Source organism: Cryptomeria japonica, chromosome 3 (genome assembly GCF_030272615.1).
Source record: "Cryptomeria japonica chromosome 3, Sugi_1.0, whole genome shotgun sequence".
Lineage (NCBI taxonomy): Eukaryota > Viridiplantae > Streptophyta > Pinopsida > Cupressales > Cupressaceae > Cryptomeria > Cryptomeria japonica.
Genome location: NC_081407.1, coordinates 172432220 through 172504308, shown reverse-complemented (window position 1 = coordinate 172504308; position 72089 = coordinate 172432220). Strand labels below are relative to the sequence as shown.

General features: G+C 35.5%; 1 protein-coding gene across 2 annotated transcripts; it reads right to left on the bottom strand.

Annotated features, from left to right (window-relative positions):
• Nucleotides 1-15165: 15165 nt before the first annotated feature.
• LOC131029214 (protein trichome birefringence-like 13) lies at nucleotides 15166-61895 on the bottom strand. 2 transcript variants are annotated; one of them, XM_057959626.2, is made up of 6 exons: nucleotides 61262-61895; nucleotides 39998-40175; nucleotides 33806-33946; nucleotides 27366-27486; nucleotides 19403-19537; nucleotides 15166-15808 (listed from the first exon to the last, which is right to left on the bottom strand). In XM_057959626.2, the coding sequence occupies exons 1-6, from the start codon at nucleotides 61698-61700 to the stop codon at nucleotides 15554-15556; spliced, it is 1269 nt and encodes a 422-aa protein (XP_057815609.2). In that variant the 5' UTR covers nucleotides 61701-61895; the 3' UTR covers nucleotides 15166-15553. The 2 variants fall into 2 exon arrangements, with proteins under 2 accessions (XP_057815609.2, XP_057815610.2); XM_057959627.2 differs by lacking the exon at nucleotides 61262-61895 and adding an exon at nucleotides 56070-56116 and having other exon boundaries at nucleotides 39998-40180.
• Between the last annotated feature and the right edge of the window lie 10194 nt (nucleotides 61896-72089).

The window sequence follows — 72089 nt, the reverse complement described above, 5'->3', positions numbered from 1 at the left end:
TTGTGCCATAACTGACTGGATTGGCCCGACCCTTCGCAAGGAAGTAACGGGAAGTGGAACTCATGCTATCTGAGACTTGGTGTTTAGGACCTACACAAGCTAGTCAGCCATACACTATGGGTAACCCCCAACTAGTATGACACTCCTAAGTAGAGGTGTATCTAGTACTAGTGCTCTAATGGTAGCTTACATTATGCAACACCACCTTGGCCAAGGTTTAAACACTGTAAGCATGATTTAACATGTTGTCAATAATCACCACCCTTCTCGCCATAGGTCTAGGGACAAGTAGATTTAACCAACAAGAGCCAAACTAAACTCACTTAGGAATTATTGACGATACAATTGTTTAACATTCATTTTGTTATCAGCTCCAATTCTCTTCAAAAGTTACTATTTTATCTTTCTTATTCATGATTGCAAAGGTTTGTAAAAATACAAATAATTCCCTGGATTGGGAAATTAAGGGGCATAAGAGTCGCCAAATGTACGTCAACCCTTGAGTATGGATCGTAAACCACGCCTGACATGTATCTATTGTCTTGGAAACTTTGAGGGTATTCTCTCCAATGGAGATGATATCTGCATCATGGTGCAACTATGCTCCTCTACCCACTACCTTCGTAGGCTAGGGTATTAGTTAAAATCATAGTCTAGAGATGGTAAATCTCGAATAGATAGGTCATCCTTACTACTGTTATGGTCTTTCAGACAACCAAATTCTGAGATGGATCAATTAAGAGGTTAAAATTCTTCTAATTCCAAGTCTATAGGATATGCACCTTGTCTAAACTGAGGGGTATCTTTCTGCATAATTCAACAATTACACTTTACATTCTTCAAAGCTTTAAATCACTCACACACACATATATACATATACATGTATGTATATATATGTGTATATATATATATATACCTTCTCTAAACTGAGGGGTATCTTTCTGCATAATTCAACAATTACACTTTACATTCTTCAAAGCTTTAAATCACTCACACACATATATACATATACATGTATGTGTATATATATATATATATATATATATATATATATATATATATATATATATATATATATATATATATATATATATATATATATATATATATATATATATATACAAAAGGTTTACTTTGTTGTTATATCTTCAAACTTGGTTAATTTTGAGTCATCTAGGGTATGCAAACCTTCCAACAGAATGGTATATTTATGTGTCTCCTTGCTGATTATATATATATATATATATTTGCAACTAACATACATCTTTCTAATACCATAGATTTAGTAGAACAAAAGTATTTTCCTTGTAAATTACAGAATATTCGAACCCTATTCAGTATTCATGACAAATAACATTATACTAGTTGATAATAGAAGTTTAACCGAAAACAGTTCATATATTCTCTTTTCAACTGCCGAAGGGTTAAACCCTATACAGCATTCAAGTATTTTTCTCTATTCTTGCTCCAGATTGTGTATGTATTAGAAAAATCAAGATGTAACAGAAGATTTTCAGAATTTTTCTTTATTCCATTTTGAGAATGCCCAACACATTCAATTCGTATATAACAGAAAATATTTTTGCAGTTTCTTCTTTCCCATTAAATTCAGCGAAGAAATTCGAACTTAAAGGAAAGAGTGGAAGAATAAATATGCTACTAGGTTTTGCAAAAATCACATAACCTGAACAATGAGGGCTTAGCAACTGATACACAATGCCTCTCTCTCAATGAACTCCCTTTCGCCTGTATGTTGAAGAGAACCCACGATCTGAAGTTGTACGACCAAAAATATTTTCTCCAGCATTCAAGAGAAGAAGAGTAATAATCCTTCTCCAAAAAACCGCCTATATGCATTTCCCTTCCGTTTTGCTTTCCTTTGCCCTAAATATCATGCCCAAGGCATGTGTGATTCCTTCATGAGAAAGGTAGAGATCATGCCAAAAACATTTTCCCCAGCCCTCTCTCTCATTCAAAGCTTCTTATTTTCATATCAATGATAAGGAAATGTCAATAATATATGCAAAGTCCATTCCCACCAATTTTCCCGATAAAAATGTATCGAAGTTATGCGATAAGAGGTGTTTTGTATGCACTGCATTTTTTTTGGGTGATATTTGATGAAATAAGAATAAATAATGTGTATTGCGCTATCAAAGGGGGGGTGATATTTGTTTTAAAAACTTGCTATGCCAAACACACCTTTAGCGGCTTGAAAGATGTTTCATAATTGATTTAAATAACAAGGTTCCCTCTCTTTCATACTTAGTTTATTAATATTGCCAACTAGAGTTGGCCTAAGTTTTTATAAATGAACTTTTCTTTTGTAAGAGTTTTTTGGTATAAAATATTTATATATTTATACATATGAATATACACATCTTATGCAGGCATGCCTATGGGAGCACATATAGGGTCGACTTTCATACTTAGTTTATTAATATTGTCAAATAGAGTTGGCCTAAGTTTTTATAAATGAACTTTTCCTTTGTAAGAGTTTTTTTTGGTATAAAATATTTATATATTTATACATATGAATCTACACACCTTATGCAGGCATGCCTATGGGAGCACGTATAGGGTCGTGTATGTGTACTCTAATATACATGTTATTGCATAAGATATATATATATATAATTTAATTAATAATTAATAAAATAATAATAACGAATTACCTCAAAAAGAAATCAATAACTTAGGGTTGTGAACCCTAAAATCTATGAACGGACCAACTAGGGTTACTTGAAGCAACGGTTGGCCAAATTACCAAGGTCATCATGAGACTACCTGCTCAGGGTTAGGGTTTTAGGTGACATAAGTTCTTTCCTCCCCTTACCTCTTGACCTGATGATACTTCCCCTCCCTTCGTAGAGGACGACAATCTCCTGCACACACTTGGCCAGATCAACCAGTTAGATCAAAATCTTGTCCTATTCTGACATTTCAAATATCATTAACAAAATGAAACATCATGTCATAATGTTAACTATCAAGTCATCAATTTATCAATTATGATTCATCAAATCATCACTCTAAGCACATTTACCATCATTCAAATATGCATGAACATCTAGGGCACATTCATTCAAATTAAACCTGAAAATCTAGGGCACATTCATTCAATTTAAGCATGAAAATCTAGGACACATTAAACATCTTGCAAGTATAGAATAGATCAACTAGGACACACATATAACATGGCGTAATCATATAATATAAACAACTAGGGCACGAGTGGGGTGAAACATATTGGACTCATATTTTCTTATTATTACTATGATTTTTATTTGATTGATTAAGACAACAATTTTGAAATAAAGTTATTTGAATAATTAAATTTTAAAATTGTTCTTTTTTGCTCAATAATTGGTTGTTGTGACTTTTGGTTTCAAATTTTGAATTGTTGTTTGTTGGCTACCATTGAAAAATTTATATTCTTATATGAATTATTATTGGTTCAAGATTATTTGAAATCTAATTTATTGAAGTTTCTTTATTTTGAAGCTCAATTGATGTTGTTTGTTGTTGTCATCGTGTAGTAATGTGAAATATATTATATTGTCATATTCATGAGGGGTTCTTAATAGGTTGTATTGGGGACTATTAGTTGGCCTCGAGAAATATTTATAAAGAGGTAAAGGAAATCAGAATGGGATGGTTGTAATCTATGTCTTTTGGATCTATCTACTTTTTTTTAGTATGGAGGGTTCTTTGAGGAGGACCTAGAGATCATCACCCATCTAGATATATGGATTCTCATAGGAGAGTTTTGTACATTGGCCATCTCCATCTCATTGTGTGTGTTCAAGATGTGTTTAATGAAAATTTAAAGGTCTATGATAGACGTGAGATATATGTTCTAGCATGCATTGTTATGACTTTGGAATTATATAGTTGCCTATGACTCTTATTTGCTTCATTGTATGATGTGGTTAAATATATATCCTTGTTGTTCATAGACTTGTTGTCAAATACAAATGGGTCTATTCTCTTCTCTTAGGGACTTTTAGGATGAAGTCTATACTAGGGAGGGGAATGTAAGGCCATATAACTCACTCCCTATAACACATCCAGGGATCTTTTATTATGTGGTAATAGTTTCCTCCAATTGTCTCTATACTTTGTGCATTGCATTGTCAATTTGGATGTTGAGTAAGGCCTCGAGAATGGTGCAGAACTCTTGATGTGTGAAGTATTTCCAAGCATATGATCTTTGTGCCCCAAAAGGTCACCATAGAAGTTAATGAGGTGTTTTTGTGTTTGGGCACTATTCACTCTCTTTGCTTCATTTCTTGTGTTCTAAATATATATGTTGGGTGACTTTTCATTTGACATCTTCCTACTACTCGTCGGTATTTCTTCAAAGTCGATTCTCTTTATAGGGCAGGTTCTCGAACTTGAAGGTTGTTGCTAATTTCTAGTATTCATCTTTTAGATTAAAAGAAATTTGAGTTCACATCCAACTATAAAAAATAAAAAAATAGAATTAAGGATCTTTAGTTATACACCAAAAAATTAATAAAACATTATAATACTCAAATAAATGATCTAGGCACAAGTTCCCATTTAAAACATGAACTCCTAAAGCACTCCCCATAATTTATTTAGATATTATTAATATTAAAATTTTATATCACTTTGACTATTAAAATGTGATAATACTATAAACATCATTGTGCTTAATATATTTAAAAACAAATTAAAGATTTTATCTTGTATTTCCCTTATAAATAAAACTACTATGTCTCAATTGTTCATATGGACTTTAGTAAGTTTGCTTGGCTAGCAATATTTAAGGTGCATGATGGAGGACCATTTTGGAGTGAAAGTTGAGAAAAACAAAATTCAAGAGGACCAAAATCACCCTCTAGCAATTTCATCATTTTGGATTGAAAATCTGGTTTTACAAGATTGTTTTGCCCTATTAGCTTGGTTCAAGGCAATATCTAGTCTTTTCATTTGGTTTTCAATTGGTTTCCTTGTTGTCATCTTACCATGGACGATTACATTGTGCTTTTTGGGAGGTTTTACAAAGTCATTAGAATTATCTATTAAGTAAATCATTAGCTTCAACATGGTTTTCATAAAGGATGGGGTAGTCTTTGTTTTGACGAGACTAGCAAATGGAGAAGTGTTTTTTGTGTTCAAATAGTTGACAAGAAGCTACTTTCATCGTAAACGTTGTGGTGAAGCTAATTTTGAAAAATTGTGCTAGTTTCATCGCTCTTTTGGCCTCCGAAGTCAAATTTTGTAAGAGAAACTTTTTTTTATTATATCATAATTTCACAAGCAAATTATGTTTTCTTATCATTTTAAGATTGGATAACTTATTTTATCACAATTGTAAAAATCACTATGCATTTTAAATAGTTGATTTTGGCATCCAATTTTAACAAAGTTGTCAAATTTTATTCACATCTTTTTGAGAGGGCCTATGTTTCACCACTAATGACTTTGGGGGTTATCTGAAATCAAGGTGGACAATCTAAGTGTTTTTTTTCTTTTGATTTTGTTGATTCGTGTGATCATGTATCACACACTAAATCAACAAATGATCACATGAATCAACAAACTCAAAAAGCAAAAAACACCTAGATCAAATGGACAATCAAATGTGGATAATGGGAAGAAAAGACATATAACAAAAGATTGAATTCGTCGATAAAATTATAAAATGCGACAACTTATTCTTGATCATGGTATTCCCTTATCTAATCATTTAATTCCAACAAATGCAAGAAACATGTGTTATTACTTTTAACTATATCACTTGTAATCCAATATGTTTTTTCAGAAGATTATTTTTTAAAGTACAATTTTGGATCTCGATGTGCAAGAGATTTTAACTTTAGTGTTTGTTTTTAATAATCTCTATCAAGAGTCTAACTAAAAATTGTCTAAATTTAATTGTAAAATTAGTAGCTAGAATTTTGTCCATAAACTTGTGCAACATGCAAACACCATTCTTAGAATAGAATTAATTGTTAGATTTTCTTTTCTTTTTTATGCAATGTTCTTTAAACCTTCAAAATGGGTGATATTTGTACTTCAATTTTTAATGGCAATTTTCATGCCTAATTGTTAAAATTGTTGGTTAATTATTCTCTATCTTATGTTATATTATGAGTCCTCGGCTCCTATAAAACATCCATTCACATAATAGTAGCTCCAGAAATCAAGTAAACTAGAATCCCATCTTCTGAGGCTAGAGTCTCGAACACCTCAAAATGATTGAAGCCCTCATCATTTTGCATGTACCTAAAATTCCTCTATTATCCGTACCCCTTATTACAAGACATAATAGGAAACAAACCATCCTTATTTGGACCACCATCAACCTTACGAGCTTTTCCTTTGTCCTCTTTATCCACCTTTGAAGCCGAGGTAGGAGTATTGTTAACACTAGCAACTTTACTTACCTTAGGACATCGTTGTTGAAGGTGTCCATACTCATGACAAAATGGCACCGAAACATGGAAGAGTTTCATAATCTAATAATTGATTCCAAAATGAAGAGCTCAGACAAATTTCATGTGAATCTGCCAAGCAATTACTCAAACCAATCTCCACACAAATACAAGCAAAGGTAATTTCATATTGTCATTTTCGTGGTGCTTTGGCAACAATGGAGCATAGAGATGCCTCCAATTTGTAGTTTTCTATTGTTTTGGAGCATGGCAGCTCTTCTGCAGAGGTGCATGAGCAACCACTGGAGTCTTTTTATGTGGGTAGGGTTCCCAAATTCAAGAAGGCTAAAGGTTGTTTGGCGAGGAGCCAGGATCGTCCAGATTTGGTTATCCCTCCAGAATCAGTCATGGAGGATGTCTCTTACTTGAGCAATCATGCACTTATTTGTAAGTTTCTTCAGATTCGTATTTCGTTGAAAGCATTAGAATCTTGGATACGTTGTACTTGGCAAGTTGACAAGGATATGGAAATTGTGTGGGTTGCCACTAGTTATTTCATGGTTTATTTTTCAAGCATGGTTGATAGTAATCATGTTTTTAAGGGGGGGGCTACTTTTACAATCAAGTAGGCTTATTCATTAAACCCAAGCATGTGGGGTTTCAATTAAGTTGGCGAGCTTCCGTCAAGGGTTCTTGTCTGGGTTTTCCTTCGCTAGCTTCTGTTGGAGTTTTGGTGACATAATATTCTACAAAGGATTGTTGCTTTGCTTGGGAAGCCAGTTGGAACAACTCAACAAACCCTCAATAAAAAGGTAATTATCTTTGATCGTATTTGTGAGGAGAATGATTTGAATAACCCCTTGCCAAATTCGCTTGAATTTGTTTGGGATCTACATCTTGGGTTCAGGAGTTAGATTATGAAACTCTTCCCTCTTAGTGTCAGATTTGTCATGAGTATGGACACCTTCAATGGCAATGTGCTAAGGTACGTAAAGTTGTTGGTGTTAACAATACTCCTACCCCAACTTTGAAGGTGGATAAAGGGGACAAAGGAAAAGCTCATAAAGTTGATGGTGGTCCAAATAAGGACGGTTTTTTGCATGTTAAGTCTCATAATAAGGGGTGAGAACAAAAGGACTTTCAAGGATAGGTAGAATGATGAGGGTTTCAATCGTTTTGAGGTGCTCGAGACTCTAGCCTCTTAAGAGGGGATTCTAGTTGACTTGACTTCAGGAGCTACTATTATGGGAATGGATGTTTTGTAGGAGTCGGGAACTATTTTGGATATTCACTTGTCTTCAGGCATGCAGGATCCCTAGTTGCCTTCAAAGGGTATAGATGTGTCAAATCCAGGTGATTCTTTTGCTACAAATGATGATATAGTTTTGGCTAATTTGGTCAAGGAAGTATTGGATTTTGGTAAAGACAATGATTTCGCTCAAGCTCTATGTTGGCAACAACGATCCCTTAAGAAACGTCCCTCTGAGACTTCTTCTAAGGTTGGTCGAAAAAAGGATCAAGAGAAGTTCAAATTGGTTGGAGAGATATTGGTAGAATCTAGGTCTGTGAAACCCATTAATGCTCATTTCTCCCTATCTCTTCAATGATTATTCTCTCTTGGAATGTAAGAGGGTTGAATAGCATCCCTCAACAAAAGGCTATTCGTTATTTGGTTGCAGTTCATTCTCTAAATATTTTTTGTATCTAAGAAACTAAACTTTCAATGGATGGCATGCTACAACGTGCTCCTAGTATTTGGTGGTTTGGGCAGTGTGACGCATTGGAGCCCTTGGTAGCTCTAGCGACCTTGCTTTTTATAGGGATCCGAGGAAGACTATCCCACTTTGATGGATATCTAATTATTCCACCATTTCCATGGTGGCCTCTAGACTAGAATTTGGAGAAATTATTCTAATTACTAATGTCTATGCTCTGACTAATATCTAGGGAAGACTCTGCTTTGGTCTCATATAAGGTATGTTTGGTCTTGTGCTCCTTATCTTCCTTGCGTTTTCGCAGGGGACTTTAATTTGGTGTTTTTTTAGGAGAAAAGGGGGGCTTGGCTAGGTTGGATCACTCTTCTCATCTTTTTTGAGAGAATATGCACCTTCTCAAATTTATTGACCTCAAACAATCTAATAGGGTCTACATTTGGACTAACAGGTGTTTCTTAATGAGAAGTTATATCTGAGAGGTTGGATAGAATTATGGTTTCCTACTATGGGGTGGGAGATAGTTTGATTACCAGTTCTGAGATCCTTGATTGGAGAGGTTCTAACCATTGGTCTATTGAATTTCTAGCAGCTTCTTATATAGTTCCTAAGAATCTTCCTTTTAAGTCTCAACTCATGTGTCTTTGTGACTCTTCGCTTTAGGATTTAAGGGGCCAATGGTGTTGAGTTTGTGAAATATCAGCTCAAAAGGTGGAATAGGCAATGCTCGTGTAATCTTCATGCTACGAAGAAGATTATTCAAGCATGCTTAGATAATATCACCCACCAGATTCACTTCACAGAGGATTTAGGAAAAGCTAAGTCTCATGTAGTGAGGGAGAATTAAGAGTAGGAACTCGGCGAGGATATTTTTTGGAAGCAAAAGGCTCAAATTGATTGGCTCCAGGAAGGCGATAGGAACATGACTTTTTTCCATAATTCTATTAAAGCTCGTAGGAATAGGAGTTATATTTCCTCTTTAGTTAACTCTACAGGCATTTAGTTGACTTCTCTACAGGAGATGTCTTGTGAAGCTACAGAGTTCTAGTTTGTTCTTTTTGCTAAAGATTTCCTATTGTTGAAGATGAGGAGAATTTTACTTTGGCTTGTATTCCCTCTTTAGTCACCAAGGCAATGAATGAATCTCTTATCCGCCCGATCTCTTTGTCTAAATTGGATGAGGTGGTTTTTAGGATGACTAAAGGCAAAGCTCCTAGTCTAGATGATTTTCCCATTGAGTTTTTTTTTGAGTTTTAAGATATTGTTAAAATAGATTTGTTGGAGATGGTTCAGGAATCACATCATAGCAAACAAATGCTTCAAGCCTTGAATTCAACTTTACTTGTTCTTATTTCGAAAAAAGAAGGATCTAATCATTTGCATTTCTTTAGGACCATTTCTCTTTGTAATGTGGTGTATAAAATAATTACTAAATTGATTGCAAAGATGCTCAAAATCTTGCTTACATAAATGATCTCGAATGAGTAAGGGGGTTTTCTTGCAAGGAGATGAATTCTGGATGGGGTGGTGGTTGCTATTGAAGCTATTCATTCCATGACAGTGTCTAAGGATAAATTCATGTTCATCAAACTAGACATGGCCAAAGCATATGAAAGGGTTAAATGACAGCTCTTGAAAAAAATTCTCATAGCATTTGTCTTTAGTAATGAGTGAGTCAGTTGGATTATGAGTTGTGTTACTTCTTTGTCCTTCTTAGTTATTAGCAACAGTGAGCCTTCCAAATTATTTGGGGCTTCTAGGGGCCTTTGCCAAGGGGATCCTTTATCTCCCTATTCGTTTATTATTATGGTTGAAGGCTTGGGAAGATTTATTAAGTCTCGAGTTTATCAAGGATTGATTTAGGTTTGGAGTTGGGGTAATAGGCTACCAAAGCAATCCCACTCGTTGTTTGTGGATGATATTGCTTTTATGGGGGTTGATCATCTTCATGAAGCTAGATCTTTTATAGAGACGTTGGATATTTATTTAGCCACTTCGAGACCAAAAGTCAATGAGCACAAATCTTCTATCTATTGTTTTAATACTCTTGAGCATATTCAGTAAAACATTGCTACTATTTTGAGGTTTCAAGTTGGTTCTCTTCCCTTGGTTTATCTAGGTATTCCTGTAGTTGTTGGTAGGTAGCTTAGGCCTTACTGATAGGAGTCGTTGGATATGTTATGTCAGAAGGTTAATCATTGGACTCATCGATGGCTCTCCACTATAGTTAGGGTCTCTCTCCTTTAATCTATGACCCATGCTCTTCCTATTTACAGGTGTTTTATTAAGGTGGCTCCTTCGTATTTCCTCAAGGAATTTGGAGCTCTCTCATGCCAATTCCTTTGGAGTGGCAATTTGCTTCCTTCAGGGTGGATCTTAGTTAAGTGGGAGTTTGTGTGTCGACCAAAGAAAGAGAGAGGCTTGGATCTTCAATCGGTTGTTCTTATTGGGCAAGTCCTAGCAGCCAAATTATACCGGCATTCGTGCACCAGTCAGGATCAGGTTTGGGCTCACATTCTAATGCATAATTATTTACCTATGGTAACATTTTTCATGTTCCTCATTGTCAAATGGAGGGAAAGGGATCTATGATTTGGCATACTCTAAAAACTAGGGTTCATCTTATTAAACAAGGGCTTTTTTGGACCTACAATAAGGGGTCAGAAGCTCTTTTTTGGCTTGATTCATGGGATGGTAATCCTCCAATCATTTCCATGTATCTACACTTGCAGCCCCTCTGTGATAGCTTTGCTATAGCTGGCTGGGATACTGTGGTGGATTAGAAGACTATTAAAAATTTAGAAGAGGCTATTGGTTGCAGATGGAAGGACTCTAGTGAATGGTTGTTAAGTGGATCTTAGGAGGCTAGGTAAAAGCTAGCTAAAAATTGCTTCTTGAGAGTGCAATTCTTTGTGAGAGAAGAATACTCTAGCTTGGGGCAAGGATCCAACTGGTAAGTACTCTATAGCTATGGGATACTTAGAGCTAGATAGGCAGTTGTTTGGGAGTATAGGGGTTCCTTGGTGGAAAAAGGTGTGGAACAAATTTTCTTGGCCCAAATGCAACTTTTTTATGTGGCTAGTAGTTCAAAATAGATGTCTTACTTGGGATCATTTATGCAAGTGAGGCTTCCATGGTCCTTCTATGTGTGTGTTGTGTCGTAGGAGTGAAGAGTGTATTGCTCATATTTTCTTCCATTTATCTTTCTCTAGGGAGAATTGGCACCTTTGGTGGGGAGTTTGGAAGTAGGTTTGTTGGCATGTTTCCTCTTTGGATGAGTTTGGGATCGTTAGGGTAAGCCTCCAATTAAGACTTATTTTCTTCAAGTTGCTTGGGTTCTTGGACCCACTGTCATTATTTGTCATATTTGGTGAAAGAAGTCAACGTATCTTTTAAGATGCTAGAATGGTTTCTCAACATTTACGGTGGGGAATTATTCACACTCTTCATGAGATTGTCTTAGCAAAGTGTGCTCTTGTTAGAGATATGGACCTTGGAGATGTTGATATTTACAATCGGTTCAATTTTCTTGTTAAAAGAGTTGATCCTTCTCTTAGAGCAAGTTGTAGGCAGGCTCAGAGGAGCAGGTGCAAGCAACCTTTGCATAAGATTAATCTAATGGGGCAATGGCACCCTCCTCCTCAAGGGGTTTTGAAGATAAATACTAATGATTCTTCTAGGGGGAACCTTGGTCATGCTAGTATTGGTGGTGTAGGACATGATAGCTCTGGTCTTCTCCAATTCATCTTTTCTATTTATAAAGGTTTTTATACAAATAATTACATGGAGGCTCTTGCCATTTTGTATTCCATCGGGAGAGGTTGTGTTCTTGGCTGGAAAATGATTATCTATGAGCAGCGGTTCAATGATGTTAATCGACACTTAAACCTGGTTATTAGACAGATTTTATAATTGTGCAATTCTTTGGAATATGTTACTTTTACTCAAATTCCTAGACAGTGTAATGGACTAGCAGACTGCTTGGCCAAATGGGTCAGAATATTGTGAGTAGGGAACAATTATCTTTGGAATTGTCTCACATGTTGGAGCAATTAGTTGATGAAGATAGAGTTTTTTACTATTATGCTCTTTGTTGGGCTTTTGGCTCTTCTTGTTGTGTAATTCTCTTTGTTGAATAAATTTTTACCTTTTTAGATTAAACAATGAGGATTCGTATCCAATTCCCATGTTAAATTGTATTAAATTGATTGTTTGTACAGATGAAGTAAAGTGATTTATTTTAACATTGCAAACTTTGTGTCATGATGTTTAAAGAATTATGTGTTGTTATTTTTTTGATTTGAAAAGTTTTTATGTTGCATAAATTAATTTTAGTTGTGTACTTATGTTGCTCATTTTTTTTTAATTAAATAGTATAAACATGAAGTAATCATGAAGTTTTTATTTAGTAAGAAAATATAAAAATATATTGATTTGAATTTAAAATTGTGTTAGTCTTTTGTCTTAGGTGAATCCAAAAAGACATTTGGTTTTATTTAATATGAACATGAACCACATTGGAAAGCATTGCATAGATTATAGATAAGAAATGCATGATGCTTGATTTAATTCAATTTTCGTTTATAAAAAGTTTCCTTTTTTAATTCAAAAGAACAATTTTACTACACACTCTTTTTTATCAAACAAAAAAAAGTGAATTAAAATGGTAACTCATAATATCATCATTTTCAACATCAATCTCACTTTCACCTTGTTGCTTTCCTTCACAAATACATTACTTCTTACAATTTGTTGTGAGCTTGATTTTTTTACATTTCATATTATCACAACCAATTTCATTTTTATACTCATTGCAATTGTACATTGGATTGTTTTGTTTTTTTTTACTACATAAATCAAGTAGCCCCCTCTAGAAATTGCAATGTGTCAATCAAACTTTTTAAAGTGAACGATGACACTGGCATGATACACCCTCCACCACATGGGTCAAAGGGAGAGTAGACCTCGTTACCCCATTCCTACCATAGGAAGCTCTTGCCAATTGAGTCGGACCCCACACCATTTGTTCGATCGGTTTTATCTCATGCACACCTAATTCAATTTTTTTTATCAAATTTTTAACATGCATACCTAGTTTCAATACACCGGCAATATATATTTAGGAACATTCTTTACATAAATTTATACATTCCACCATTTTGAGGAGTACTCATGGTTGGCATAGTCTCGTAGAGGTTATCATTCAATTAAAAAGATCATTTTTTAGGAGATTTGATCTCATTAAAAATGAACAATAAACTTGCCCCAAGTAATGGTGAATCCTTGAATTTATTAACCCTGACAATTGTACCACTTACATGCATTATAGGTTTAATCCCACAACCATACATTTCTTGTCATTATTTCTTGCAAGATTCAAAAACCAGAGCACTGTTACAGCCTATTTTGCCAATTAAAAAATCTCATAAAAATCTTCTGTAGTGTACTTAATAATATCGATCTTACTTATTTTCAATGAGCATAAATCTTGCTCACTGCTTTATGGGTTCGTTCACATGCAAATTTTGAGGTTCATGTCAATCTAGATTTGTATGTGTATTTCACAGGACATTTAAAGTGATATCTTGACTCGGGCAGCTATAAGAGAGTTCGTGTGATTCTAGATAGTAAAATCCAAATGAATATCATTCAAATTGTAATATCTTTTGATCTTCTTTGCATAACGTTCATTATATTACTGATGTGACTTATTGACCATGGCCTATAAATTTATGAATGACTAGATATGGCATATATGAACCAAACGAACTTTGTTTACAGTAAACGTGTTGCTAAAAATTCTCTCTTATTTATTTGGAAAGAAATTATTTATATATATATATTTAATCCTTTTATAAGTTGTGACAATTTTTCAACTTTCTGTAATACAGTAAATTTGTTCTGTTTTTAATAGCTTCCACATTTCAATATCATCTTACTTTCTATCAGCTACTTCCTAAAATGTCTTTCCTCTTTACATATTCTCTTTTTTCGTAATAGATGGGCTTTCACAAGACTTTATATTACAGTCCTAAAAGCTTTTATAAATACCAGAAACCTCACAACTCTGACATTTGCCAAAAGTTGGCAGCCTTTATATATCATGTTCAACACGCTTAGCCTCCAGGAGAAGAATACAGCATCAGGTCCTTCTCACCTTTGTTCAGCTGTCACAGATGCATAATTTTAACCATTCGTGGTGCTTGGCCCAATTTTCCTATAAAGATTGTCAATGCAGACCCTGGAATTCATAGAACGCTAGGAGTTCTTTTGTGCACCAGCAAGGCTTTGAAGTTTATTTAGATTGCAGTGGAAACAATTTATTTTTCTCACTGAGTGTGAAAACAATGGCTGCAAAAATCTTTTTTGGAACCACTTTGTACAGAGAAGGGAAGAGAAAATGTTCAAATTTGTAAGGATAATGTTACTGCAATGTAAACGACATCCTTATTATCAATGCTAACGAGGTAAAATGTGATACAGTAGGATAGTTAAATTGATTATAAATAAATTTATCACAGATAATATCACAATTTGATGGAATTGAGATGATGTTTACAGATGTACTGCAGCTTTAGCCTTTACTGATCACAACTGTAATTCACTATTATTTTTAAAGGTGCAATATTATAAAATTGAACAATCTTTAGTGGCTGACTGTGAGCTTTAGACCACCTTTAAAAAAATGAAGGAATTGTCAATTAAATTTGCTAACTCACAAATCTTTTTCAAGGTCGTATGAAACAGGATAGATGTGAACAAATTTAGTCTCCACGGTCTCCAAATCTCTGGTTTTATGCTTCCGCTAGCATGTATACTTGGATTGCTGAAACTTAGTACATAAATACGACCAAAATGCTTGTTGAACTCCCTATCAACCTAAAAATAAAACTCTTTCCAACAGAAAAGCAACAGTAGTGATTCACAACACAGCTACACAACATACGCTTCTCTAATGGCAACAAAAACACACCACGTGTAACTCAAATGGCAACAAAAACACAGATATCTAAAGCTAGCACCACAAATAGTCGCTACTCACAGTAGAATAGGAATAGTACCCAAATAAGGTACAATTTGAATTCTTCTTACTGAATTACAATGCCATGATATCTAATGTTTGGTGGTGTGATCTAGCCTTAATTAAACTGTAAATCTCTGAAAAGTCGCTGCCTACAACATCATTAACAAGCTTCCAACAAAAAACAAATAAGAAAATCTATTTATAAGCTTCCTATCAAATGACGTACCACATTGTTACATACCTCACTCACATATTTACAGTGAACAAGAATGGAAACTTAAGAACAGGAAACAAAGAAGGAAATATCATAATATTGATCAAGTCGCGGAATAAGAGAGGATCTAAGTGGAACTTGGAAAGAATGAAAAAATGTTATAATGAATAGAAATAAGGAAATCATCGGGAGAACCTCATCTTTTCATAAGAAGAGTATCCATCAATAGATCATTCCAATAATCTGTTATTCCTGGCAAGCACCAGTGCATGCAATCCTCATGCTTTTTCCCCCCTGATGTTGAAGGATGGGCATCCGCTCTAAATTCACTCATAAATGTGATGTTCAAAAGATTAAAACTTGAATCTTTTAATGCCTCCTGCAAATGACGGTTTGCAAGTCGCACCTCTACATTTGGACTGTGGTTTTTTACTGCAAAGATATTTTCCACCTGCAAAACCAAGAATTTGGATGTTGATCTCATTGTATATGATAATATTGTATATATAGGAGAAGCTTGCTCCACTCAACAATATCAAAATATTTTAAAAACATGTCAGATTATAGATTCTATTTTTTAATTGTTAATATGACTGCTAGTTTCCTGTATTTCTATGGCCTTGTTTCATTTACAATGGCAATGTAAACCTCATTGACTGCTATGGATTCCTGTGTATTAGATTGATATCCTACTAAACACCCTTGAATCGATTGCTACCAATCATACCTTCAATATCCATTGTCTAATCCTACAGCATTTTCAACTGAGTTGTTGTCATAGCTCTCATCATTTTGCTTTCTTTGAGTAAGCTTCAAGAAGCTTTCAGGCTTGTTCTTGTTTCAGTCCTCCCAGAGAGGTGCTTTGGAATCATCATGATGTTATTTCAAACTTGTATTTAGCTTCTAGAAGTCTATCATTGGTTATAAACTTAAAACACTTTTGCTGTTATCTGATGGCCATGTGGGTGTTTTTGCAATGCCCCTTGTCCATTAGAATCATCATGATACCTGTGTCTTCCTTGTTGACCACGTGTCAAAAGCCTAAGGAATTTCAAACAACAATTTTGCAAAGGTTATAGGGTAGTTTCTTGCTTGTGAGTTGTTGCAAAGGTTACGGAAATTGACAGAAAGAATAGAGAGAGAGAGAGAGAGAGAGTAGATTGTTGATAGAAGGATGTTTGATGATGTAGGCAGATGAATGAAAAAGATAATTTGCGAATGAAGAAAACAAGGCATGTAACAGAAGTTGAGAACATAATTAGAATATTGGGCTACAGAAAGAGAATTGTGATTTATGTGACCTTGTAACAGGAATATTTTTTATTACGTAATGTATTATAAGCTAGACTAGGTTTTGCTACAGAATAATTTGAATTAATGCCAATGCATTTTCTTGTGAAAGTTTGAATGAGCTATAGAAGTTAAAAGCCTTGTAAAATGTATTCTCTATTAGCAATATACTGTCTTTACAAAATGTAGAAAGTTTCTCAAAGCTCTCCTTGTTGATTTCTGTTAAAAAGATCCTTACAAATGACAATCAATATCTTTCTCTAACACCTTTGGGTAGTTATTAACTTACAAGTCATAACTAACTTGTAACCACCTCGAAACCCTAAAATGACTTAAATGAATAGTTATTTTTAAATATAAGGTAATGTGGAATAAGTATTAAATCTATAGGTTAGTTTAGTTTATAAAGGACAAACATGCTAGCTTTTATTAGTATTTAATAATGTTAGGAGTTAGGACTTAGGAGTTAAGTGGAGTTACTTTCCTTTAGGGAGGTTGTAGAGGCTAGTTGTGAAGATGGTTGTAAAAATCAATGATATATTTTATCATATAACAATGGTGTAATAATCTATGGTTTAATGCCAACCACATTTCAATATGGTATCAAACTAGGTTATGATGAAGATGCACAGTCAGTTTTTTGGTGGGTGGTTTGGATGAATTTTGTGGGTGGTTTTAGGGAACTAGTAGATAGCTAATTATCTTACTGAAGTTGTACTGTTTAGTTTTAAATAAATAAAATACAAATATTACCGATCAAAAAAATAAACTTCAGTCTCTATAATTTTCCCTCAAATATCAATTTAAAAAACAAGAACAAAAATTGAATAATAATATAAAATCAGGACTTCGACAAACATTAGTACAACCAAAAAAATTGTCCATGCAACACAAGCTCCAATTTGTTGAACGAGCTAGGATAAGCTCTCACCCAGGAGCTTCGTTAGCTTCGTTATCAGGGCCTCCTACCTCTAGCATGTCATTAGCTACAATTGATTTTTGGCACTTTGTACTTAGCTTATAGGTTGACTTTGTACAACATCACAAACTATATTGGAATTGACATTTTGACAATTGTCACAATCTAGTTATTATTTATGTTGTTGTGGTATATTTTGTGCAATATAATCGGCAATATGAATATAAACAACGAAACTCTATTTTCTATAATTTATGGGTTGAAGTCTCTATATTTTATTTGCTCTCAATATCTCTATGCTATAGAAATGCCCTTAAATATTTTTTAAAAAAGTAGTTTTTGATTGTTTTCCTTCAAATTTTTACCTTTTTTTGTAAATACGTTTTTTTCCCGATTTTTTCAAAAAAGCTTATACTTTTGATTTGCTCCCCAAACGATTAATGCTTCTTTGGTTTACATGTGTTTTTTGTGCCTCTGATATTAGTCAAAGCAACTTATATGGTAGATGTGTAAGTTCTTGATTTGAATGGAAAAGCCCAAAGACAAGTGAAGAATTGAGAGTTTCTTTCTTCATAGTCTAAGTCTAATATTCAGTCTCCATCCATGAATGCACAAGCATGGTGTTATAAAGTTTTTTAATCTGCATTAGCAGAGTGACAAGTGTATGTGTTTCAAGGGGACGAAATAACAAAGATAGCCCATTTTCTGTGCCCATCAAGACCCTGGCAGAATTTCAAACTTTTGTGAAGATATATATGCATTAGCAACATTCACTGCAGTTACTCAACCAGCATAGGGCAAAGTATGGCATGTGAGAAGGACATTATTTTTTTGTTTGTGCCCACCAAGTGAAAAAGCTGCCCATGTTTATATCTTTTTTGGTTTGTAGTTTGCACAGAATTTCATTCACAAACAATAAATTAGAATATTTGTTAAGCGGGAGATGAACATGGGATGGAGACATGATGGTATGAAGATTAATGAAGCGCCATATTTTATACATGGAAAGTTTGAATGCATTTTTCAAGGAGATATGGTAGCTCATTTGTATTTACTATTAAGGTTCGCTTCTCAACAAGAGAATTGAGGTTCAAAACTCACCACAATATTTTACTCTCACATAGAATCATTGGAGGAATATTAAAGATTGTGCTAACTTTGAGATCTCAAGTTTAAATCTTATAGAAGTCTCTGAATTTATTCATGTACTTTGTGAAATAGAAGTCAGACTTTTTGAAAATTGAGAAATATGGATGCTTGACTGCCTTCAATTATAGCTCATTTAACACTGTCAAAGAGGATATTTTGAAGCTTCCACAAAATTCCAGCATCAGACCATCCCAAGCTCCAACTACCGTCTAATTATAATCATGTCATGTCATATAACAAGTTTTACAGTCAAAGATTCCTGTAGTCTGCTCATTTCAGCTTCAAGAATATTAATTGTTTAATTCAAGTAGACAGAAATGGTCCGTATGGAAGCTGACCACCAACATTTTAACATTTCCGATATTGATTTTGACATCACTCTCTTTGATATGGATATGACATTTTGAAACTCAATTGAGATGTTCTGCAATGGATTTTTACACCAACTGAAAAGAACTGCACTCTCTCATCATTATGAGGCCGATATTCTGGAAAAACTGCATCTTTAACCTTCGCTTACCATCTATATGTACCTTTTCTACTAATAATTCCATTAAGAATTTGAAATATTACACATACTGCCTAATCATATTAACTGTGAGATTTCACTTCTAAGCTCAATATTGAGTTTTCACTCTCAAGTTCAAAATTACTTTTAAATCTCTTATTAAAATAGTTTGAAATTACCTCCTCAGGTAGCAAAGGTTTTGTCCTCTGACATGTGCCACCTTCATTCCAATCACCACCTTCAAAATGCCTGGGAGATTGTGTCCGAAAAACATTTAGTGCATTCTTTGGCATATTTTTCTCGACAAAGTCTATCTGCAAAATAAGTCAGCAATCTATTTGAGTTCACAAAGGAATTTATGCAACACTCTAAAGGCAGCCTTTAGAGAAACAGAAAAGAGAAAAACTGAAACTTTGTGAAACATAGATAATATGGTCTTTTGTCTAGCCTGCCATATGGCATCAAATAAGAAAGTACATCTCTAAGACTCTATCTATTACAGCCTTTATCTGATATGTTAAGGCATTATGTATCAATCAAGATTACTGAACTCCTAAAGCTAACTCAATCACTCAAGAAGTTAACAAATTGCTCAAATAACTCATTCAGGGCATTCAGAGAAACATGTAACATTTCAACTGCTTCCTTAAAGAAAAGCATATGGCACATTATATATTTTTTACATATCCGAGATGATTTAAAAACTTAATCTTCATTTATTACAGCTGCACAAGAGAAGCTTTACAAACTATCAATGAGATACCTGAACAGAATGGTTAGAGTACATGACAGCCTTGGTTATACTAGTATTTTTACAAGAACTCATCAAAATTAGTAATCAAAACCCAGTACATCTAAGTGTTGTTTTAGATCAGAAGTGCAATAAGCAGAAAGCATAACACATAGAACAATGAACACAGCAAATTACCCTGGAACCCTCCTACTTGAGGGAGAAAAACCCAGCAAATAATATCTTCTTATAAAAGGAATAGGTGCAGAAATCTGCATACAAAATCAGGCCCTTGAATTTGGCCAAGACTTATGCAAATAATAAATGCTACTTCTCCTTGAGTGAATGATAATACTTCTTCAAAGAATCGGATCTGGTGCTGAAAGATACATACTGCTGCTAGGAAATGTAAATTGAAGAGTGAATAATGTGGAGACTCCACCTCCTTTATATAGCAAGCTGGGTGACCACCTTTCTAGGGCCGACCTTGGTAATACAATAATTGTTTATAATATAAGGCCGACCTGCCTTAAATATTTATTCTTTTGTTTTACAATACAAGGGCCGACTTGCCTTGAATCAATTATATTAAGGAAAAATAGCTCCCGAAGCTACAAAACACTAACACTAAGACAGAACAAGATTATCACCAAAAACCTCCCTTAAGGAAAGACATCCTTTGGCATTAGCCTTTTCCCATTGAGATAATTGGCTCAGTAATCTGTGACTAACTAAATTCATCTTCTCCATCTAGCCTAAATCCTAACAATTAGTACAATGAGATAATTACTCAAAGCTCAATTCCAAAGTCCTCATCAACACACCCTCTTGCTACAGCAAATGGGAACCACTTAATCAATCTGTAACCAACAAGTAACCTCGATAGAGCCATAAGCAACCAAAGTCAAATGAGCAACCTCAACAGACCACTAATCAATTCAATGGCCCACGAACAACCTCAGTCGAGCCTTAAACAATTAAATGGCCCATGCACAGAATCAACTAAGTCTTTGATAGGTCAATGGCCCATGAGAATCCTCAACTGAGCTTCAAACAATTAGTGAGTTTTGAGCTCATATTTGCCTAAGCCTGGAAAAAAGGCCAATTATCAACCTCACTAAGCCTTAGTGAATTGTATTCCTGGGTGCAACCTTGACAGATAAATTCAAAACAATTAGAAAGCAGATTTATGGGGGATGTAGGTTGCATGAAGTGCACAAACAGGTAAGTTTCGAAAATGGCAATGCAAGAGAGTTTTAAAATGTAAAAAAATTATAGAAAATCTAGTAAAAAAGTATATAAAATCTTAATCTATTATTACCAGCAGCAAAATAATCTCCATCTGGCATTAATATACAATATCCATCATCCAATAATTGTTTTTCTATAACAGGCTGTATATTAGTCCAGACAATCACAAACTGTACTGCATAAAAATACATTTAGCTCTTAGAAGTCATCAAAATTATTATAAAAAAGCAATGCAGAAGCTGAAGAAGATCCCACTCTACCCAAGCTGTTCTAAATGTATTATCTTCAACAATTCCAAATGAGTTGTTGTACCCGTACAAAAATTTCATGTTTTGTCAACTTTATCAAACGAAAACTTCATTTATCTACACTGTTGATGTGTTCCAAATTGATTACCTCATATCCATTGTTCTGTTGGCTTTTCTTATTGACCCTGTAGGATCATCAATTCAAACATTCAAAGGGTCCAAGGACAGATAGGCCACAAGCTAGTCTATTGACATGTTGAAATTATTCAACGTGCACCAAAGCAAAAGATGGTGACTACATAGTTTATATTGCATAAAGAAAATTACAAGCATATCTCAACAAAGGAACTTAGGCCTTTCAAAAACTTCCAGCAATGTATTGCCACGAACCAAAAAGCTCAAGGGCGCCAATACAAAGGGTCATTACATAAGTTACTGGTCCTGGTATTGGTTTGGGTTTGGGTTCGTGGGTCAAATTGGGGTTGGGTTCATCCATACTAAAACATATAAACATCAGAAATATATACATATTTGTAGCAGTAATTAAGTCCAAAATACACCACCATATTAATAGTCAAATATTAGCCAACTTGAATGTCATGATATATATTGAAGTTAAAAAATAATGTCAAGTGTCAACAATCAGCCATCGTTGACCAAATATCATATGGGTCATCAAAAATGTCATCATCATCATCCATATTAGATGATATACATAGTGGTAAATTAGAAGAACCACAAATTGTGCCACTGGAATTGGCACTACCACTCTCATGCTCACTAGTTGGCTCATAGTCATCGTCAACATCAAGTGCAACAAAGGGCACTGGAAACATCCAATTCAATGTGCTCTAGCTCAATATCCCACTTCTTTGTGTCCCTTTCTTTGTAGCCACATTCTTTGTGTGTAAGGATCTGCAAGTTTGAATGCACATACACCAAATCCTCTGCCTTTTTTGAGTGTATTCTATTGCACTTTATTGAGCAGATGGAGTATGTGCTCCAATTCCTCTCAGATACAAATGAACTAGCAACCTATTAAGACAAAATTAGAGTTGAACATTAAAAAAATTATAAAATTAAAACATAAATAAAACATAAAAGATAAAAGATTTAAAAAAATATATAAAACTTACATGTAATAAAAACTTATCACAAGGGGTTGTATGTGCGTGTATGATTGGTCGTGCAACCACCATCAAGTATAAGCATCAATCATATGGTTGTCTCGAAAAGCATCAAGACCGTAGTCATTGGAGCATGCAGAACCCAAAAACTCAACCCTCACTACATCCCACACATCATAATTAGTGAATAGTCTATTAAGTGTTGCCTTGTACCACTGAGCGACTTCAACATCTCTATATGGGGCAACTCTTGTTGTCAAAAAAAGGAGTGGAGCACTACAATATTTGGGACTCAATGCAAAGGCAAGAAGATGCAAAGGAGTTATCATTTTGTTGCATCTCTTCATTGATATTGTATAGTTTGATGAATTTTTCTTTAGGATCTTGCTCTTTCACATTTATGATGACTTTCATCTCTCTCAGTCATTGACTTGAAGCCATCATATACCTCACCCAAACAAGGCCTATCCATGTCCGTATAACAAAACATGATCAATATGGGCTAAGTGAAACTTAGAAGATAGTCAACAAAATCCCACCAAATTTCATCTAGGATCATTTGCTTAACCTTTATTACCTTTGTAGTGCTAGATTGCCTCCAAAATGGACCAATTTAGGTTCATGACCATGTTAGAAATTGCCTCACGAACCTTCACAATTCATCTCAACACAATTGCATTGGAGGCAAAACAGGTCTCAGCAACTTGTTCGAAAATCAAAATAAAAAAATAAAAATTTACAAACATTAAAATTAAAATAAAATTAGAAACTTTACTAAAGTGAAACATATTTTTTATTTAAATAACCTTCAGCAGCTCAAATTTCTAAAATGTTCTAAATATGCCTTGTGACATAAGGTGGTTGGTGACAAACATTTGGATCTCTTCGGCCTCAACATGCACCTATTTGATCCAATCAATTTTGGTCTATGTTACCCCGAGTTTCTGGGACAGGGACAGCAAGGGACGGGGTACGCGTTTCCGGGACGGTGATTTTTTTTGCCAATTTTGGAGACGGCAAAGGGGACGGCTATATAAAAATAGGGAAATTTAAAATATTCATATGAAAACATGGATAAAGCATGCACATATACATTATAGAACCTTAAAATATAAGAACTAGCAGATTTCTTATACCAAATTTGTGTTAAATTGAGAGTCAAAGTCAAATTGCTCATAGAATTCATTGTCAAAATTCACTATCAATATGCAAAACTTATGGGGACGTCCCCTAGGAGTCCCCTGTCCCTGGGACGTCCCCGGGATGGGGACACCTGAAAAAAATACCAGGGAACACAAATTTTGGTGCCAATTTTTTGTAGCATTAGGTTGAGGGAGTGGACAACACAAGGTGTCCAAAAAATGTGTGCATAATGCTCCTCAACTAATAACCCAACAACCCTACAAATTTTGACATTTTTGTTATAACTTGCACAACATTTCAACGGCTCAGTTGCTTAATGGCTTAAAAAAAATGTTAGTAATATATGCACCATCCTTCACCTCTCCTTCACAATCCATTGCTCTCAAAGACATTGCCTCTTTAGGGGAAACTACAATAACATTTATCAATGGATGACTTTTTGCATCTTACCATCCATCAGAAATGATGGACAACCCCATTTTGATCCATGAAATCCTTATGAGCTTCAAGGAGTCCTCTACAAATTTCACCTCTTTATCCAATAAAGTGTTACTAAACCTTTCAATACTCGAGCTGTTGTAACTTTTGGAGCCTCATTAATTAATTTCACCATTTTGTTGCCAATATGGTGAGCAAACAACATTGAATGTCAGGCCATTCACATAGACACATCTCACTATGTCTTTGATTAGCAATCTCTCTAGAATCGTTCTGAAATGCCATTTCCAACGATACCTTTGATCTATCATGTGTAGAAGCGACAAGTTGTTCTTTAGGTATGGACAAAAATGGATGGCTCTCAATAGGTTCAAAATGAGAAGGCAATGGAGAAGACATCATCTCTCGAGATCCTTTCTTTAACAAAGAATGATTTGATTTATGGCTTGTTGCTTGGTCTACCTTTTCTTGCTATTCAATATATACCAAGACTTGTAATTCTAGAATGCCATTACCATCTACGCCTCAACAAAATTTGATGCCTTGTTGAGGATCTTGGACAGATGGATTTTTACTCAACCATACGAGCTCAAATATTTAACTTTACAATGACCACAAATCCAAACATAACCTCCACGACTTGGAAGTTGTGCCATTTCAACATATTTTCATTGGGAAGAGTTTGGATCTGTTTTGAAACGGGGTTGGTTCACAAAACTAGAAATGGTTGCCATTTTAACACCTAAAAGAACAAATGAAAGTTGACAATAAAAACATCTAAATACGACTTAATAGTTAATTCATTCTAAAAAAATTAAGCATGTGTTATATGTACCTAGAAGAATGAAAACAAACCAAAAACTTCAAACAAAACAAGAGAGTTTATTTATTTAAAAAATGTAGTAAAAAGAAAAACCAAAAAAAAAAACTTCAAAAAGCCTACCTCTTTTGAAGAAATCTTCCTCTACGACCCCCTTGACAACAAACGAACACTTGCCAAAGCATAGGAATAGCACAACAACCAGCTCAAAGCATTCAATGATCAATCTTCAACTCAATTCATGCAATGGCAAGCAAGAAAATAAGTTCAGCAATGGAGGAAAAGAAATTCTTTTTCATTCACAATAGGAAAAATGAGGTTGCTTTTGCCTTTTGGATGTTTTGTATGTCACATTTTAGGGTAAGAGGACAAATAGTGAAACTTGTCCGTTTGATGTGTTAACCACCCAAATTCTCCCTGGGTTCATCCGAGATGTACCCACAAGCCATGAGTGGAACCCTACTCAAACCCACAAGGGACCAGATTTGAACCCCAAACTCGGCCTAGATAGAACCACGACCTTGGATATCAAGGGGCTGAACCGGTAACACAAATTATCATCATTCGTCATGACTAAAGGTATGCCCCTAGCAATTGGCACACAACTATACTCAACAAGCCTTTGAAAAATTTAACAATGTTTGGTATCAACGATATGTCTGGCTTGCTTTACGAGTAATGGCGTGACACTTTAAGCTACTACATCTATAGCCTAAGACAGTTGCAACAACGTTTGTAGCATCATCCCTATAAATCATAGAGAAATAAAGGACATCATTTGATTAAAATCCAAAAGATAGGTGATCTGCCTTGGATCACAAATTAAAAATATAATTCAAATGGAAAAAAGACGTTAAATTAAACTGGAAAAACTGGAAAAGTTAATAGAACCCCCCTAAAAGATTAATGCTGTAATAAAACACAATTAACAAAAGTTGGTCCCTACATGAAATTCAATATCTAGATGACTGACCTCGGCCACAGCTGTATAAAGTACAATGTCAAAGTTGTCTAAACATGTAATTTAATTCTGCTCACACCGTATCCCTCTTACCATTGACTAAAGTTTAAAGTGCATCAATATTTACTGCAATTTTATTGCCCACACATTTTTATGCTATCAATATTAACTTTCATTGTAGACTCTGTAAGCATTAAAGAAAATAAAAGTGCTCAATGTAATACAGGACAAACCATGTTATGTAGAACCATGTCCAAACCCTCTTCAGGTGATATTGGGGATAATATTGGCTGGCCCTTTTCAAAAAATAACATAGGTGATTTCACTGGGTCAAATTTTGCTGGTGCCCACCACCTGGACATTGTAACATAAAAATGAGTAACATTGATACAGTTTCATCATCATCCCTTAGGCCAAATTCCAAGGTGAGTTTCAAGCTTTTATTTTATATTATATACTTCTAAAATGGCAACCTCAAAGGACTCCCAATAGGGGAGTGTAATCTTTAGAGAGTGACTCAAGACCTATATGGTCTCAATAAGTCTAAATTTCTGACCAAAGCATATGCCTATCTTTTATGGATAAATGCCTACCCTATTTGGCTAGATCCCTATCTCGAATGGATAGATAAACTCATGTCCAATATGGGCAGATGTCTAATACCTATTGGTGGAGTACTCAAGGACTCTACACCCCTTTGCACCAACTCTAAACCTAAAACAGCCACACTAAGAGCAAAAAACAAAAAACAAACTCATTTTGCCACTTTCTATCTTGTGAAAACAAAGAAAGAGAACAGTTGTGAGAAGAGAATAATTGTAAGAAGGCAAGAGAATATCAAAACTAAAATTCCACACAAAATTGATCACGTCATCACAAGACTAAAATTCATGATATTGAAACCAAATTCTAAATAACAACTTTGTTTTGCTGTCTGTAAAAATAGTATGTGCACGAGGCCTTTCCATCCAGTTAATGAAGACAAAAATCAAGCATGGCAATATATGTATCAGAATAAAAAAATTATGCGCAAAAAGAGAGGCCAAACATGTAGAGGTGCAGCCCCAAGCAAATATTTGTACTATAATTGTTGTTGCCTATGATCAAAAAGTTAATATAACCCCCCTAATAGATTAATGCTGTAATAAAACACAATTAACAAAAGTTAGTCCCTACATGAAATTCAATACGTAGATGACTGACCTCAGCCACAGCTGTATAAAGTACAATGTCAAAGTTGTCTAAACATGTCATTTAATTCTGCTCACACCGTATCCCTCTTACCATTGAGTAAAGTTTCAAGTGAATCAATATTTACTGCAATTTTATTGCCCACACATTTCTATGCTATCAATATTAACTTTTATTGTAGACTCTGCAAGCATTAAAGAAAATAAAGGTGCTCAATGTAATACAGGACAAACCATGTTATGTAGAACCATGTCCAAACCCTCTTCAGGTGATATTGGGGGCAATATTGGCTGGCCCTTCTCAAAAAATAACATAGGTGATTTCACTGGGTCAAATTTTGCTGGTGCCCACCACCTGGACATTGTAACATAAAAATGAGTAACATTGCAACAGTTTCATCATCATCCCTTAATGGCTACATTATTACTAACTTGGGTTTTCATGGTACAGTAAAATTTTGTAAGGACCTTTAAGAGATCATTCCCCTGAAAACAATACAACTTGAAAAGGCAATATAAAAATAAATGCACTCAACAAAAACTCAAATTCAACCAAAAATAAACAGCAAACAAATTATGGAAGCTTTGTTACAAGTTAAACCATCATGCAAGCTCCAAACTTAATAGAAGCTTTCAGAATACTTGAATTTAATTGCCAATGGGAATCAAGAACTCAAATAAATTGACAGAAAACAAGAATTCCCTACACTGGACATCATAATTATTACAAGCTTATCCCAAAAATTTCCAGTCACTCACATAAACAATTGCTATGAAAGCAACATAATTTTGATTTTAAACTTACTAAACATCCTTCCTATTGGTGCTTGTGTTTCTAAAGAAAACTCTCATCGGGGTAATACAATTAACTAACAACCTTCTGTATTCAAAGTTACATCATATAATCACATTATTTCTAAAAGATGGTTCCAATGAAATGAGACACGCAACTTAATGCATATAAACCAAGTCCACAGCACCTACATAAGATAATGTGGCATTCCTTGACTAAACAATGAACCTTTACAATGGAAAAAAGTAAATAGTAGGTATGCAATAGGACATGATACTTTAAAAAAAACAGAATTCCAAATAAACTCTTATGGAAAAGACATTGGGAAAAAATTCATTTTATTCAAATCCTCTGATCATTGCATTTCATAAGATGACATCTCTTTAGGGATTCTGTCAAACAGTTATCAGGCATCGCCTGTAGGTGAACATTTTCAAAGCATTCTGTTGAACAATTAACAATTTAGCCTATGCTCTCATATTTTGCATGTTGTGTTCATTATAACAGCTGCAATTACAGCATTTTACTAAATTCCTCTACTTAAGCTTGTGTGGATCACCATACCCTGTTCCAATGCACCCATTTTAGCACAGGTAGGGAGGATGCTGGCAAAGGTCATAGAATTTACCTTTACAACTGCCAGATCTTCTTGAAATCTTTTCAAACCTTTTGAACAATCCATTTTGTACATTTACTGTAATAATTGTATTCTACAAGACAGCATCCCTTTGAGGCATTATGTAAAACAATCCATGTGCCTGACAATGTTTCTACATTTTGTTTGTGTTAATAAGCTTATTTTAAAAGGTTGTGCTTGTGAGAAATGCAAATTGCCTGTCAGCAATGAAGAGTGGAGTCTTCTTATTTTTTTTGAAAGCACATTCTTGACAATACAGGTCTGCAATAATTGAAGTTATGTAGAAGAGTTGTCAGGAGTTTGTGTGCAGTAAGTGAAATGTGCAGTGACCCCTTTAACTGGCCCTCTCTACATAATGATATGAGATTGAAAGGAGAAATAGTTGGGCCTTTTATGATTGTAATTGGAGTGTGGAAAATGTGCAGTGTTATTCAGCCTGGGTTAACAGCATTTGCTTGAAATTTTATAAATTGTTTTGAACAGATTCATTTGCATGTGTGTTGCAATAAACAATCCATGAAACCATATTTTCTTTAAGACTTTCATTATGCAGCTTACACCCTGTCTGTGTCTCCACATTGCGTATACATATCTACCATGGCACCTGCAACTACAACATCTGTTAGAAATCCGTCTCCGTTATGCATTGATAATATTTATGCTATGACTCAGAGCTTCCATTACTTGCACACACAAGGAGAACACTGGCAAAGAGTGGCATAGGATTTGAATCTTGCTGCCCATTTCTTCCATGGTGCTGCTTAGAGTTTCCGAAGCCTTCTCAACAGATACATATTGTTCAAGCACCGCAAGCTGCAATCATTGTGTTGCATGAGAACCAGAACAGTGCATATGCGCTTCATAGAATGCCATACCCTATATGAGGAGAAACCAGCTGCAGAAACAAAGGGAAATCTTGCAAGCTTTCAAGAAAATGTACATGAGTAACATAAATTGTCACACCCCCAAATCATGTCATAATGAATATAAATTATAATAATAGTATATACTATATACTATCTGTAGACGTATAAAAATGACCATATTCCTAAATGAATATTTTATGTTCATTCCTCTATTTAATTAAATCCAATTTAATTAAATCACCCGCATTCCTCTATTTAATTAAATAAATTATTCTATTTATTTATTTAAATTCACTCAACCCCTTTGGTTTGAGGGACCTTGTGAGATAGAGAACCATGGAACCAACCTTGGGAAGTTGAGTCATCCTTCATGACTCCATAGCTTGCACCAAGAAGTCCTATGGGTGTGTGGACAAGTCTCTTTGGGCTTCACCTTTCACATTTTAAGTTTCACTGACCCGCTTTTCCCGCATACACTATCATATCAAAAATAAATAAAATAATAAATGAATTCAGGAATATACATATATAAGTATTTTACTATTGTTCAGAAAATTGTCTTAATAGGACTTCACAATATTCTAATACCTAAGCCGACAGCCCATAAGGCCTTTGTTCCCTTGATCGACAATCTGAAGCATTAACAAAACCTTAAACAAATAAAAATAAGTATTAAGATCTGATAGGAGTAATTAAAAACAGAAAGGAATAAAAAATTTGATTTGATACTTCTTCCTTTGATCGACCAAATGCTTCTTCACTTAACCTGTGATTTGTTAAAGAAGGATGACTCAAACAAATCAATGAAGGATTGCCTCTAAATAGCTATTCATTGGTAAAAACTAAAAAGGCAACGGACGGTCGTGAAGAGATGCAACCTTGGGGAGGGTTGTGAACGTGGAGAAGGACGTGACCCTTCATTACCATTGGAGGGGTATATAAGGCAGATCAATGCTAGCATCAAGGATATGGAGGAAAATCAATAATTCAGTCAGACCAATCTTGGATATAAACAGTCTGCATTTCAAGATACAGTAGTCTCGTATTCTAACAAGCATTGTGGTATACATTATGATGATGTTGTTTAACATTTAATCACTTACATATTTGGCATAATTAATAATATGAAATGATAATCAATCTAGATCATTAAATTATTTATTCTCCTACAAACAATCATGTCAGGGTTAGTAAGGAAATACAAGGAGGAAGAGCAGATGCGAGATTCCCTTCTAAGTAGACCACACCCCATGTTGGATGGCTGACGTGCCTGCCACTTGTGGGCCAAGGGATGGTGGATCCTGCCCTTGGGCTTAGATAAGAGGAATGCTCCAGGCACCTTATTGTGTTTTCCTCTCCAACCTCTATGATGGTTGATTGTTGGAAATAAAGAGAATCAATCATAGGAAGAATAATAAGGTGACACGAATAGGGAGGGCAGAGATGGACTCCCCCACTAAGTAGACCACCCCAGGTTAAATGGCTAGCATGCATGCCACTTGTGGGCCAAGAGATGGTGTATCCTGCACTTGGGCTTAGTGCAAGGGATGTTTTGGGCACCCTATCATGCTCCCCTCATTCAGCCCTATTATAATTGAATTTGAGAAATGAATTATAGATTCAACTATGTGACTAATTACTTATTTTATTTAAGGAATATTACAATTGATTATATGTGAACATTGGTATGCTATTAGATCCCTGATTGGTCTTATGAATTACATTTCAAAAATTGGCTAACATTATTGCAGGTTTTACACCATAGTTTATGTTCAAAAGGAAATTGTTAACTAGCAAGTTTGCCTTGCATTTGTGATTTTAGGGCAATCCCAAAAATGGGACATTACATAAATCCACACACACTTGTATCTCCCATTATATTTTAGTGTGTAGACTTGACAGAGATGAGAAGGGTGGAAACAAGATGTTTTTCAAGTTTCAAAATGTGCAACTGCACGTATAATGCAAACCTTTTGTTCGTGATTTTATTAAAGTGTTTGCGAAGTTGGAATGGGTGGATACTTAATGTGAAAGTGCAAGGTGTCTGCCCTTCCTCTTTTTGTTCTTTAGTATGAAACTTTGGACTGGAGGTACAACTGCATTTTGCAATTTCTGCTTAGTTGCATGTTAAATCTGCCCTTCTACAATTTACACTAAGTTTGCAGACTTCTTAGTTCTGTAGGAACAAAAAAGCAATTTAATGTCGTGCCGGTCTACAAAAAGCAAGAGTGAACCAACATTTTGCAAGTTCATGTACTTCTAGAATAAGTCTCCACACGGAACATTTGGGAGTGATAGGATTGAATCAATATTTCACAAACTCATGCATAATAAGTATATTGCTTTTTACAGAGATTCAAGGTGCATACGGACAATTTATTAGGCATGGCTGAACTGTAAGTCCACTTTCCCAGACATAATATGTAATGAACTTTAGAATTATATCTGTATTTGTATTACAGGAATAGGAGAATATGTCACAATTTACATGTTAATGTGTCAAAATACAGGATGGGTCCATGGGTCAGCAAGTGCATTTAATGTGGAATGCAGTGAGTGAAATGCAAGTACAAGTATGCAGTTATTCAAAGTTAGCATTCGCGTTTGCATTGTTAAAGTTAGCATTCACATTTGCATTTTTATTTCTACACATGTCTATCATGCGAGATGGTGAAGGTGGAAGCAAGGACTCAATGATCCTGCAACCCCAACAAGATAAATGCCAAGAATAGGAAGGAGAAATGCCTATGCATTGTGCAAGTTTTAAAAACATGCATGCATGTAGATGAAGACTCGAACTTTTATACCATTTCAACCTTTAACTTGACTTGCACTTTTTTGAATTACAAATGTAAATGTAAGTTCTAGTTCTCCACCATTTGATACCCAAGAATTTTATGACCATTTTTTTGCAAGTATGAACACTAGGAATATGCTTACAAATTTGAGGACTTCTCCAATGTATTAGCAATTAAAATTTTGGCATCATAATGACACATCTACCGTACAATCTTTTATGACCTGACTTGAACAATTTTACAACACTTTCAGACGATCGAGTATGACTCCAAATCACTCACAACTCTGACTGACAATTAACAATCTTCAACTCAATCAAACTTAAATGATGAAGAACTTTCATGAACGACTTAAGATACCAGTGCAGCTTTCAGGAAAGCAACTCGATTGATGCATGTTGATTCACAAAATGCAAAATGTTCAAAACAAGCCATGTTCAAAACAGGGATAACAGATGGGTCTGCGCTTTTAAAACCTCATTATGACACCCATATTTGGTTGTGGTAACAGCCCCTTTTGTTCCCCGTGCATATTGATATACAAATCTGTAAAAACCCAACCTACATTGAGGAGGATATTAGTTCAGAGCCTTTCTTTAACAAGCACTCACTTAAGTAGTCTCTAATGTTGCTTTCTAAGAGACACCTTTTGCAACAGGGGATTGGGAGTAAAGGATCTTTTCCCTCTCAATTAAATGATTGATGACCATGGTTAGAACTAAAGATAAGTCATGTCAATTCTAATAGGTTGATTATAGAAAGAATTATGAAGCTCATTCCCAGTTCTTTGATTTACAAATTGGATGCAAAACTGCCTGTTTTCAGGTGAAAAAACTGGAACTAGAAAATAGACAGACCTTCCCTGATACATTCATCGGGATGTCTGCCAATGTCATTAGATTCCACGTGCAAGTAATTTTAACCAGCAGTTGACTGATGAGAGATCAGGAAACAAAAGGCTAATTTAGGCTATGAGGAAACAAGCCAATCAGCTTGAGCTAAATTAGCAACAAAGACTACAGAATATTAGGTGGAGAAGAAAGAAAAGTGAAAACCAAACTACTTAAGCTATTCGAGGCAACACAAACGATATATAAAACATGTATCAAGCGGCAAAAGGAGAAAAGTGACTCTAGCAACTTGATCCAAATAATTCAGTGATTGCAGCAGAGTCTCAGGCTATGTCAGCATGCTACAGAGAGCACAATCTGGAATCGGACAGCCTTCAGAAACAGTTCTGCCCATTTTTACTGAGGGTGGTCCTGATGCTGCTCTAGTTTCTCTTGCCAATAGTAGCTGCCAACTAAAGAGAGCTATATGATTTTGTATCACAACTTAAGCTAGTTTAATTTCAATGTCACTGTAAGAGGTTACATTGTCAATTTGTTTAAATGCCTCAAAGACAGATTTTATACATTTGGACAAGCTATGGAGTTGCAACTTTAGATAAGAAAATATCAAGATAAAAAGCAAATCATACGGCATGCAACATCCTATAATACTATCCCAAGTGAACATGCAGTATCAAAGGTACTGTAAAAATAAAGAACTAAAATAGCAAAGCCAGAAATAGTGTATACCAGTGACCTGTGTTCAAAATCAGAATATTATGATAACTAGGAGCCTCTGCCCATGATCCATCTGGAATATCGATATCCACTCTAAAACCCTCTTTGTATCCCAGTTGTTCGAGGGCTCCACCATCAATCTTTGCAGACCACCTGAAAAATAATTTTAAAAAAGCTCAAACATCAAAGGTGATAATCCAGAATCCAGTCCTAGCGTATTAGCCTTATGTTGGCAATATTGCACTTATACTAAAAAGCAGACTTACTCAATAATAGAATAGAATGGCATTGAAAACATCTTGAAGTCAATCTATCTGGTTAATTGGCATCTCAAATTTGAACCTATAGGATGTTTTCAGTATGGTTATTCATAATCCATCATCTAGACAAGGTTTCTGTTATTTGGTTGGTCAAAACAATTAATTCCACCTACATATACACTGCAACATCTTAATCCAATTAAGAAGAAACTGATCTTCTCTACCTATTATTATACAATGTTGAGGAAAACATAGTTTCAAACATGCCTAAGGCCCTAAAGCCTCTGTGGACTTCTGGATATCAAGTCTATCCTAGAGTACCGGATAGCCCTGAAACATACCACAAGACATCTGCTTTACAAAGTACCAAAAGGAAACCCAGTTAGTCCTGAAATTTTTTTATCATATGGTCCAAAAAACAAGTAGGATTTTGGTTCAGTAAACTAAATTCTTGTGCTTCATTCTGAAATGTGTCATGAATGAAGACAACTCTTAAATTCAAGGATGGAAAGTTTTTAAATTTGGAATATTGTAGTCAATTTCTGCCTTTATTTTTTTAGTCATTTGCAAAGCTGATTATGTTCTAATCCAGAGGCCTCTAACTAATGCAATCACTTCACAAATTACATTATGAAGGTTTCTCCTTTTAAAATACCATCTACATTGCCTAAGTCTGTATTAATTTTCCCAAGTCAATTTAGAAACAGTGCAAAAGTTTCTCGAATGAAAAGTATGTATCAAAGAAAAAATAGAAGAGAATAATCTGAAGATCCTTTTGCAAATAAAGTTACAGCACATACCAATAAAAAATGGAGGCCATATGGCTGCAATCAATTTGAAGCATACAAGTCAAATGAAAATATGGGGCAGAATGTCTATCTAGAGTAGGATAGTTGGGGCACAATAAGAGGTCTAATCATCGTCTCCCCCAACTTGAGCATCAGGGCATATCTCAAAAAAAATTAGATACGCATGGATTTCTTGGGTCATTTCCACAACAATTCCAAGGAGTTTACATGGATTTTTATAATTTATTGCACAAAAAATGTTTTCTGGCTATATATAATACTTTTCTGTTGTAGAGGAATTTCAGCACCATTTCATTTCCAGGGGTTCCTGGAAAGCCAGTGTTTCCCTTCCCAATTCTCTATCCATTTCTCTTATCTGGTAATTCTAATTTTATATTTCAAGAATATGAATGCTTAATGATAAATTTTGATTTAAGCATCATGTAGCTTGAGGAGACTGAAATGACAGCTCGTACGGATTTGAAGGCCTGCCACAAGATAAGAAGGCTTTGATGACCAAATGAGAAAGCATGTTATAGCACTAATGGACAAACCTTTGATATTAACTGTTTTCATTGGAGATGTCGATGTACACTATTCACTATGCTACAGAAATTCTCATTGGAAATATTACTCCCTGTTCCCTACCTTGACAACTAATCAAAGTTGACTTGATCTCACATTTATCAATCCTTCACTAATGATGCAATGTCCCCTATTGGGACTTTACCCAATTTGCCCTAGAATTCCCAAATGAGGTATGGATTATATTTGGGAATTTAAATTGTCAACTTAATATCTTGATTTAGAGCCTATCAAGTAGCTAACAATCCAGCCAGATCAGAATCTATGCATTATGCATCAGTCCCAATCACTTATATAATGCACGGGGATTGTATGCTGAATATTATTTATTCAATTTCCTACTTGTTTGATCCCCCTTGAAGCTTTTCAATGCTTATATAAATTTGATCTGCAGGTTATACTCAGATATATATTAGTGTATGTCAAATATACTTCAGATATCTTCTTCCATGATCTTTTCCCTCAAGGACCCATTCTATATAGTCATTGAGAGGGTGAAGCATCACCTCTCTTCCCATGGTGATGTCCTTTCCAAAAGGGGATGTCTCCTTATAATATCACTCCCCTTCCAAAATTAAATGTTGCCTTATTTATTAATCACTGCCTTAGGTGAATAACATGAGTGTTGTTTGTCTAATCATCACTTTTGTTTGATAATGTATTACTCTCCCTTAATAATAAGAATCGCTGCCTCTTAAATAAACTCCGAACCATCTTATTTCTTTGTTAGTTATTCAATTCTTGACAAGGGCGATTAATATAATAATGAGCCACTGTATAATATTCAGGAATCAATGCTCCTTTCATTGAGGCGAGGACATGACAAATTGTTATTTGATATCATGCAGTCACCAAGTATGTGCCTCGCTGATTGTATCAGGAGAGTTATGACTTGCTGTTCTCGGGTTTACTTAATACTGAATATATACCTTCTTCGTTATTCAGTGCTTCTCGGGGGTATGACAAATGACATGTCAATGAGATGACATATATCAACAGATTTATTAATGAACAAAATAAATATTCAACCTGTCCTTAATTGAAATGACTTTGTTGGTGTACAAAATAAATCTTGCAAGCTTTTCAGGTTGCTAAGGCTTAAGAGGTCCAAATGTTTGTCACCAACGACCACATGTCAAAAGGCATATTTAGAAGATTCTCAAAATTGGAGCTGTTGAAGGTAAGTTTAAAAATAAATATATTTCACTTAACTAGTAAATATTTTAATATTATTTAATTTTAATTTTTGTCAACTTAATTTTATTTAAGTTGCTGAGACCCATTTTGCCTCCAACACAATTGTGTTGAGAATCTTGAGATGACTTGTGAAGGTTCGTGAAGCACTTTCTAACATGGTCATCAGCCCAAATTGGTCCATATGGAGGCAATTTAGAACTACAAGGGCAGCAAAAGTCAAGCAAATGATCCTAGATGACATTTGGTAGGATCGTGTTGAGTATCTTCTCTGATTCACTGAGCCCACATTGAGCATAATTTGTTATATTGACATGGATAGGCCTTGTTTGGGTGAGGTATATGATGGCATCAGCTCAATGATTAAGAAGATGAAAGTCATCATAAATGCAACAGAGCAAGATCCTAAAGAAAAATCCTTCAAAGAACTACACAAAACCGTTGAAAAGAGATGGAACAAAATGACCACTCCCCTACATCTTCTTGCCTTTGAATTGAGTCCTAAATATGGTTGAGGAGGGCAAGAGTTAAATAGTTTGATTTCATGTGGTAGGGGTACTCAGCAGTGGATTATCTGGTTTTGCGATAGAGGCTGAGATTACTTGATGAGTTGTACAATCTATTAAAGAATATTATGGGAGTGCAAAAACAAATAGCAAAATTACAGTGTTATGAATACTAACAGTTCACCTATGGGCTGGGGCCTGGCTTGATTGGCGAGAGCTTCCTATGGTAGGCACGAGGTCACGAGGTCCAGTATACCCCCAGCCCACATGGTACCAAAGGGCGTGTCTCGTCAGCGTCAACAGTCACATTAAAAAGTTTACTCGGTGCAATAAAGTTTATAGGGGGTGCTACCCGATTCCTACATTCAAAAAAAAATACTATCATTTCAGCTTGCAGAAATGTTGCTAATCACTTGAGACCTATTGCATCTTTGGATACTTACAAGATAGTTAGATTGAATGTCACTGCTTATCTGAAAGGCAATTGTCTTCTAGAAGGGATGGCAGCATATCGGTTGGTTGTAGAGCTGTAGGTGCCCACAGCTAAGGTAATCAGAAAAAATACCAGGAGATTACAAACTACAATGCAAGGCATCATAGCATTTGGTTCACCTATTTCTTGCATGTTCAAAGTGGAGGCATTAAGAACCAAGTTTGATCAGTTGATTCCAGAGAAACATGGAGGCTATTTCCTTAGGTCTAGATAGTATGGATGAGATGAGAAACCTTGTCATGAAGTTATCAGTGCAAGAAAAGAATGTTGTCTACGGTTTGGTGAAAGAGAGCAGAATTTCTGTACACAATCAGCTTGCTCAAGAGAAAGATTAACACGAACTCCAGCTTCTCCAAACTTCTACAGACTCAAAGGAATTTTCAGATTAGCTATTTTTACCTGACCCAATATTGAATCAAGTCCTATTTTTGGAACAAACTTTTGCATTGCTTTTAGAAAGCTTTGGCTTTGTTTGGAATAGTTTTATTGATTTTACTTTCTTTCCAAAAAAATTCAGTAGCTTTTAGAGTTTTGCTTTGAAGACATTGATTTTTGCGATAAATTAGATACTATCCAAAATCAAAAAAACTGGGTTTTGTAACTTTATATCTAAGTGTTTTGAGCACATTATTTCTTAATGATAGTTGAAGCTACGATTGTGCTGCTGAAATTGTCATTCAAGTTAGAGTTTATTCAGTTTATTCAGTTCACTAGAATGTTTGCGGTCTCTTTGTTTAATATTTCATGCATTGAATTGAAAGTGGATTAAATACCCAGCTTTTACTGATATTATATGTATATCTAAGTTGTAGCTTTGTATGCAGCTTAACTATTTAATTCCTGGAATCATGTGCTGTTTCTGTGTCAGCAGTAATTCATTTATACTGTTGTCCAGACTTGCTGATTTTCAAGCTATGGCAATGGGAAAGTACTTGTTTGTTTAACTTAGCTGTTTTTTTATTTTTTTGCAAATCCATAATCCATAAAATATCACTTGTGAGAGAAGTGTTGCTTCCATCCTTGTTTTCATGGTTCATACCCAAGCAAAAATAAAAAAAGATAGAAGTTTGTTTGGTTTATTTCACTTTTGCCCCCAAAAGATTTTGTGCATAGCGTAAGTAATAGTAGATTTTGTCAATAGTCTAGTGTCAAGGGTAAGTTAGTTCTAAGGACCTTCCCCTTACAATTCGAAAAGAGGTTTTACCTCACATACCATTCAGTTTGAGTTGTCTTGCAAAAGTCAAAACCAAAAAGCTATCAAGTCGATTCCAAGTAACTTGGTTGAGCAATAGGTGTTAAAACCCACTAGGTCCACTTTGCAAGGCTTCTCTATGACAGCTGTGTTGTTTACACTGTACAGACAAATGTTTGGTTTGATTACAAACAACTATTTTAACGGTTTATGTGGTTGTAGTATCACTGTGTCAGGATCTAACAGGTAAGCTTTGAGGTGCATCATGTGCTAGAGTTCTAATGGATCTTTCATAGTTATCTTACCTGGTTATTTTACTGATGAATATAATTCCAATATAGTGTTTGACCTTTTGGTGGCTTGCCTACCTTACTCTAGCATTTGGGGTGTGGTGTTGAGAGCCAGGTTTGTTATGCATTGGACTTCTCGTGATAATCCTTACAATGGGTTTCACGTGCAACCCAATGTGTGGCACAGTAGTTGCGAGGGGCATTTTTTCCTTTAGATTTTCTGATAGCTTGGAGGGACCGCTGTCTATTTTGAGGCTTGAAGTGTATGCAAGCAGCTGTTTCTAACTTAAGATAGAGCTTGGTTTAGATCCATCTCGACTCTGTTGTTGTGCTTGTGCCCAGTTTTCCTAGAGGTCACCTAACACAGAAGCCCATTTAGAGTATATGGAAGTTATTTGTATACTGGTTTACATTGATTCATATAACTTTCCTTTACAAAAGATTTTTAAAATTATTTTAGCTGTACGGTTTGCAAGCTAAATAATTTTGATCTTCATATGTCTTGTAAGAAATAACCATACATTTACTGGATGGTTTGAACCTACGTTTTTTAGTCTTTCTGCAAGAACCATTTCACATGTGTTACCCTTGGAGGAACTTTGAAATTGTGCAACAACTAATGTAACCATATATCATAATATTAAGAAATAACTAATCTATAAAAATATCTTCACCTCTTCATAATCAAAACTCTTACTGATAGAAGGCACATGAATACTAGTACTCATATGTAACATTGTACCGCTTGATTCCTCACTGCCAAACACAATCTCAATGATGCAAAGATTAAAACTGAGCGAATGCAGAGAAAAGCACAAGCCTTTAAATATTGATGTTGATCAAAGCCAAGACACAATATTTACAAATATATCAAAGACAGGATTTCTCTCATTTACCGGCCATAGCGTGCCAAGAGATTTGTACGATGGTATGCCAATGTCACATTGTACTGAAGAAATGTATATCCTCGATCAGCATGTGCGGGGCGCCACTTCCTAGCATCGTTGGATGCTTCTTTGAGCATGCATACAAGAGAAACAAACATGTTTCGATTCAACGAATCTCCCACAAACCCTGCACTGCCATTGGCACATAAACAACTGATGATTGCAATTCATGGAAGTAAAATATTGATACTCATTGGGTTTAAAATCAGCAGTTTGAAAAAAAAATTAACCAACTTCCAATACCATAAAAATTCTGCACTAATATTTTAAAAGTCTAGAAAAGAACCGAGTCATACAACTAGCCTTGCACAAATGTTTCACTATATCCCAGACATTGCCAAAAACGGAGGAAAAAATAGCAGTACTCAACAAAAATGATTGAATATTTCAAGTTTTGCGATCCTCAAGTAGATAAATAGAACCATATTCTGCAGTAGTATAAGTAGCCCCAACACTCTAGGACTTAATATTGAATTAGATAACACAGTCATTTTAAAATTTGGGTAGAGACTACAATTTTTGAGATGATTAAGCAATGCAAATATGAGTGTGCAAATGCACTTCAAATGGGGCTATTCATTAATACAATTCCTTCGTGGAAACCACTCCTTCAAGTTGGCATGGAAGATCACAAATCTTTGCATTGAGTCAATTTGATTGCCTAAACCTCCAGTTGCTCTGCATAATTTCTCACCCTCGATTCAACATGAATCTGCTCCTTTCCTCACTATTTCCATGTTTAATTATGGGTTATTTCCAAGAGTTGTTTCCTTCATTGTTTCCATTCTAATAATGTATTTTCTTTTCTAAGGAATTGTGCTACTCTTTGCTACCTTAAATATGTATGCTGGTAGTTTCTTTTTTAATAGGGGCTTGCAGATCAAGACTCTAATATATCTTTCTGATTTGTGAATAAGATCAAGCAAAATGAGTAGCCTGAGACAAAAAAATCGCAGTGATCAACGACATTGGACTTGCTCAAGAAACACAACAGTGTATTTGCAGACCTCTAACAAATAGTCAAATACAACCTCAAAAATCTTTGACAAGAGACGAATATGTAATATTTGATAATAGTTCATCTGCAATAATATTTTTATAAGTTCACTTAAACAAACTCTTACCCTACCTATCCAATAAATTCAATTTGATGGGTCTAACACCCATCAGGATAGACCTTGTGACTTGCAACTTACAAATTGAATGACCCCTGACATAAATATGATGAGTAGAAAATACAAAAGTGTACATGATGATGACAAAAACAGCATAATAATTTTATTATCTCCTCTGTACTTAGGAGGAAAAGATCTCAAATTTCTGCTTCAAAATGCTATTTGTTTTTCCAAGGCCGATTGACAAATTTACTTGTGATTGTGAAGAAAAGCTACCTTTTTATCAACCAAGAATGTTATACTCCTGTTTGTTTCTGGCAATGTGAATTTTAATATCAAGTATAGTGTTCTTCAAGAATGGAAGAGCTGAAACTCTACAATAGTGTCCACACCATTAGTTGACAAAAGGAGGGTTTTAATGTTGTTGAAAAACCTCTCATGATATGTAAATGCATTTGGTTTTGTACTCTTAAGGAATTAATTTTGGTGTATAGTTCTGTTGCAGAGCACTAGTCCTTACCACCTTTCTACTGGTTCTTGCCTCACACTTTAGATCTAGCCCACACATATAATGCCTCAAGGGACCCATCCAAAGACTTTCTCCTCATCTCCTCTATAAGCAAGGTGACAACGAGGATATCCAACTTTGTATCATCTACCAAAGAACTATTAATAGTAAGGATTAGACAATCTCAAGATTCATGCAATGAACATAACAAGAAGATACACTTATCCTCTTCTTCTGCCTTCACATCAAAAGGCCACAACCGACTCAAGATTAGATTAATTTCATTTAAATATTCTACAACTAAGTGTCCATCCTTCATTTTTGAAAATACAATTTCCCTTTTGGAAGTAATTAATTAATGAGACTCTTCATTTGATATATTTGTCCTATTCTATTCCATAGTTTATATGTGGTAGCTTTTTTGGAAACATTCAATAGAACAAAATCAGATAAACACAATTGTATGGCGCCATAGGCTTTTTTATCAGCTTTTAATCATTATTCATTTGACATCTTTTGCAATTTGGTTTCACTCTTGACAACAATCCATTGAGCTCTTTCCTCCAAGAGATCCACCATCTTAAACTTTCAAAGCTCAAAACCTATGCCATTGTACCTTCCCATCTCCAACCAAGATATACTAGCCATGATTTCTATCACTCAAAACGTGAAACTGCAAGAAAACAACACTCTTACTACAGCCAAAAATTCAAACACTCTGAAAAATGCATACCTCTCTCTAATCAAGCCAATTGTAGCTCTGATACCAACTGTTGAAACTTGAAACAGAGTGTAACTATACAATAAGATATGTTCATCTTAATGCAACTAAATTCAATGAGATGTGTTAGATAATCAACGGAAATGGAAATCAACCATAAAGTAGATGCAAACCATAGCACAAAGATTTACATGGAGAAACCCTTTTTTAAGAAAAAAACTCCACACCCAAAGAGACCCAAGACTGTATTAATGATGAATAAGTTATAATACATTAGTTTATCCCTCTGAACTCCAACAACATAATGATGCTCAAATGACCCACAAAACAACTTGATCTTGCTACCATCTCAAGCCACCAATATAAAAGAGAGATAAATACAAGATGCCAAGAATCGTATTCCAAATCAAGTGGCCAATACCACACACCCAAAACCAGGCACCCAAATCCTCATGGGGTATCTCACACCTCACCAAAATGGTCGATATACCCTGAATATTAACTCCTCTTACATACCTTACATCCACCTCCTACATCATAAGCGTCAAAAAAAATTTGTCATAATGGTCAACTTGACTAAAGTCCCAATCTTAAGCATTCCATGGGAAGATTAACTAGATCTGTCATAATATCCAACAATTGAAACTGCTCTTATGCCTTCTTACACATCCTGATATTTACACAATTTTCAATATCTCCCCAATAGTAACTCCCAACTTAAATTCCTCTACAATTACATGTGAAAGAATAAATAGTCTGCCTCCCAAATAGAGGGGCATTTAAGTTTAGCCTTTCAATGTTCCTTGAAAACATAACAATTATTTATCAACGACGTTAAATAAAACTATTATAACTTGTCTAGGATTTGCAAAGTGAATGTCAGCTAATCCCAAGAATAAAGATACTAGGAGGATAAGTATGAATCAGCCATGGAAACAATGATTTACATAAGCATGAAAATCATAAAGAATCATAAATTAAAACATACTACACATTCTTTAAAAATCCTTGGCTAGCTAGAAATATTCAATATATACAAGTTAAAACGGCAAAAACTTGTCATAAAGCCTTTGTAACAATTTCATAGTCTTGCTTCATCAACTAATCCAAGGCATGCACAAACAAGAATATGGCAAGAGATACCATAGTACATGCATCAAATACCCTGAAATATTATTGTCAACCAAGCTTCACTGCAAACTAGAACACTTCGAACACTTACAAAGCAAAAAATCCATTCATTAATATCCAAGAAGGTTTGGCAAACCCTAAACATGAATGGTTTCAATGACCAACCACTAATCGATATTACATATTGGTATACATTACAAAACCATTTACATCATCAGCTCCAAGGATGTGATACCAATGGCTCATCAAGAAAAATTTCAACTTTTAACTTAGAATTTTTTATTTTTTTTTCTAAAAGCTTACCTCCCTAAAGACTTCTTGGACACATGAACATCCCGACAAGAAACCTAAGCTTTCAATCGAGCCCATTGAAAAAAATCTTAGATCAAATATTAATGATGGGAAAAAGGGGCCAAGACCGACAATGAAGGCAAGGCAAAGGCAATTATGGGTGGCAAGACAACAAATTAGTTGAAGCCCATTAAGGATTCATGCAAAGAGACAAGGGTATCTATTGTTTCTAATGGATGGAAGGATGCTAAAAAATGACCCTTAATTAATGTGACTACAATGTTCCCTAAAGGCACAATACTTTTTAGAATCATGGATTATGAGAGGCAAATAGAGGATCCACAATTTATAGCTAGAATCCTCATAAAGCTCATTGATAAAGTGGGCTCTCATAACATTGTCCAATTCATAACGGGCAATGCAACAAAAGAATAGCCACAAAATCAATTGGATCAAATAGGTGTATGATAAATGCCAAAGAGGTCCAAATTTTTGTCATCATCCATATTCAAAATATTCTCAAAACTAGAGCTATTTAAAACAATACGTTTCACTTAAGTAATTTATTTTTAAAAACTTATGTATGACTTCTTTATTTTTATTTCGAAATAGGTTGTTGAGACCCATTTTGCCTCCAACACAATTGTCTTGAGCCAACTTCTGAATGTTTGAGATGTATTTTCTAGAACGATCATCAATTAACTTTGGTCTACAAGGAGGCAATCCAACACTGAGAGTGAAACAAGTAATAAAAAGATGATCCTAGATGACACGTGGAGGGATTGTGTGGAATATCTTCTTAGTTTCACCAAGTCCATTTTGAGTATGATAAGTTATACTGACACGGATAAGCCATGTTTGGAAGAGGTATCAACTCAATGATTGAGAAGATGAAAATTGTCATAACTAGAAAAGGGCAAGATCCTAAAGAAACATTTTCGCAAAACAATGCAAACAACTATAGTTGAGCAATGGAACAAAATGACCACTCCATTACATCTTGCCTTTGCATTGACTCCTAAATATTATAGTGTTGAGATCCTTGCTTGCCAATGTGACAATTGCACCATACAAAGCTTTAGAAGCTAATGAAGGGTACAAACAAGTGTTTGCTAGACTCTTCCCTAATCCTGATTTGGAGGATACAGTCACAACTAAGTTAGTTGATTTTATATACTGCAATGGTCAAAGTGTTTTTGCTCTTCATGACAAATTTAAGAAGGATGCTCATAGTTGGTCGTACATCCATGGCCAAACATTCCAACACCTACAACCTCTAGCAATCAAATTTTTATTGCAAGTTCTTTTTATCTTAAAGACTCAAATGTTTTCAAGTTTGAAGTTCAATTTATTATTTTATAACTCTTAACTCTCTAATTTTGCCTCAATAGGTTTCCAATTCTCCCACATCTAAGCCAAATTGGAGCACATAGTCCTTCATCCACTCAATAAAGGGCAACTGAATGCACTCAAAAAAGGCCAAGGACTCAATGTACGTGCATTCTAACTTGTGCCTTCCTCCACATAAACAAAATGACTACGAAGAAGCAGAAACAAAATTGTAGGATATAAACCCAAAGCATACTAATTTGGATGCTTCATCTTCCAAACATGCTTTATTTGTAGAGTCATCAAATAACCAACATACTTCTAGTGCAAGAACCAACAACACTACTTGTGGTTATTCTAAACCATAGATGGCACACTCGCCGAAAACTCGGCGAGTGACAAAAACTCGCCGAGTTTTTGGACCTGGCGAGTAGTAATGACTTCTACTCGCCAGGAAAACTCGCCGAGTTTTTGCCAAAAACTCGCCGAGTTTTTGGCGAGTTTTTGTCAAAAACTCGGCGAGTTTTAAAGAAAAACTCGCCTGGGTTAGCATAACAGCAAAAAAGGGCCAAAAATACATGCATTTTTTGTTTTCCTATATGGTTTTGGGTTGAGAAGGGGGAAACTCACTTGGAAGGGCCACCCTGAGAGCCCACTATGCCCTCAAGTAATCGCCGAGTTTTTTGGTCTATCCGTCAGGATTCATATATGGAATATAACATTTAAGTATAAGTGATACTTTAAGTTATATTCCATATATACTGTCAGGATGTTTGAGAGTGGTTTCGGACCTCCAGGAGTTATAATGCAAAATCTAGTTTTTGGAGGATTCTTCAATTTTCCAGACTTAGTCAAATTTCAGGATCCTTCGACGATGCCCCTTGACCCCAACTTTGAGTTGAAAGTTTGAAACTATGAGTATGAATGATGAAATTTCAAATATGATGAAAGTTTGAAAGTAGTTTTAGCTAGAGCTGGGGAGAGGAAGTTGTATTTACTTTTGGTTTTACAAAAACTATTTACTATTTTGCTTCCAGCCATCAGCATTTCTCATGAGGATGCGATTTTGTAGACACTTTGCAATCAAATATATCTAGAATCAGCTTGTTTCTTTTGTGTTATCATTTATTGACTCATTGGATGCATCTTCTCATTAAATTTTGCAAAAAAAATGCATTTTTTATTAAAATTAAGCGTGTTTTTACGTTGCCGAGTTTTTCGCCGAGTTTTTCCGAGTTTTTCCCGAGTTTTCGCCGAGTTTTTTTCTCAGGGGCTTGGCGAGTCGAGCCGAGTCGCGAGTAGTTCAACTATGTTCTAAACTACCTACATCATCTAATACCAATGATGATGGTGATCTTTTTGATGACCCATATGACAATTGCTAATATTATTTTTTTACTATTGAACAATGAATATCTATCATGACATTCAAGTTTGATAAATAAACATTAAAGCATCATTTTAAAATTTTATGGAGGTGTTGTTTATTATCTGATGCTATGTGGTATTCTAAAATTAATTCATTTTTTAAGGCTGCAAATATGTCTATATTTATGATCTAATATGTTTTTGTACAAATGAACCCATCCCAAAAAAGCAACTTTACCAAATCTGCATATTTGAATCCCCATAAACAAACACAAACCAATAAATTAGCATTCCTTTCAATGAAAGGATGAATTCTGTTGTGTGATCCGAAATGCTGACATTAAACTCTCGCATAATTTTTTCCAAAATTCTTTTCTATTTTTACTTCCTTTCAGAGAATCCGTGCACCTAAGGTGTAACTGCATATATAGCAATGCCTCGTATATGGCTTCACCCCTCAATTGTATTTTATAGTTGACAACAAATGTTTGTTTTCCATTTGTGCCTTCGATGGATCACATGGCATCATCCCCAATGTAAATTTAAATTCCCATGAAGCTTTTTTTTCCAAATAAATCTATTCTATCATCACATTCTTTCAAGAGGAGCCCCATCTCTTAAGGTTGGCACCACTACATATATGGCTTCACCCCTACATTATGATTTATTATCTACAACAAGGGTTGATTTTGTGCCTTTACGAAACAAACTCTTAGATAGCAACAGCAAAAAAGTATGCCTAGCATTCCATGCCAAACTGAAATTGGGGAATGGCCCTCCACCTCTGATCAAATTTACAAACCTTTGAGATTCCCAGCACAAGCCAAACTGATGCATTCATCGGTATGAAAGAAGCATGCAAATGATATGAATAAACTATTTAGTTTTTGTACAAGTCTCTAATATGAAGGTAGAGTAGCATTCATGCCTTGTGACATGGATAGAAAGCCAAAAGTATATTTATGGGGAATTAACGCCAACTATACACCATGTCCATGTAATTTTCATAGGAATCGTTTATATAAAAGACATATCAAGACTACCCAATAGCTATGGGGCACTTCTTTGTGTAAATAACTCAAAGGTGTAACTCATAGCAGCAAAAATATTTTGGGGAAAAACTCAGTAAATCAAAAGTATTAGATTTTTTTTTAAATCAGGATTTAAACAAAAAATAACCAGATTTCAAAAAAATAATGTAGTAAATGAGATGAAAACTTGTTTTTAAATTTTGAAGGTGTTTCAATAGCATAGAGTTATGTAGAGCAAATAAAATTGAGAGTTTAGTCTATGAATTGTCGAATAAAGATTTTTGTTTTTTATGTCCATATCACTAATTACATTGCATTGCACAATGCATACTTGATAGTCCATAAATAATAACTAGACGCCAACAGTTTTTGAATTGTCAATTACAATCTAGTTTGAATAACAATAACATTTCAGTCTCTCATAGTATGATGCTTCATCATCGATCAATGATATTATGATAGTGATAAAAATAATTGTCTAATTTGCCAAACAGATCTCTACTCTCAGAGCTCCTCATTGTAATCAAATTTGTTATGTGAGAAGAGATGCAAATAACTAGTGGGAGTTTTGGGAGTGAAGGCTCCAATGAGGTTGAGGGGCAGTGCCCCTCATGGAGGTTTGAGGCAAACACCCCCCTACAGGATCAAGGGGTAGTGCTACTCATGGGGGTCTGGGGGCAACACCCTTCACGAAATCTGGGAGCAGCGCCCCTAATGCATTCCCTATTGCAATATAAAGCAAGATCAAGGGGCAGAGCCACCACCACCAAGCCCAAATTAAGGCCTTTTAAAACACAAAAACCTTCATGGAACACACCATTTTCACAATTTATCACTAAGAGCAAAATTAGGTATTTGGGACATTTTTGTTTATAAAATTTCTAAGAAAAAACTTATCTATTTGTTTGGGTGCCTCAGGTTAAGTTCAACTTGGAGTGGACTAGGTTCATTGAGAATTTCAATTTTAATTGTGCTTTGGAAGAATGAAAATCCATGATTCATATTCTGGTTTTTGTTAGTTATTTTAACTTTGAAATACTTGTTTAACAGAAAATGGATAAAAAAAAAGAAAAAATGAAAAATGAAAAAGTACAGAAAATGGAAAAAACCACTCTTCAAAAATGAAACAATGAATGGTAATTTTATACATCCTTTCTATCAAAAAACAATATATATATTTATCTTTTAACTATTAAACTAAATAATTAAATATACAAATCTCTACATTAAAAATATATATATATATACCTTTTCTGAAACATACATTTTGTAACAAACTCTAATCTAAAACATACATTTCATAACAAATTCTAATGGTAACAAAAGATGGAGCTCCTAGCCTGATTGGCTGAAAGCATCCTATTGCAAGAAAGTGATTATGAGGTCCAATCACCCGTTGTCATGCTCCGTCTATGAACTTTTCCATACCATCTCCAAGCAAGAACAAAACAGAAACGGATAAATAAAGAGACACATGATCAGGGATTTGCCAGGGGAACCAAGGCAGCAAACAGTTAGTACCCTTACATTATAAAACATTGACCTGTTGATTGGTCAACGGGTTGCTTAAGAGAAAAACATAAAAGAGTACCAATTTCTAATTAAGTGACATCGGTTAGGTTGAAGAGACACAATACTTGGAAAGGTGGTGACATGGCTAAAAACATGACTCCTTATTCCCATGTGGGTACGAAAAGCCGGTACGGAAAATTGTTTTGGGGGTTGGGTATGTTTTTGGTACATTTATTGTATGTATGTTTATATATGTAGCTAAACAAATACATATGCTAAACAAAACCATTACAAATTTCAAATTTTGAAATATAACATACTACTTGAAATTCAGTTTTCAATATCAAAAAGATCAAACAAGAATATCATGATAGATAAGTTCTGAGTTCGCTAATCAGCACTGTAGGTCTTAAGAATATCAAAAAGACCAAACTAGAATCATTAAATATTTCAGAAACATTTCAGCATCTAAAAACGCAAACCCTGGATGTACCCACTGGAGATTTGTTTCAGAATCCGATTCCAGTACGTTTTGTACCTGGAGTCGCCCGGAAAACCCCACAATTCAGCAACTTAGATATATAATGCATCAGCTTTATGGCTGGGAAAGGGGAGATAGGAATCACACTTCACATAAGACAAAGACTACTGGTGCAAGAAAGACTGCTTGCATCAGAGATTGTTCCCCCAGCATTAGACAATAATAATCCTCCCAAATTAACTAATAAGGAAATCATTTAAAGTAGCATCGTATCATATAAATCTATAGAGATAATAATTAGTGAATTGTAATTATTTGTCAATTAATTACATAAATATCTGCTATACATGTTGCTTTGCTTAATCAGTAATGTTTAAGTATATATTCCAATGAGAGAATATAGGATAGATATACTTGTCTGAAATCCCTCTTGTGGGAGAAGGTCTGAGGAGTAAGAGATGGGTGTCAAGTGGTATCGTAAGGAGGCCATCCTGGTAGGACCATTGCGGCCTAAGACAAAGAGGGCACTTACAGAGTTAAGTAACCCCCTTACAACCTCCCCCTGATCCTCCAAGAGAGCATGTGTCTTCAAGAAGATGAGATATGAATGGAGAAAGCAAGTACAAACCGCCTAGCAAGCAAGAGAGCTATGGTTGACATCCCCTTGGGCTTGGTGTAGAAATGGCTTCAAGCAGACCCATCATGTCTCTTCCTCTGAACTCTAATGTGCTTAGTAATCTATGATTGTGAATGATTTGCCTAACCCTAACGATTAAGGATATATGTGTGTGTGTGTGTGTGTGTGTGTACTATGTATGTATGCAAATGTTGTTTGTGTTGTGATTGCAGGATTCAAAATCAGAATCACATTATCGAAGAAACATTTATTTGATAAGATGTAACCCTAACCCTAATTTGTTGCTATTTTGATTTTGGAGCAAATTAGGATGGATACATTACACCTGTCCACGTGGTACCAAAGGGTGTATCACACCAACATCAATGATTACATTAAAAAAAATTGCTCAGCGTACTGTAGGTTATAGGGGGGCTAAGCTGATTCTTGCAATCTAAAAAAAATTGGTAACAAAAGACTTGTTAGTTGTTATCATAAGAAAAATTCCACTAGATTTATCTTAACACTTGATATAGACAACAAGATGTGCAAAAATATTCATGTTATATTACTCAAGTAGAAATCTCAATCTTCAACAGCACACTTTCAATTCAGTTTGGTTGGTTTCCCTGTTACTTTATTCCCATAGTAATTTGTCATTAAACTAATAGAACAAACAAAACTGTCACAGAAAAAATGAAAAAATAGACAAAAATGCACGCATATAAACCCTACCGACAAGGGTGGATGAAATCCGACACAATTAAATGCAAAAAATCGCAACTAAACCAAAAAAAAAAAGATATAAATTGTTGAAAATCATTGTCAAAATGGCAGTCAACAATTTATTGGTAAGAACACATTTTTTAAAGGGAAAAAATCGAGAATATTTTTGTTTCGTGATCAATCGTGATTTTGGCGATTTATTCCTGATTTCTGCTTCTATGGACTTTAACCTTCTACGTCATACAAAAAACTACTCTTTTTACCCCAAATCTATTTTACAAGCACAACTGCCAGCCTAGAGTCCCATAGACTTAGCATCTATGGTTCATGATGAGAAATTATGCAGCAAACAATAAAAAAACAATAAAAAATCCAAAAAGCATGGCAATATGCCAAAAATCTTTCAACAAGTGGAAGTGCAAGGCAACTCAATGTAAAACATTTATTATAAAGCCTTATTTAACTATATGAAAGGTAAACGCTATTTTGAATGAGGCAATAGAATTGTAACCTGTTTCCTATATTTGAATCCATTTCATTCAACCACTGATAAAAAGAAGCTGATTCAGTGATCTATTAATTTACAATTTTACTGATAGAGGGGAGTCTCCTTAGGGGCTCAATTTAACTCTCATGACCTCATCCATGTTATCATTAAAGCATGACAATACATTCTTAATGTCTCTATCTTTGATGGGAATACAGAGGCTTCAACCTGCCTTTTAAATCTCCCCTCTATTATAGCACGTAAAGTAATGGTTGGCATACACTCAGGCTCGTGTCTCGAGTTCTTTTAATCAAAATAGTAGAAGGGGGAAAACTAGGAAATTATGAATGTTGAGATAATTAAGTGTTGTTTTCACAATTTCATGCGTTATAGGTTCTTTCTGTTCTTATTTTCAGTAATCAGCAATCAAATTTAGGTTCTATTCCTAAGCCATGTTTGTGGCTTTTGGATTTGAATGCAAGTTTGGCTTTCAGCTTTTCCTATGTCTAAGTTCACTGGTAGAAACTGTTAGTTTTAGCAATCAGATTAGCAGTATAGAACAGAAAATCAGAATGCAAAGTAAATCATACACATAACACACATATACCCTGGGAAAACCTCCATCTTAGAGGTGAAAAACCCAGCAACAACTATCTCAGATTGTATTATATTAACCACAGAGCAGATTTACAATATAGCCTTCTAGGGCACAAGCACAACTTATCTGAGATATAACAATTAGAGGAATCAAATCCCTGTAGCTTAATTTGGCAGCCCAGATTTGAGTTCGCTGTCTTTGTATGAAGTTTACTCAGCCATGCAAGATGTTCGCTCAGTCTTGATAGGGTTCGCTGGGTTGTAACTCTACTTCGCTTGCTGAAGATTGCAGATCAGAACAGAAGGGCAGATTGCTGACTAGTAGTTCGCTCACAGCTGGAAGGAGTTCGCTGACCTCTAGATGGGATTCGCTGGCACCTATGATTAGCTCGCTGACTTTGTGACTGAATTCGCTGACCTTTGAAGTAGTGTAGATCACATTCGCTATTATCTATGTCTTGTGACCTCAAGTCACTTCCTTTATATACATGCCTTTAACCCTTATGCCTAGGTCAGCCTTGGTGCCAAATTACAAATTCAATTTGCAAATTACATAGAACCTACCCCAAGTTACAAGTTACATATTCAATAGGTCCCGACCTATTGAATTACAAGTTACACAATGAATAGGTCTTGCTCCATAACCATTATAAGTTACATAAGTTGAGTGCCCAAATAAGGCATGCCCTTAACATTTACAAGTTACATTGATATCTATTTGGGCCCAGCCCAATTATAAGCTATCAAAATTGGGGCTCAACCCTAAACATTAATCAATTATATCAATACAGTTAATTTTAAGGCCAAGGGCCACATTAAAATTAATTATGCTAGGGATTCGACCTAGCTACATTTCAACACTCCCTCTTAGCTAGGGAGGATCCCTTGAATAATCAAGTTACAACGTGACCATGCTTCATGAACTCTTTCCATGATATCCATCATGCATTCCCACAGAGGATGGTTCCAAGATACATCATGGATTCCTTCCATGATATTCGTCATGCATGCCCGCAGAGGATGAATTCAATATACATCATGGACTCCTTCCATGATACCCATCATGCATACCCGCAGAGGATGGATCCACCTTGCATTGCCCACAGAGGGTGGAAAAGGTATTTCATCTCAACTTCTCCCAGAGAAGGATCCAATGTCACCTTGCATTGTCCGCAGAGGGTGACTCCACCTTGCATTGCCCGCAGAGGGTGGAAGATGCAACTCAGTGCATCATTGGGACTGAGACTCCCTCTCAGCCAAAGTTGTGTTCTCAACAACTCCAAGTCTCTCTTTGAAGTATTCAAACTTCACACGAGCTAGAGGCTTGGTGAGAACATCTGCAATCTACTCATCAATGCTGACATATTTCAACTGAATGGCACCTCTCTGTACCATATCACGAATATAGCGATAATGAGTTTCCACACGTTTTGACCTGTCATGAAACACAAGATTAGTAGACATCTTAATACAACTCTAATTGTCATAATGAATGACAGTGGGTTCCCAAGGTTGTCCGAATAACCCAACAAGAAGCTTGCGAAGCCACACTGCTTCTCTTGACGCCACACTTGACGCAATGTACTCAGCTTCTACAGTACTTAATGCAATTGAGGATTGTTTCCTACTAGCCCAAAAGATAACAGCAGAACCCAAACTGAAACAAATTCCTGAAGTGCTCTTCCTATTGGTTACACTTCCTGCCCAATCAGAATCAAAGTAGCCTTCCAAGGTGATGACAATGTTGATTGGATACTTCAACCTGTAGCCAACTGTGCCTCACAAATATCTCAGAATATGCTTGGCTGCAACAAGATGAACATGCTTCGGTTTGTTCATGAACTGGCTAAGGGCACTCACTGCATAACAAATATCCGGTCTAATGTTAACTAGATTCATCAAGGATCCAATCAGTTGTCTGTACTCCGATGGATCTGCAAAACCAAAGTTAGCTGTAGAAACACTGCAATCCATTATTCAAGATATCAATTCATTGGATCCTTGGCATACTTCTAACTCTAGAGAGTAATGCATTAGGCCTAGTTTTATTCCAAATTCTGAAACTAACTCTTTCTAGTTAGAAATCGTATGTAAATCAAAATTAGCATTTCAACATTAAACCGATAGGATCGGCATCATGCTTACAAAATCCTAAGCTTATAGAATATTGTCAATTCTTTCATCAAAGCATTTTACTGAGGATTGTAGGGAACATAGAACTCTCTCTTAATCCTTAATATAAAGCTGTGACAACCAGATCTTAAGAATCCACTAAGGAAAGCAACCATCACGAGTTTTCATAAGTCAGAATGAGAAATGCTAATTTTTCTTTTCCCTTACCTTCACTTTCTACGAAAAGGACCCATAGCACAATCATTATGAACATGGCATACCTTCAACCATCTTCTCAAGTGAAGGAATGAGCTGAAAGCTTGTATAGGCTCTCATGTCTATTCCCAAGCTCCCTCTGAACCTTGAAGCATAATAGTTCAAGACTATCTTGAAGAGAAACATCAATCAAACATGATTCAACATACCAATAGAATGAATTAATAATAACATGAAAATCCATGAACATGATTCAAATATAAGAGAACTTATCTCTTTATTGGCTAGACTCCCACACAATCCACCAACGTTCTTAAGTTGTTCCATTTTCAAGCTCATGGTTCTCTGATGGTTGTGTGGCCTTCGGCCCTTGCCATCACATATCATCTACCTTCAGCTCAGCATTACACGCAAGGGTCACTTGGAACTTCACCCTTCAACCCTGTGAATTGCCTTAATTCAAATTTGGTGGCTCTCTCTGGTTGATGAATTCAATGTTCGAGTCAATATATCCACTGACTTCTCAATGAGAGAAAACTGTACATCGCTAGTCCAAGGAATATGAAGATGCTCACAATCATCAATCGCTCTTCCTAAATGAGGTCATTGTGATATAATATGATCAATTCGAATACCTTCAATCATAGACAAAACTACACAACATTCTGTAAATTGATGAACAAATAACAGTAAGATAACCGCGCCTGTGCAAAGAACTGAAAAATGTCATATGTTGATCACATCTGATCATATTATTGTATTATTGAATTGCAAAAATAATGACTGATCAGAAGAACTAAAACAAGTGTATGTCTTCAAAAAAACAGTGTACATAAGCCAAGTTGTCTTTCCAGCCAATGCATAAAACTAATCAGAAGGAATACAGGATAATTATGTAAGCACCAGCCACTCAATTGAAGAGACACATTGTATAGTTGAGCACAAACATATGATTGATAAATGCCAAAAAAAACTGAGGCCACAAAATCTCCATGGTGGGAGCACCCACATCATTCTAACTAAATAATGTATGTTCAATAGGTTAGATACTTTTATTCTGCATTGTTCTTAGGTTTCATCATCAAGAAATTGAACAAAGTCTCAAGTATATTCTGCTTTAATGAAAAGAATGCAAAAACTAATCAAGCATTACTATTTAATAAACATTTACTTCAAAATGTAATAGGGAGTGTTCCCCATACAAACTAAATACCAAGCATATGTGCCACAATGAATGAAGAAGAATTGACCACCATATATTATATGTTTCCAACTTTATGATATATTCAGATCACCGCATCAAAGCATCATCAATATTCAGATCAATAACATCATTGATATTTGGATCATTGCATATTCCTCATAGCAAATCATGGATTTGGGTTAAGAATAATGTTAGGTATGCATACTTAGAATAGAGAATAACCGAATACCAACTTCCATAACTCGAACTAGGGTTGGAACAAATTCTTAACACAAAGACAAAGCTCGAACTAGGGTGACAGTCACAAACCATAGGGTGACAATTATACAAACCCTTAATAAAATACAAGGAATTCTAGGGTTTGAAGCTAGAAGAAAACAAATGCACAAAACCAACATATCTTTGATGAGATAGTTAACAAACAAGAAAACCCTGTGTTCTAGTTAAGACCCCAAACTAGGGTTACAACTAAAAGAACTAATACCAATAACAACAAAGCAAACAGATACAAATCCTCAAACTAAGCGAACCCTTCTTAATAGAAGTAAACAAAAGAGAGTAGAGGAATAAGGACACCTGTACTCTAAGATTTTATTTGAAGCCTTCATACTCTTGTTACGGCCCCATCGATGCCCTCAATCTTCAAGCTGTTATGTTGTTGTAGAACAATCTGATACAATCGATTCCCAATCATTCACGCTAAACTTCTTCAACCCTAGTCTGCAAAAAGAATACAGGATCTATAGGATCTACCTTCAAGCTATTAGGCTTTATAGAAGGAACCCGCTCCGATACCATGTTAGTTTTAGCAATCAGATTAGCAGTATAGAACAGAAAATCAGAATGCAAAGTAAATCATACGCATAACACACATGTACCCTGGGAAAACCTCCCTCCTAGAGGTGAAAAACCCAGCAACAACTATCTCAGATTGTATTATATAAACCACAGAGCAGATTTACAATACAGCCTTCTAGGGCACAAGCACAACTTATCTGAGATATAACAATTTGAAGAATCAAATCCCTGTAGCTCAATTTGGCAGCCCAGATTTGAGTTCGCTGTCTTTGTATGAAGTTTACTCAGCCTTGCAAGATGTTTGCTCAGTCTTGATAGGGTTCGCTGGGCTGTAACTCTACTTCGCTTGCTGAAGATTGCAGATCAGAACACAAGGGCAGATTGCTGACTAGTAGTTCACTCACAGCTGGAAGGAGTTCGCTGACCTCTAGATGGGATTCACTGGCACCTATGATTAGCTCGCTGACTTTGTGACTGAATTCGCTGACCTTTGAAGTAGTGCAGATCACATTCGCTATTATCTATGTCTTGTGACTTCAGGTCACTTCCTTTATATACATGCCTTTAACCCTTATGCCTAGGTCAGCCTTGGTGCCAAATTACATATTCAATAGGTCCCGACCTATTGAATTACAAGTTACACAATGAATAGGTCTTGCCCCATAACCATTATAAGTTACATAAGTTGAGCGCCCAAATAAGGCCTGCCCTTAACATTCACAAGTTACATTGATATATATTTGGGCCCAGCCCAATTACAAGCTATCCAAATTGGGGCTCAACCCTAAACATTAATCAATTATATCAATACAGTTAATTTTAAGGCCAAGGGTTACATTAAAATTAATTACGCTAGGGATTCAACCTAGCTACATTTCAACAAACTTTAAGGAGGAAAAGGGAAAAATACTCTACTACAATATCCTTCCACATTGCAGCTCTCATCACCTTTATAACAATGGCAGCAAGAACAATATGATGGGTGTGCGTGGCAAAAGCAGTCCGAAGGGTTTGCAAGGAGGAGGAGATTCCAGTGAGCCAGCAGTAGTTGAAGAAGATGCAGAGGATGGGGAGGTCAGTGGCAAAACAATTACCTGAGATTTGGAAGCTCGCGAATGCTCTTCCTGTGCTCCCAACATGAGGAATAAGGGTCCTCTCCTTTTGCAACAGGAGTTTTTACTGCCTTCAAGAACTGGGAGTATTGCTGATGTTGCCTCACACAAAGAGAATGTCTATAGGGAGATACAAAATTGGATGTGTAGGAACTCATCTAATGCCTACAATAAATGTAGGGATTTTTGTTTTTGACATCTAAAATGTGTGTCTCCTCATGGTTTCTCTGAGTCTAGTGTTTTGCAGCCTTTGAACAGTGGTAGAGGTCATGAGCACACCTAGACAGCTGCTACCAGTGAGGCTGAGCCTAAGAAAGATGTGTGTAAGGATCTCCAGGGTTGTAGGGTCATAGGGTTTCTGTCAGTGAGGGGAATCCTTCTGAAGGATCTCCCTCTCTGGAACAGTTCTATCTAGAAGGTATACCTGTGGTGCTGGCTGCTACAGCAGTTATCCTGCACCTCCTGTCAAATTGCTTAGAACAGATTTCAATTGAGCAGGGCCCACGCTTTCTTATCTGTCAGTTTCTTGATAATAATCCACATGTCTGAGACTGACCATTGGATGAAAAAAACTTGACTTGATTTTCCTTGTCCTCCTGTCTCGATGATGTCAAAAAATATTTTTGCTAAATATAGTTTAAGGCCGTTGAAGAGCAAGACTTTGTGTGGAATAATTGCGCTTCGTTCAGAGATAGATTTGGTCTGTTTTTGAGCCCCCTAGAAGCTTTTTCTTGATCCATATTCAGATTTAATCGCCAAGATACCTGGGTGGGCTTATTTCTATGATCTTCAGTTATTCATGTGGAATGATTGATCATTAAGTTTGTTGACTGAGTCAGCTGGCAAGATTGTGAGGATAGATCTGGGGTTGATGGGACATCAGCAGAGCTATTTCAGGGCCTTAATGTATTTGGATTTTTATATGTAATCAGGTCCAAATATTGTCAAGGAGCAGTTACTGGTTCCGGTACATAGAATATGAAGGCATTCTTTTTAGATGTTACAGACGTCAAAAGATGGGGCACAGGTCTGCTGCTTGTTCTGCATTTCCTACTTTCAGATCTTCTAGAATCTTCAGACCTGGAAATGGATCCCCAAACAAAAGGATTTTGTTTGTAGGGATCACGGATGCTTTCTATCCAGCAGCAGGGTATCTTCTTCTCTGACTGCACTAGTGGCCTCTTCTGCAGATAAGAAAGGACAAGATTTAGCAGTTTCTTTTCCTTTTGCTGGTAAGGAAGAGGGTGTCACCTGTGTGGACGACAGAAGGCAGCGATTGTAATTTTCATAGGAAATCATGCAGTCAGATTCAGAGTAGTCAGTGCCAGAAGAGGACAATTTTAATAGTGATTATTCTTCTCATCAGGAGTAGCAGACTTGTCTATGTTGTCTAGGCCCTGTGGTATTTGATTTCTTTTCTCTATGCATATGAAGAGAAGAGAGAGAAATCTGATGTCAAAATATTAAATGTGAAAGATGGCATCAAACAATGATAGATCACGATGAACTAAAGAAGCTCTTCTTTGTCAGAAAGGCTGGAGATTGATGGCTTCACTTGCCCAATTTTCATCTATAGGATTAAATTGAAGCTTCGTTGATTCTTCTTGCTTTACGGTTATGTTAGATTTTGGTTTTTGCTTCTTGTCTGTTTAAAGTAGTTTAAGTATCTGTTTATCTTGCAGGTTTGGATCACTTAGTTGTTACCCTGTCCTTGTCTTTTGTTAGGTTGTTTTGGTCTCTCCTCAGTGGATTGTTTTTCATCCAGAGCCCTTAGGTTCAGTTATTTTAATGTTTCAATTTGTGTTCATTTCAGGTCTTCTGGGGTTCAAAGAAGCGTCTGTTATGTGGTATCATCAGAATTTTTGAACAATAATATTATTTCAAGGGTGACAGCCCCATTGAATCCCTCATCTTATCAAGCAAATATAAACACTGACAGCAAGAATTTTCCATTTCAGATATAGAAAGAATTGGATGTTTGCAATCCTCATTCTGTCCATTTGATTGAAGAAATTTTTGTGCTTGCAATTGCTTCTTCTCTCACTAGTATTATGCATACGGCAGCTGTTTTAGAAGAGGAAGTTGAAAGTTCTAAAGGGTTAAGAAAAAGAGTAAAATACTCTGTTTTATGTGACCAGATTTGGGAACCTGATGATATTGGCCACCAGCACAATGTTCAAGCAAGGATTGACAATTCTATGTCTTTGTGAGAATTTGTTTTTCCAGATTCTGGGGTTACAACAATTGTTCAAATATTGTTATCCTTGCTTTTAAGAAAGCCAAGTCCTATGCCCTCAATGAAGCTCTTCACAAATTTGGAAATGAGACTCACCCTGAAGAAATCTTGCAATGTGAGTTCAAACTACCCAATTAATAAGGTTAAGCCACCAGAGAAACCAAATTCACTTGGCATCACAATGCCTTCAGTTCTGATAATTCTGGAAGGCTAAATGGCAGGAGTGAAACTAATATATAACGTTGAAACTTTCCCTACATTTTGACCACTTGCATATCCTACTCAATCGTGGTAATATGCTTAGTTGTTTCTATCTGTCATTTTTAGTTTACTTCTTCTAGTCGGTCTATTAGTAAGTTACTTCATGAAGAAGATTACTTATTCTGTTTATGTCTTGGCGGGGCTTCGATTATTTGGCAGACAAAGACCAATCATATAGACCTCTTATATGCAACTGTCATCTGGAAAATCTTATTGGCCAATATCAAAAAAAAAATAGAAAAAGATAATTTCCTCTAGACCATGCACGCATGCATCTTCCCAACAAATCCACCATGAGCAGTCGCACAAACAGTGAGTGCTTGCAACTGATAACAAGCTTCATGTACGTATTAACCATTAGTTTGCAAAGTCTGAGCCGTGTGTGTTTCTTGTTTCCATTACAACGAAAATATCTCTGAACTGTCTGTTTCTTTTTTCCATAGCAATAAAATTATCCCTTAGTCAATGTACTCTCATAGTGAATAGAATTTCCAATTAGGTAAGTAAACCTATATTGAATTTTTATCTCAAAATGCACTTATTGGAGATCCAATGCAATGATTAGAAGTTAATATTGATGTGATCATAGAAGTTGAAAAGTTGAACCCAAGGAAATGTTGTTACTTTGTTAATATAGGATGTCTTAGCTTGCCAATGAAGAAGAACCAGCTTGAAGTTTTGTCTAAATGGCACATTTGAATTCATGTACGTGATATGAGGAAATTGATTGCAAATTGTACCTACTGTTTCATGATATATCCATAGAGAATCACATCACATCATAAAACACTTTTTGTTTCTCAGATTCTCTTGCCTAAACATTTAAAAATAAGGAAGCAAAGGTTGCCGGTGAAATTGTGGAGATATGATAATCGGAAAACTTCTAGTGCATGACCAAGGCCGAAAACTCAAATGCATCATTTGCAATCAAATTTCCCCTGGGGACATGGGTGAGGTTTTGCATAACGAATATGAGGTACATTTGAACATAACCCAGATTTACTGGGGTTTAGTGTGGCATGCCTTCAAACATTACCATCTCTTATGACCTTCGATAATCTAAACCGGGTATAAGGTTGACCTTGTAAAAGAGTAATCCGTGTTCACATCCCCCTCACAGTAATAAGGTTTCCTATAACCATAACATAGAACATGAAAAGATTACGGTGTAATGAAATATGGGGTATATTTGAAAATGGCCTGGACTTAATAGGGTCCATCCATACAAGACCCACAGTCCATAAATCTCCTGTAATCTAAATGAAAGTTTACAGAAGTGTAGAAAAAGGATTCACATCTCATCCTACATAAACAGATCTCAATTCATTCGAAGCTATAAAAAGAAAAGGTAATGTTATTACCAATGCTGGTGTCCCTGAAATGTTCCAAGAAGTATAAGGGATCGAAGCGAGGAAGGTCACAGCCCCGGGGCTGCCAACGCCACTGCAAAATATCCCTGCCATTTGATTTGTTGTTTGCTATGCAATTCCATCCTTTGAAAATCTCCTTACATTTGTGACTATACCTCATTTTTATCTCTGCATCATGAACCCACCTCCCATCTGAATAGTTGCATGCCTTAGCCTTCCATCCTTCAAACTGCTTTTGTTTAGGGGTATCACTATTAGTCTTACCCACTTCATATAGTTTGTTTTTATTCCAATCGTCTATATGGTTTTCTCTCTTCAATGTGTCTGAAACAGAGAAGATGAAGAAGAATGCTGTACAGACAAGGAGAAATAGTGAGACAAGTTTACACGAAAGGATCTGAGATCTCTTAACCTGTTCTTTCCCACCCATTTCGCGATTCCCTTCTGATGCTGCTGCATATACAGAATTTCTATTTGGAGAATTTTACAAAGCTAATGTACATGATTTATCGACAAGGTTTTTAAATTTATGCACGTTTGCCACTGCTCCAAAGTAAATAAATCGTTGAGTTCCACATATTAAAACCATTGATAAAGGTGAGGACCCAAACTTCTTGAAGGAACAAGACATCAGGTTCAAAACACGAATTCCTCTTCGACGGTAAAAGACAAGCTAACAATTGGTTTACTTGGTCTTAATTGTAGAATAGGAAATGATAGAAAGAAAGAAAGAAATAAATGAATTTTAACGTTCACGAGGTCAAGAAAGTCTATTGAATAGTCTATTCAATCAAAATCGATTTTTGTAGATGAGTTTTTTGTTTATGCAAGTTGATGATGAGTGTTCTTAGCTTCTTGATATACTCCTCATTGAATAAATTAAACCACGTGCTAGCGATTAAGATATTGACAAACTTATCTATGTTGTCTTTAAGTGCATTGCATTCTAAGATGAAATGCTTTTCAGTTTCCACACTCTTGAAGTTGCAAAATGAGTAGGTTGGACAAATTTTATATTTCTCATATGTTACCTTTGACTTATGATTCTGTGGGGACGTGTGTTCAGTGGATTTATCCTCCACTCTATCTGGCCATTATCTCATTGTTTGCACCTTTAACATGGTTCAAACCTCGAGCAATAATGATTCTTGTCCCTCCAAACTCAATGTTTCTCATTTAAAGAACCATGTCTGCTTAGCGTCTCTTTCAAGGATTTGGAGCTCTCTTTCCAAGCCTATGGATTGGGAGTCTTGGATTGATTGGTAGTCTGCTACCATTTCACAATGCACTATTTTTTTACACTTGTTTGGCAAAAGAATGGCTTGGCAATGTAGATGTAAGGAAAGATCTCTTCAAGGAAAACTTGTTCGGGATAGAAAGCTTCTTATTGATGATCCTAGCAATGTTAAAATTCAATCTTCCATTGCTACCACTAAAGCTCAATTACACAAATTAGATAGCTATAAAGGACAAGGGGCAAAAGTCAGATCTAGACTTCAATGGATAAAAGAGGGGTATAAGGGCACCAAATACTTTTTTAGTTACCTCAACTATGAACATAAAAAAGAAAGAATTGATGTAATAAGGGATGAATTTGAAGTTCTTCAGTCCAATCCTACAGATACATGTAATGTGTTTAAAGGATTCTATGAGAATTTACTTAAGGATGATTAATCGCAGGATATTCAACTAAATTTAGAAGATATGGTCAAAGATTGCATTCCTAAGAGAATAGACTCTGATTAGTCTCTACTTATAAAATTATAACTTTAGAAGAGTTGGAAAATGCTCTTTTTTCAATGGCTCCTTACAAAAGTCCAGGTAGCGATGGGCTTCCTGTGAAATTCTACAAAGCTATGTGGAAGAACATTAAGGAGGATTGTTACTATTTATATTTGGAGGCCTTTGAGAAAGGATCATTGGGTCCTACTATTAACAACGGTATCATTAGATTACTTCCCAAAGGAAAAAAGGAAGACACCATATCCAGTTGGCATCCTATCACATTGCTTAATACATTTTATAATATCATAGTGAAGGCTTTGGCTAATAGGATCAAATTACTAGTGAAGGAAATTGTTAGAGCTAAGAAGACGGGATTCATTGTTGGTAAGTTTATTCTTGATAACCTCATGTTGGCATGGGAGACTTGTGGATGGGCTCAACAAACAGGTCAAAATGCTATTTTAGTCAAACTTGATTTTGATAAGGCTTACGATAGGATTCATTGGAGTTGTATTCTTAAAATGCTTCAATGGTTGGGATTTGGCCCTAAGTTTCAAGTTCATGTTCAAATGTTGTTCCAAGATGTTAATGCTCAAATTATTATTAATAAAATGATAAGAGAAACATTCCTATGGCAAAGGTCTATCCAACAAGGTTACTCATTATCTCCATATCTTTATGCTCTTACTGTTGATGCCTTGGGATATATGCTCCAATATGCCAATAACATGAATCTAATTTTAGAAATCTCCATTTTGTTTGATGTTGTTGATACTAACTCATATTATGTTGATGATATCCTATTGCTTTTACAAAATTCCACGTAGGACATATCTAATACAATGGAGATTCTGGAGTTGTATTGTGATGTTTTAGGGTCCAAACTTGCTAATGATAAAACTAAGGTTTTAATGGTTCAATCTAGACCTATTCTGCAATGGATTCCTCGTGAATGGAAACAAATCAAACATGGAGAAATTATGAGGTACTTTGGTATTCCATTCAGCATTGGAGTTTCCTTTCCCTCACTGATATGTGGAATTGGTATTTTAATAGAGTAAGAAATAAACTTTTTACTTGGGGAAATAAGTTCCTTTCCCTAGCGAGTAAAATACAGGTTTATTATTATTCATCTTGTTGGATGCCTTCTAAGAAGGGGTATGATGATTTAACCAAAATTATTTGTCAATTCCTTTGGGCTAAATGGGATGGTAATAGGGGATTTATATCTACATCATGGAGCCATTGTATTCAACCTAGATGTAAGGGTTCCTTGGTGTTAATTGACCCAAGGACACAAGAATTTTGTTTGGTTGCTAAGTGGATTATTAGAGATGCCCATGGGAATGAACCGTGGAAGTTGCTCATATAGAATCATATCAATCTTGCCATTGTCAAAGGCAATTGGCAACATTTGGGTTGGCTAGATAAGGTCCTTCATGCTCCCTTCTTCTCATTAAGGCTTTTTTTCCTCTTTAGTCCATATGGAAGGCTTGACATCATATTTGCCATTTTTGACATGGAGAGAAAGCTGCCTCCAGCATGGGTTTAGCTTTTCCACCTCGTCTATTTGGTGGAACAAACACATCCGTTATCAAAATCAGCCTCTTGCCTTTATATTTCCTAAACAATCTTATTATTTGTTTTAAAAGTCTATTTGCAAGGTTGGGGATCTTTGGGACTTTGGTATTATGGAAGGGTTACCATGGCACATTGTTAAGGTACAATTTAAATTGAGTAATAGATATAAGGCATTTCTTATTTTTGTTCAATCCTTGTCCCCAATGGAATTGTCTATGAAACTATGTACTCCCATACAATGTAACTTCTTCAAAGAGTAGCAATGGTTATCTGCATATCCCTTTTTAGCATTCCCCTTAAAGAAGATTTACTTACAGTTGATTCCTCATATGCATTTAAAGTCCAAATTGAATTCCAAATGGAATTGTAGATTCGGTGAAAAAAGGGTCAAAAATTTATGCTCAAATATGGAAATCAAAAGTTAGTGCAAATGCACAATTGATCGTGTGGAAGATTTTACATTACAAATTGCCCATTGCAGATAGGTTGAAATGTATGATGATCCAACCGATTAATTTTCCATTCTACTATAAGCAAGAAAGCATACGACATATCTTTTGGGGCTGTCACTTTATCAAAAAACAATGAAATGTTGTATATAATGACTTACCTGCTATTTTTTTATCATAAATTAAGCTAGAAAGAGGGTCTTCTCGGGGTTGGTTTACACTCTAATCCTATTGCAGATGGTGTTAGACATGTTAATTTGTTACATATTTGGCGAAGCAGGTGTAAGGCTATCTTTAATAGCCACAATGATCACCTGGAATTTATTTTTCTAAGGCTTTACTCTGACATTTTCTATTGTCTTGCTTCTCTATTTTCTCAATTACAGATCGAGGTTGAAAAGAATCTAAAGTTGGACTTTCAATTTCAAGGCATCAAATCACAAATCATTCAATTGCTTCATGAAAAGAAGGTTGGCATGGAACGAAGTTTAAGCGCAATCTTACAAGATTGATTGGTGCATGGTATATTTTGTTGAGGGCAGATTTTATTTTTGTCATGTCATGTCATGTTGCTATTTTGTTATTGGGTCATATGGGTTAGATGTTAAGCCTTATGGTTGTTATTATAGATGTCTCATGTTGTTGATCTATGTGGACCAATGGTATTGTTGTTTGTTTCTCACTTTGCTAGTGTATTTGGACATAGTTGTAATGTTGGTCTACAGTTATAATGCTACCCTAGTTGTCACCTAGTTGGACCAGATATAGTTTAATTTGTGATGGGCTCTATTTTTCCAATCTTTAACAACATATTTTTTTATGTAATTTGTATTTATTCAATAAATAAAGAAATCACAATAGATGAAGCAATGGTGTTGTTGTGCCCTCCTACGGTTTTCTCCCCTGCGTCTGGTTGCAACTTTGGAGGCAGCGGAGACTTTACCCCTTTTGGTGTCATGGGGAGAATGGGAACACACACAAGGCACAAATATTTTGTGAAGGTACTTTCAAAGGATAAGAGGGGCACCATAAGTTTTGGACTTGGTTGCAACACCAGCAGTAAATATTTTTCAGAGATATGCATTCTAAGGAGCAGAAGGTAGGGAGAAGGTGTTTTCGTCTGATGCAAGAGCTAGGGGAAGGGCTCTGGTGGGTGGCAAGAGAAACGAAAAGAGCAAGGACTACCAACATATCACGACGACAGAAAGGTGAATAGTACATCTAGGGGATGAGATTGAAAATGAAGTCAAAGAAAATGAGAAATATTTCTTCGAGCTCGATCTAATCAGAAGATTTAAAGGGTTTTGGCTGAGTTTGAGTAAACTCCATAAATGGATCACAACATTTTGGAAACCCATAATTGAAGGGGATGTCAATATTTTCTCGAGGGCAAGAGGGCACTTCATGGTTGTTTTTGACAATCAACTGGATCAAAATAAATTCCTATATGAGTACCAATGGAGTTGGGAGGACAAGTTTATGCTACTTCTGAAATCGTGGTATTCGTCCTTCAATCCTACCACTAAATCTTTCAACAAAGTTTCAATGTGGGTAAGACTTCCTTATCTTCCTTTGCAATTTTGGTTTGAGGAGTGTTTTGAGGCTATTGGTGATTCCTTGGGGAAATTTTTGGGAGTGGATGATGGGTCTTTAGGTTTTCAGCACATAACCTTTGTTTGTATTCTGATTGAGATGGATGTGAAAAAGAGCTTCCCTATGGATTTACTACTGAAATATGGAGAAGAGAATTGGACTCGACCAGTGGATTATGAGGGCATACCCTTTAGATGTCATCAATGCTTCTAGTTGGGTCATATAGCTCCAAGTTGTGAACAAAAAAACAAAAAAGCAGGGCACATGGTGGAGAGATGTTTTAGATTCTCATTATGTGGGGGAAAAAGACAGTCAATGTGATTCACATCATGCCCCAAAGGAGATGAAAGCTATTTGTGACACATCTCGGAGTGATGCAACTCCTCTTGAACCTGAAAGAGGTACTGGGAACTTGGACAATGCTAGTGTTGATACTGGCTCCAGCAATGGCAAATCTAGGAAGGGTAGTACCCAAGGATCAAAGGTTGTTATGTGTCTAAAGATAGGGGGTTGTGTTGGTGCGCAGAATAATGGAAATCAAGACTGTGCAAGAAGTTGAAGGATGGGAGGATTCATGTGGATGAATCCAAGATAGAGGTGCAAGAAGCTAAGGTTTAGGAGGAAGGGTGGACAGAGGTGAAGAGAAAGAGAGAAGAGAAGCTTAAGGAAGAGGCTCCTTTCAATATGCTTCTTCGTTCTCATGATAAGGGTGGAGCCAGAACATTATGTAATGTTTGACCTATTAATGGGTCTTGCACTTTGGTGCATGGTTGTTTGGGGGAGAGGGCTCCCTCGTTGCAGCCCCACCTGGTTCGGGTCAAGCTTAAATCCTGATATTTTTATAGAAACAAGCAACAATTACTGATATTTTTATTTTGAGGCACTAATTGTTTGTCCATGTACTCAAGCTATTGTTATTTTAGCTTGCTTTCTATCTGTGAAATGTTCCTCTACTAAACAAGAGTCATTTTTTTTAATTTATAATGCCACATATTATAAGCAACTTTTATGGTGTTGTTATTATTCAAATCTATATTTTCTTTCCCTTTCACAATTAGAATTGTTTATCTTTCAACTTGCATTAATTTCTTATAAATTTTATGCTTGTTCAACACATTAAACATGAAGGCTAATAGGCTTCTCATTTTCATTTATATGCACAACTTATTGTTTGCAATATGTTATTTCTTATGTATGTGCAATGCTCAAAATATTATTGAAGATTGAAATTTAAAAAAAGAAAACGTGCATTTATTTAAAATAGTCATATTTGTTACTAAAAAATTATAATTTTATTTCTATCCCTTTGCTTTCCTTTACAACTCTAACTAGTATGTCATGGCTTGCTCTATGCAACATATAAAAAGATATTAAAAAGTGATAAAAGCAACCTCTATTTTAAATTAGCAAAGCCTCCATCAAACTTTACACACACAAAAATTATTCAATTATATGTACTGCATCAACAACTTTTGTGATATTAGCATCTTTTAGTGTCATCGCTTGAACAAAAAAAACATGTTTTGATATCTAGAAATTAGTTAATTATTAATACATTGTTCAAACAAAAAATGACATTTTTATTCATTCAAATTAACTAACTAAAGAAAATTCAAAGCTAGAATTGTGTTGCTAACATCGTCTTTAGACAAAATGATAATGCTTGTTTCAAACAAAATGTTGTCAAGCACCAAATCATTGATAATTTCAAAAATGCTATTTGAAGTGAATGTAAATAAAAAGTGATATAATCAGTTCTTGTCATAAATTAAGGTGTAATATTTAAATTAAATCTCTCAAATATATTCTATAAAAAAATTGATGCTCTTTCAAATAAATTCTATCGACAAACTAAACCCAATATCATAACACAATCATCTAAGCCAAATAGCTCCCTTAAAGGCATGAGTAGCTACCATATACATTTCTTTAGTCATGGACAAACTGATTACATATTTGTACTTACCCATCCAACTAATAGAACCACCGAACATGGTAAAAACATTACTATTATTGGGTCTCCTACTATTAATGTCACCTTCCCAGTCTGAATCTACATATGCATGAATACTCATAAAATATTGAGGTCTACTAGGATAATTATGAAAACACAAGGAATACTCAGAAATATCCCTCAAATATTTAAACACTCTCTTAACTACATTCCAATGCACCCATCTAGGATCAGCCATATATCGAATCGCACTCCCATTGCTCGAGAAATGTCTGGTCTAGTACAAACCATAACCTACATAAGACTACCAACAATACTTGCATACGATAGATTGGTCATGTCCTCCACCTCAATAGGGTATTTTGGACAATCCTCCATAGATAACTATGTTCCTTGTGCAATAAGAACTACAATGGATCTACAAGTTGTCATGTTAAATCTCTCCAACACTAAATTCATATACTTGTTTTAGCTTAGTCAAAGCTTCATGTTAGCTCTATCTCTCTTGATCTCCATTCTTAGAATGCGCCTAGTTCCATCTAAATCTTTTATTTCAAACTATGTTAACAACTAAGACTTTGAGTTAGAAATCAAAGATCCATTTCCAAAAGTAACATATCATACACATATAATGCAATAGTGAGCATGCGACCATTATCAATTTTTAAATAATCACAATGATCAAATTTAGACCTCTAAAATCCCAAACTCAACACATAGGTGTCAAAAATTTGGTACCACATTCCAAGAGAATATTTCAAACCATGCAAATACTTTTTTAACTTGCAAACCAAATTTTCTTTACTTCTACTATGAAATGCTTTGGTTGTGACATATAGATTTCTTCCTCCAAATCACCATGAAGAAATGTTTTCTCCACATCCACTGATTTACCATTCATGGGTTATAATAAGTGATAACAAGAATCAAACAAATGTCATTCTTGCAATAGGCGAGAGAAAATATCACCATAATCTATTCCCTCAACCTAGGAATACCCCTCATGACCAACCATGCTTTATGCTTCTCAACACTACCATCAAGACCATACTTTTTCTTGAACACCCATTTACATCCCATGGGCTTATGCCCTTCAAGAAAAAGTACCATATGTCATATTTTATTCTTCTTCAAAGAAGACATCTCTTCATCCATGGATTTTAACCTAAGAATATGCATCACTCATACCTATAGCCTCTCTAATAATCCCATGTTCATTAATATTAGTAAAATAAAAAACTATAACAAGAATCAAACATTGAATATCCAAACTTATCTAGTTGCCACCTATTTCTTGTAGATCTCCTCAAAATTTGAAGTTGAGGTTCATATTCTTATTCTAAAATTTCAAAACAACTAGATCTCTCCTCATCATCAAGTCCATTAGGATCTTGTAGTTCCTCTTTCTGAAGGGTAGAAAGAGCTTAAACTACCTCCTTGTTTTATTTCTCCTCTTTCTCTAGCTACAACTCAACATGGAATCTTTCATCTCTTTGAAGATAACTCATCTTTTGTTGAGAAGCATATTTGTTAGCATTGTTGGTGTAAATTATGTCTCATAATTACACTTTAATTAAGTTGACTTAGGGTAATGCATTTCATCGTAGTTTGGATATGAGACACTTGGGGAAGCGTGCACATAGGGATGATGTACGTAGGAGAAATTCCACCTTTTGTGGTCTTATCTTGTTGTTACATTCCACCTTCAGTGGGTGATCCACCTCTTGCAAAATATTTTATTATTTCTCCTACCTACCTTACCCACCCTTGTTTCTCATTGAGACACATGTCATGATTGTGTGCTCACATTTCCACATGGCCTTGCCTTTATAAGAAGGTTCATCTTCGTTGTATGTAATTTTGGATGATCCAATTGATCAATATTTCATGTCTTGATTAGAATAGAGTCTATTCTTATCACATATATTGTCTCTCTTATTGTGTTATTCAATGTGCTTCTAGATCTTGGTTATATTTGATAAATTAGTACATGGTATCAGAGCCATTGGGGCTTCACTAAGTAGTCTTCTTGGAGAGATTTTGGAGCTATGCATTTTGGGGGAATCCTATGGTGATTTTGACATCACCATTGCATCCAAGAGGCCGTTTCCATGAATTTTGAGTATAAATTTGCCAATATTTGGTGAAAAGTGAATTTTGGGCCTCGAAGGAAAAATTTACCCAATTTGGACATACGGTGCGGATTTTGTAAAAAAAAATATATTTTCTACGAATTTTTATTTTATTTCAATTTTTTTTACAATTTACAGTTTTTAAATCATTTGTAAATTTGTATATTAAAAATAAAAAATTATTATATTTTTCGGGGGGTTCCCCCCCCCCCCCAACATCATACTGTAATTTTAATTTTTTGTAGAGTGTTGTTTTTTTGGGGGGGCACGCCCCTTATTTCTTTCGCCTGTGACAGCCTCTAACCATCGCTCACTCATCATCGCTCCCTGTTTCGGCCAACCCTGCACTTCCTGGCCACATGCTCTACGAGTGGCTTCATCGCCACCTCCGCATTCAACCCGCTTTCACAACCACTGCCAGTGTCTTACTTACTCTTGTCGATCTTTATCGACGACCTCTACAGACTCTAGTGGCATTGGCTCCACATGTCAATCTTTTCCTGCAACCACCAGTCTCCCGATGCCACCGGCCATCGACAATCACCTGCTCAGTCACCAGTCTTCCTCTTCGGCTAGCGACGATCATTGGCCCATGACTCTTTTGACATGATCTGACCCGACGAACAATGGTGGTTTTTATTCTCCCACAGGGCACTCCTCCTCCCACGTGACACACTATTTTCTCTGCCCACACAACACAGACTCAACCACCACGCGATCGTTTGCTATGCCCACCTCTGACACGTGGTGTCTTATCATTGATCCACGCAAAGCCAACTCAGTATAGGTGAATCAATCAGCTCGGCCACATGGAAGAATATTATTTGTCCATTAGTATAGTCAACGCACACAAGATTAACTGTACAAAACAACCACTGTACGAAATATATAGTTGTCAGACATGTCAACACGTCCAGTCAACAAAATCATATTGCCAACACATCTGATAAGCAGAGCCATGTCGATTTGTCGTACGACAACATCATCAGTTTGTATAGTATAGATGCATACACAGTATGAAGGTCAAGTTCATTTGAGGGCCAAACAGGCATCAAATTTAAGCCCATCAAATGTTGACATCAGCACTACATAAGCATATTTTTTAAAATTTATCAGCCCCTCTCCAATGAGCATTTTGGTTTTGCAGACCAACTTTGGAGGCCCATAACTTGCTCATTTTAGCTCCTTTTTTAGTGCATTTTTTAATTAATTTGGGCTAATTTTTCATTCTCTTTGCAGTGGTGGTGGATTTTTCTCAATTTTTAGTTTTTCACAACTGTACTTGTCCAATCCTCAATTTTGCAACTTCAAAGGCTTCATTTGGGCTCATACGAGCTCCTTTTCAAGTGTTTTTTTTTAAAGTCCACTTTGCCCCTATTTGCAAG

Coding starts and splice junctions, on each gene's coding strand:
- LOC131029214 (XM_057959626.2), bottom strand. CDS start 61,700: ATGGGTGGGAAAGAACAGGTTAAGAGATCTCAGATCCTTTCGTGTAAA. Junction 40,176..61,261: donor TTTCAGGGACACCAGCATTG/GTAATAACATTA, acceptor ATGGCAGTGCAG/GGTTTGTGGGAGATTCGTTG. Junction 19,538..27,365: donor ACATGGTTCTACATAACATG/GTTTGTCCTGTA, acceptor CTTATTTTGCAG/ATAGACTTTGTCGAGAAAAA.